The sequence below is a fragment of the Dipteris shenzhenensis genome, chromosome 10 (assembly GCF_047967505.1).
Source record: "Dipteris shenzhenensis isolate YYH24624 ecotype China chromosome 10, Dip_SZ_1.0, whole genome shotgun sequence".
NCBI lineage: Eukaryota > Viridiplantae > Streptophyta > Polypodiopsida > Gleicheniales > Dipteridaceae > Dipteris > Dipteris shenzhenensis.
In genome coordinates this window covers 40381461-40453549 of record NC_141605.1, presented here as the reverse complement: position 1 = coordinate 40453549, position 72089 = coordinate 40381461, and the positions used below count along the sequence as shown (strand labels likewise).

At 43.3% G+C, this 72089-nt stretch overlaps 1 protein-coding gene across 2 annotated transcripts; it reads right to left on the bottom strand.

Moving 5' to 3' along the window:
• Window positions 1-30210: 30210 nt before the first annotated feature.
• LOC147897823 (zinc/iron-chelating domain protein) lies at window positions 30211-66085 on the bottom strand. 2 transcript variants are annotated; one of them, XM_087380718.1, is made up of 4 exons: window positions 65584-66083; window positions 50385-50463; window positions 31026-31113; window positions 30211-30903 (listed from the first exon to the last, which is right to left on the bottom strand). In XM_087380718.1, exons 1-4 carry the CDS (start codon window positions 66010-66012, stop codon window positions 30795-30797), a joined length of 705 nt encoding a protein of 234 aa, XP_087236844.1. In that variant the 5' UTR covers window positions 66013-66083; the 3' UTR covers window positions 30211-30794. The 2 variants fall into 2 exon arrangements, with proteins under 2 accessions (XP_087236844.1, XP_087236845.1); XM_087380719.1 differs by lacking the exon at window positions 50385-50463 and having other exon boundaries at window positions 65584-66085.
• Window positions 66086-72089: the final 6004 nt, after the last annotated feature.

The window sequence follows — 72089 nt, the reverse complement described above, 5'->3', positions numbered from 1 at the left end:
TGATAGAAAGCTCCATGGTGTGCCAATTATCTCTGATTCAAACTCATCATTAACTAAGCTCCAATTCTTGTCCCAACGTTCTCTTGTGACATCATCAACATCCTTGGAAGACCCATCAGGCATTTTGATAGATAGAATAAAAGATCCTTTTGTCGGAATGTATCCCTCTGTTTCAAATGCTCTTTTCAAAATGGTCAAATCATTCCTAATTTGACGCACAACTGGGTTTATGAGACAACGACACAAGGGAATTCGAGGAGGTGGAATTTCTTTAGTTACTCTAAGAAGCTCTAAAATATCTGCACCTGAAGGTCTCTCAACACACTCTGGAATGATATCCTCCACATCATCTTTAACTCCTACTTTGTTGGATGGATCATCTATAGTTTTATCCTTGTTGTCCTCAGGATCCTCAATATCATTTTCAATGTCAACTTGCTCAAGCTCCTTCAGTTCATTCTTGACCTCTGACTCTTGCTTCTTCCTTTTGCCACCTTTCCTTGTGATAGGACTAGACACATCACGTTTCTTTCTCTACACGTTTGAAGAACTCAATTACAAGATTTGCAAAAATGCAAAGGTGAAATGCAACTAGAAAAAGAAAAAGAAACCAAACTTACTGGAGGCATTTGTTGCACAACTTTCAATAAGCTCACCTGCACAAGAAGAAAAACAAATAAATGACATAGTGAAACCATCTTTGAAATGATTAAATGAAAAATGACAGAGTGTAACCATCTTTCAAATGATTAAATAAAAATGCCATTCATAGTTTTGCCAATGGAAACATCTTTTAAATGATTGAAAAAAATGGAGTTCCTCAATACATTATTCTGATAACAAAATGCAAGTTAAGAATAAACATTTCGTGTTATGGGTGAGGCTCCCTTCAACTATAACTAGCACTGTGTGAAGAAGGCAAGATCATACTTTCGCTGGCGAAACCATATCCAGAGGTATGAACCGATAGCTATTACATGTGTGATCCACAAGATTTTGAAGAAGTTTGCACTACATAATAACTGTGGATTAGCTGTGGATGATGCAGTTGTGTGCAAGTACTCACCCTTCAACGATTGTAAAGTGGGCAAAAAGACAGCCAAGGAATCGTCGTCAGGCAAATAGCTTCCTTATGTCGTCGGGCAAATAGCTTCCTGAAATTCAGAAATTTAGAACAGGACTGTTGTCAAAGTTGAAGGGAATTGGATTTCGCATTCGCCCAAACAAAGAGCAAATGTTTCGCGATTCGATAAATTCCCGAAATCGTCAAACATAAGATTCTACATTACATTTCCTGCAACCAACACCCACAGTTTTACTCAAATTGAATTAGCATGCTCAATCTCTACATTTCCTACTTTGCCTTGGCAATGAGACCATGCAGAAACTAGTTTCGCCAGCGAAACTAGTCTTCACAAACATGTTTTGAAGACCATGTAGAAATTGGGGTTCTAAGAAGCGTACAGGCAAGGGAGAAGGCTTGATAAAGTGGATGGTCTGTGTCAGAGATGTTTATCTGATGCTGCGCTAAACTTAACGATGATAGCCAAAAGAAGTGACGTTCACGTAACGCCATAAACCAAACTGAGGGGAAATCCTTTCACAATGTCCGCAAATCTAAAAGCAACACTGACGTACTCCGGCTGATACTTTGCGAGAGACGAGTCGTACCTTTAAAAAAAACACAGTGAACACATTGTTTTTTTTAAAGCGTGGCAGTGAACACAGCGTGGCAGCTATAGCACCCGCATTGTCAAACTCTTGTATTGTATCACAGTTGCAAAACAAATCCCTAGATCGCTCGTTGGTCCGTCAGCAATCCGAGTGCGGCCCGGGAATGCCGAGAGAGTGATTCGAAGAGTAGCTATAGGGAAAGGAGGGCACAGGCAGAGAGAACATGGGGGGAGAGAGCGGGGCAGTGACAAGGTGGTGCTTGGGGAGGAGGAAAACTTGGAGGGGCTATAGAAATGGGGAAAGTGGTGCGGGAAGGAGGATTCAAGGGGGGCGGGGTGGGGGTGAATTCGGTGGTGATGGGGAGGAGGATGAGGCAATAGCCGCTGCACTGCGGCTAAGACATGCAGATCGTGCGAGGTCGACCGGCACAAGCTTGGAGGTGAAAGAGCAAAGACGAAGGGAAAGAGAGGGATGCACGAAACCGAAAGGACTACAGAAGGAAAGGAGAGAGGAACCTGCAGCTTCTGGCTGTGAAGGACGAAATGAAAAAGACGACAATGGTGAAAGAAGGGGAGATCACGTGCTCGGACAAAAACCTGAATTCCACCTCCCTTCTACCGCTGCTCTTCAATCAGCCAGGGTTGAGCGTTGAAAGTTGAAGCTCGCCCTGAATTTTGTTGAAGTCGGAGCTGCTTCTTGTCAAAGGGCGTGAGAGCGTTGAAGCAGGCTTGCTCTGAAGCATGGAGGGCAATTCCAAGAAAAGGAGCACAGCTTGAAGCTCTCTGTGCCACTGCGGTTTAGGATTTCCTTGAACTTCAAACTTGTGAAGTAGAATATGATGCGTAATGCAGCTTCCTGTGAAGCGTCGAAAGACTACACAGTCGGTAGTGACCGAGGCGAGGGAGTGACGGAGGCATAGGTGGAGATAAAGGGGCCGGAGTCTTCACTAGTTTCGCCAGCACTGCTCGCGAATCCGATGCTCGCGAAGACAGAGAGAGAGAGATTGTCGTAGAAGGGGTACCTTCAAGTGCTCAAGATCTGCTCAGCTGCAACTCTGTGGAGCTCCATAGCCAATCCTCGCAATGAGCTCACGATCATACTCTCTCTTTCTCTCTCGCTCAGAACTCTACCTCCTCCCACTCCTTCCTCGAATGCATCCCTCCCTTGCCCTCCTCAATTTTAAGCTTTCCCTCGCCTCCTCAATTCCACGCTTTCCCTCGCCTTATCAGTTACTTCTAGAGAACATTTCCCACTCGCCTCGATCATCCACGCCTCTCTCTCTTCTCCAACCAATTTCCTATACCTCGGTCTCTCTTCGTTTCTTCCTCCTGAACTATACACAGCCGCGTCTTTGTGGGCGCGCCTCTTTGTAGGATTCTGTCGCAGCCTCCGCCCTGCTGGGCCCTGTCCCCGCAACCTTCCCTCAGTCTACCCGCTGCTGGCCTCTTCCTAGGGCAGTCGAAACTAGTCTTCACTAGTTTCGCCAGCGAAACTAGTGTTCACTAGTTTCGCCAACGAAACTAGTCTTCACTAGTTTTGCCTCTTTCTCTGCCTCTGCCTCCCCTTCTCCCTCTCCCTCTCCACCCTCCTTTCTTCCACTTCCGTTTCCCTTCGACCTTCCTCCTTCGCTTAGTTTCGTTTTTTCCGCCCTGTTTAGTTTCGCCAGCGAAACTATAGTTGTGAACTCCAAATGAAATGGCCTCCAATAGTGTTTCGCCAGCGAAACTATGATGTCTTTACTTTTTCCTACCACCTTCAATACATTAACCTTCTTGAGCTCTATTATTTCATTAGATCTAATGATGGCATCATGTCCATGATTTTTCTCTCGCAACTATTCCATCCTTTGGTATGATTGTTTTTAGAGTAAAAATTATACTAGGGATACACACCCATTTAAGGCCTCTTCGGCAAAGGTATCCTAAAGATGATGTTTTCCATTGTTTAAAGTAAAGTACTGACATTTTTATATTTTTCATTGCTCAAAACATTGGGCATGAGATTTTAAAATATTATATGATTGAGAGCCCTAATTTGGCCCTTATTCCTTTGGGCATTGGATACTACTCGGTGCATCTAGTACTTGTCAATCGTAAAGAGTCATTAGCCTTAGCCTACACAATCTATTAACATAATTGATTAGAACACACATAGCATACATCCCTTTAGTGCTATTCAAAATGGTTTAAAAAATGCCCATAGCGTACTACTTAAATTTTGTCACCGAAACTGTAAGAGATATAAGCAACAGCTCCCATAAACTTGAAACTTGCTAGTGTAGTGAAATTGACAAACCCTCCATCCAAGCTTCCATCAGCACCTCCCATCCATTCTTTGAGCTAGTTGCATCTGCTAATATAGTTTCGCCAGCGAAACTAATTTGTAGTGGTTCTTTTTCGTGTGCATTAGCCTTGGAAAAATCAACCTTGAGTAACATGACTCTTTTATGACTCCCCATCCTCTCCATCCTAGAGAAAGTTTCAATGAATGATAAATGGGGTGCCAACTTGAGTGCTTGGAACGTGGGCGGTCAGACTGAATGTTGTGAATTGATTATATGAGTAGATTCTTCTGAATTGGCGGTTACAAGGACTTGTGTGCTTGGGACGTGGCAGTGGCAATGAATGTGGTTATATTATGAGTTTGATCGTCTAGCTGATTTAGTATCAAAGAACAATGATGGCCTCTTTCTATGCTTTTACACTATAAGTGCAGAGTTGGTCAGTATAGAGTTCGAAAGGAGACAAGTGCGTGAACTACTGTTGCTCACATGCTTACTCACTTGTGCCTTGTTTGCTAGCAATAGATCTCAACACTGGTAATGACTAATTTTCCTTTCACTTGAAGGAAGGGAGATTGTGTTCCACAAGCTCCATGGATTTTGCAATTGTGTCCAATGACAATAGGTCGAAGACACTGCAAGTTGCAGCAACTAATGGTGTTGCACGCATTAGTAGGGAATACCTTCACTTAGCATTTGGACTTTCACCGAGCTCAATCTCTTTGCATCAACTACTTGATAGCAAGTGTGACGACTTGTCCTTTGAGGTTCCCTTTGTAGGTGAGGAGTCCTTGTTTCATCTTGACACTCAGTTTGGAACCACCTTCATTGTTAGAGGTGTAAAGCTTTTGACAGAAATCAGTAAGGAAGTGTCGGATAAAAAACAAGTAGATGAACAATCCGATAAGACCATGAGTTTGGTTCCTCTCTTGAAAAACCTTCCTGCAAGAAGTGCACTCAAAAAAGCTATGGACATTGTAACAACAATACAAGAAGTTGATGCACTTCCAGTAAAGTATGATGGCAATATTTTGTTTGAGCTTCCTGCTTCGGACCTCCCTAACCGTGCTGAGGGGACAGAAACCAAATACGACAGCCACGTTTGGACGGATGTATAACAAGTAATATGACAGGATTTGATGGTTTAGTTAGAATTCGAAGATGTGGTGGGCATCTACAATGCAAAAACATATTTTGTCCTCACTTGGAGAGAACCAAAGAGGCCGAGACTTTCACGAGTGTGTCCTCAAAGATCATATGTTGGCGAAAATAGTACTCTTAAGTGTTTGCATTATGGTGCTCGTCCTTTCTACGAGCAAGAGTGCCCATGTAGGCTATTCTTATGTTACCCATACCCCAAGGGTGATACACAATTTAAGAGGTGTGTTATACACTCAGGGTATCATTTGCATCCCGTTGGTGAAGGAAGTTCTAGAGGTGCTGTGAAGGAAGTTAAGGCTAGGTTGACTAAGCTCATACAAAGAGATGGGATGGGAAGACCTAAAGCCTTGCAAAAAACATTAGCAAAAAAAATAATATTGGATGCCACCATTCAAGATGATCCGAAAGCCATGAGTGATGCTGAATTGACATCATTACTAGAGAAGATTACTCCAACTTTGGACAAGAGAAGGTATGTGCATACTTGTCCTTTTAATGTGATTAAAAGTACTCAAGTTTTTATGAAAAATAAGTAATGGGATTTTGATGCTACATGTTCTTAACTATAGGCTCGCACGTTGGAAAAGGGAGGCCCAAATTGAAAGTGGATCCTTTGCAGATGGTTATGATGCTCTTTTACAACTAAAAAGAAAGTGTGTATATGATTATTTTCAGAGCATGGTGTTCCCTGGACAACTTGAATTTTCTTCATTTGAAAGATGTCATGTTTTCAAGATGTCTACCAAGGGACATGGTAGTGGTGTTGATCTAGTGAACAAGATGAGGCCAGGTGGAGAGTTAGGATCGTGCTGGATTTGCTTTGATTTTGTCAAACGTATGCATGATTGGAATACAATGGCATGCCATGTTTACAACCCTTTTGTTCAAGAGCTACAAACTATTGCTATTGGGGATTTCAAGGTTGAGGATACAGAAGCCCAGATCCTTTTTTGGGAAATGTTAAATAGAGTCATGGAGAAGGAGGGATTCCCAAAGCCTCAATTTAAAGGGTTTATGGCTGATGAGGCACAAGCAAATTGGCGTGCAATTACAATGGTATTCAATGGTGATGCCAATAAGGTGCTCAAAGAAAAAGAGAGATCTTGCTTATTCCATTGGGAGCAAAGCTTGGAAAACCATGCTAAGTTCCTTCCATCATTTGATCGTGAGGAGTTCAAGCTAAGGTGTAGACAGTGGAAGAATGCTCCATCTCAAGAAGCTGTAGACATCGAGTTGAAAAACCTCCGTTCGTGGTTCAAGCATCATATGCACATAAGAAGGACATCTCCATTTTAGAAACATGGATTGTGTGGTGGCATGCAAGAGTGGCTCATTGGGGAGAATACATTCTCAAGGTAGATCTATTGTTATTTCATTCACAACTTTATTGTTTTTTGATTATTGGAAACTAATCTATGTTGTGGCCTAGGGCATGGAGGGATCTGACCAGTTTTTAGTTCCTAGAGCCAACCTTGCAGAGTCAGCAGTCCATGGAAGTTGGTTGGCATCGAATGACGGAGTGAAATATGTCACACTAAAAAATGCTTGTGAGACAGATATGACGGGTGCTTTGCTGCAAACTGCAAGATACACAGAATATCTAAAGGGACTACACTTGGGTTGTGGACCTAGTTTGGAAAAGCTATCTCGAAGGCACTCTTATGGGGACATAGGGAGCAACTCATGCAAGTTCATTGATCTCAGTAATGAGGTGGCTAGCAAGGTGGATGCAACTATTGGAGGTCAAGATTGTATGGGTGATTTGAAGACTGTGAGAAGGAAGCGGTCAAAATCTTTCTCAGAAGCAGTGTATGCAAATGATTCACATCGTCCAGAATACCAGTATGTAAATCAGCCAAGAAAGAGAAAACAAAATACCACACCAATCTTGAAAACAAATCAATATGTTGAAGAAGAGGTAGTACACAAGACTATGTGGGCTATAAGAAGAACTAATGCAGGTAGTGAGGTGAGGTGTCAAGGATACTTAGAGGACAAAGGAATCAAATGCCACAAATTGATAGATCACAAGGGTAGGACGGGAAAGAGAGGTGTTCCTGCACCTAGCTTTTTTGGGAGAATCAACACCAAAGCAGGCATTCAAAGGCAATTGATTTGGTTTTGTGGGGACAACATGGACCACACATGGACACCATCAAATTGCATTGAAGGAAAACCACCTGAGGTGCCGATGGAGTGGCCTATTGAGAAGGGGACAAGCCTGGATGAGGAAGAAATGAGGTTATTAGTAGCTGGAGGATTTAGATTAAAAAAGCAATGCACTAGGGCCAAATCTGCTGATTTAACAAGTAGACCGAGCACAAGGGATGGCATGGTTGTGGAATGGGTAACTGAGGTGACATGTGAAATGAGAACAAGGATAGCTAAGTCTATTTCCTTGGAATGTGTTGTTCACAATGTTAATATAGTTGTCCCTAGAGAGCATGTGGAGTACCTAGTTTCCACTCCAGGATCACGTAGAAAAGGGAGCAAGTACAATGTTGTGGTTTCAGTGTTTCCATCATGCACATGTCTGGACTTTATGGGCCATTCTCAAGGGCAAAACAGATATATCCCATGCAAACATCTGTATTACATTTATATGCAATACTTGGGTCTAGATGAGAAGATACACATGTTCATTCACCAATCTGCACTAAGTAGGCAAGAACTCTACCAAGCTCTACCTGCTTGCTAAGAAGGGCGTTTATCTCTACTTGTGGTTATATCAAAGGAACTTGCATAGGTGCATACAAATATTGTATGATCATTGTAGCTTGTGTTGACTTTTTGGGTGCATTTTGATAGTCATTTGCTTGACACAATATAGCTATATGTATGTAAACAGTATTTTGTTGCCCACAGCTTCTTTAAGAGTTGTGTATGAACAATGTATTACTCACCACACTATAGTTTTCGGTGACCTTTTGGTGTGTTTGAATGGTCCTTTTATAGAAATCTATCCATGTCTCTCAATTCAATCTTCCTGAGATTCTAGACCATTTGACTATAAATTGTTTGGAAGAAATATTATTTTTACTTTATTTTTTTGCACATGATGTTTATTGAAAATATATATATATTGAAGGTATCAAATTAGACTTAACTAAAGGTCCACTGCTCAGATCACTCGTACGTTTTTGCTCGGAAAATGCTCGTCCCCGTCCATTGTGGGGTGATTTCTTTCAACAAGGAAGAGCAAGCTATGCTATTGATGCACCTCGCAAATTGGATAGGTAACTTTTTTGCCTTCCAAGTTTGTGTGAGTTTTAGGGGAGAACAATAGGTATTCTATGGCCAAGACTTAACCTTGCTAGTCGTGCTTTGCACAGAGTCACCCGTGTGCATGTGTCTCAAACTCTCAGGCATGAACTTTTCCATATGCAAAAGTTGAGCATGGCCAACCGAAACATGTTGTTAGAGAAGCTCACAAACAAGGAGAAGAAATGGGCAGAGCATATAACAGCTTGAGATACATAGAAGTCAAGATGGTACAGTGCTTCAATGAGCCTTGTTTGCCAATTTATATTCCAAATATCCTTCCCTTTTGGTTTATCAATATGGCCACCCCTGACCCTCTCTCTCTCTCTCTCTCTCTCTCTCTCTCTCTCTCTCTCTCTCTCTCTCTCTCTCTCCCTCCCTCCCTCCCTCCCTCCCTCCCTCCCTCTCTCTCTCTCTCTCTCTCTCTCTCTCTCTCCCTCTCCCTCTCTCTCTCTCTCTCCCTCCCTCCCTCCCTCTCTCTCTCTCTCTCTCTCTCTCTCTCTCTCTCTCTCTCTCTCTCTCTCTCTCTCTCTCATTGAGGATGGTGTAAATTGCACCATCTACATAGGGCATAGGGGTAAACTCTATCCCTAACCCTAAGGGGTTCGCATGTATATCTTCATTTTCATGTTCAATACAACCAAGTGTGCATGTAGCTATATTGTGTGCACTCTTCTCTCTCTCTCTCTCTCTCACTTCCTCTATCATGGTATGAGAGACGATGGTGGTCCCACTCTCTTCATGAGTGTCAAGCCCTCCTTCCGTGAGGCATCTTCCATTGAGAGAGATTTCTGTGTCAGAGAGAGTGAAAGCCCTTGCTTCATCAAGGCATAAGCCCTTGTTCCATCAAGTCATAAGCCCTCCTTCTAAGGCATCTTCATCTCTCACCTAGCCCATATTTTAGAGCTCCTTTCACTCTTCATTTTGCTTTAGAGAGCTCCCAGATCTGATATCTGGAGCTCAAGTTATATCCATTTCATCTTTGATTTCTATGAGAGTTTTGAGGGCTTCTTTGAGAGATTTTATGAGTTCAATTCTTTGAGGTTCAGTCTTGAGTTCCTCCTAGGTTCTGCCTCGAATTTGTGTTTTCATTGAGGTGTGAGGGAACATTTTGTAAGAACTTTCTCTGTGAGAGCCTATCTAAAGGAGTTCAATTCTTATGAGTTTTATGAGTTCAATTCTTTGAGGTTCAGTCTTAAGTTCCTCCTAGGTTCTGCCTCGAATTTGTGTTTTCATTGAGGTGTGAGGGAACATTTTGTAAGAACTTTCTCTGTGAGAGCCTATCTAAAGGAGGTGCAGATCGAAGCTTTACAAGAGGAGCAGCAGCCTTATAGCAAATCAACCTCCAAACTGGTCCAACCGTAGAGGTGCCTCCTCTACTTCAACCACAACTCCTTCGACCGGGCAACTTCTCTATGGTTGCAACACGACACGCGAGCCAACTAGCACTGACCTAGCTCTAGGCCATGGCTCAACAATTGGTTTTAGCACTCTTCAACAACCTTGAATGGCTACAATAGAAGATTAGCATCATCCAATTCCCATCCTACACAAGCAACCCAAAACGATTGGCCTCATCCTCTCAGTAGTGCAATGCAACATTGCACTACTCACAATGGGCAATGCTCTTTACTTCAACAACTTCAACAAGGGAGCCTCCTCCAATGCCATCTACAAAGACAACAGCTCCAAGCTATGCACCTACGCTTAGCCTTCAACGGCTACATAGCCATGCAAATGACTAGAACAAGACTAGCAATCAACCGTCGACCTAGCCTTAGCACCTACAACAACAAATCCATGAGCACAGCTTTGGAGATGTAGCACCCACCGCCGCTGGCTTCATGGATGAATTTTTCCTATTAGTTTCATTAATATACGAAAATTTTATATTAATATCAAAAGTTTGTATGCCCTAATAAAAATAAACGCTTCAAAAATTCGCCTTGATTTGAAACTTTTATGAGAAAAAATTTAAAGTTTCACCATAGGATTTACAACTTTTTCTTTAAAATTAAAAAGAAAATATATAAAATTAGGGGGTTTCCATTTTTCGAGCAAAAACCCCCAAGCGACAAGCGAACAAAAGGTAGGAGGAGTCAAAATATATATGCTCAAGTCATTTTTGGGGAGCAAAAAAATCCAAATTATTTCAAGGAATGTGTAAGTAAATATGAAATACTAATAAATAAATATAGATATAAATATATCTTTATATAATATACATATATAATGTCCAAGTGGTGACTTATTTTATCACTTTCAAAAATCCTTTCTTTTCCTTTCACCATTGGTTGGATCATGAAATTTTGAGCAAATATCCTCTTTATAGTTCCTCAGGATGACCTAAGAAAATAGTATAATACTTTTTTAATAGACCCTCTAAGTGTATTTTTCCAGAGGAATATGGTTTGAAGAGCTTGCCCCCCAACCCTATTCCGCCGGCGGAATACCTTTGGAGAGCCTACGCAGAAGGGGTCATAACTTTTGCTCCTTATCTCAGATTAAGGAGCTATAAAAAGGAAAAATGTTCAAAATTTCATGATCTATGTAATGGTAGGCTTAAAATTATACTTTTGATAGTTATGAAAGATAAAAAGTAAAAATTTTAAGATGTATATGAGAGTTACAACTTCTCCCTAATTCATATTATGGTAGGAAGGAGTTCAATAGAGACCACATTTCCTTAAAAGTACTTAGGTTTGGAGAATTGGGAATATTTTGAAAATTCGTTCCTTGCCTTCCCATATTTGATAATGTATTAGAGATTAGTTTATGATCGATTATAATGGCCTCAAGTATGAGGATTCCAATATATTTTTTACTCATCCAAGGAATATGGTATACATTGTTATATGAGAGCTTCAAATATGGGATTGCTAAAGATTAGGAAAACATTTTAAATTGATTTAATTACCATAATCCTCAAAAGAGAGTATGGTAGGGAGGTATTGATAGGAGTTTCTAAAGTGTTCATTATTTGTTCATATATGGATGATGTTCTCTAAAATGAGGGTTATAACGAAAAATAAGTAAGTATATGGTTCCATAAATGAGAAATTAAGAAAGAATTGTATATTCCTTTGAGAAATATACAAGCATGGTTGGTGTAAAAAATTATCGCTCAGACTTTTCTACTCGTAGGTTTTTGCTCGGAAAGTGTGCACATCCAAATTAATTATAATGTGTTATACAAATATTGTGAAACTAAAAAACCTAGCTCAATAAATTTTCACCAAGATTTTATATTAATATATAAGTATAACTTTGATAAAAACATCCCTGGTTGCAGACAGCCACTCCACGACTCCCACAAAGCTCCAAGCATAACTCCAAAGTAAGTGCTTCTTCAATCGCTCCTTGCATAGCTCCAAATGGCCTCAATGACCAGTAGACGACCATCCTAGCAAGCTACAATAGAGCGGCTGACTTCACACCATGGTCTGTAGATCCAACGATGCTCCAACCAATGCCCTTCCACAACTATCAGACTCATAACCAGCTTGCATGTAGAGCTCGACTTCAACCATGGAAACCTCACAATTGACAGCTTGAAGGAGATAACCAGCTAGATGACCATGAGCATCAACCGGATACACGACCAAGCTACAAGCCGCTACCCATCTTGCCTCTAAAATGCCACATTGTGAGCCACAACATCGCCTTCATAGTCATCTTCATCACCTCGTCGTCACCATGGCCAAGCTTCTGAAAACCTTAGCCTGGTCATAAAAATCCACATGGTAGATAAGGGTTGATCCATGGTTCAATCCAACTAACCTTGGTTAGTCTAGGTGTGGCGAGTAGTCACAACAGTACACGTGGCAAATAGGCTTCCACTTGGGTTAGCTGAAAGCTCACCTTGAGTTTAGTCAATGGTCAGGTTCAATAAACTATGAGTTAGCTGGTTGGTTAATATTACACCACATGGTAGCCTTATCCACAGATGCCATGTCATCATGACATGTGGTAATGCACAATCACCTTGTGCCTTCTAAGAACAGATGCCTCTTCACAGGCACACAGTGCACACAGTATATATGAACACATAGTGCCACATCACCACAGGCCACCATCATCACTTTTGCGATCTCTTTTTATCAAAATCTGGCTATCCTTTCAAGGGCCGTATCTTTTGATCTCGAGGAAATTTAGCACCACTCCAAAAAGAAAATCGCTCATTCTTTATGCACTGAGCACCTCAAATTGTTCATTTAACATTTCCATAGGTCAGCATCATCAAATACTCATCATCAAAACCACCTCCTGATCCACTGCAGAGTACCAGCACTTAAAATGAATCAAGATAAAATTCATTTGCTGCATTTTGTGATTCGACATGTAATCTAGCTATAGACTACCACCACCACCATAGAGGAGATCCAACTCCACCAAGCCAAGTTAGCCACTACCACATTACCTGAGTAGTTCCCACCAGTGTCAGTCCCTTCGGTTCTATCATTAGTGTACACATTCACACATCTAACACCAACTCAGTTTCTTGGCATTTGGTAGTTCATCACATAGTGTGACTGTTGGAAAAGTTCTCCTCCTTGGATTCATAAGTGTTGCACATCTTGCACGCACATGCCACCCATGTAAAGTCAGACATTGTTGCCTATTCTTGCACACATACATCAGTCTTGTACAGCCTCTTGGCTATGCCCAACACTCAGTTGTTCTTCTCACATGACTTGGTTTTGATAGTTTAGCGTAAGCCCCCCAATGGTGGCAGTTCTCACACAGTGTTCTCATGTGGGTAGACACTCTCACCGATACACAGAGAAGCTGCACCAAACTACCTCCAGCATGGAGTTTTTCACATCATGCAGTTTTGATGATACACCACTCATGACTCCAAACAAGATCCGTGAGTGGAAAGAGAACCTACTTTCACCATTCATTGGCCTTGACAAATCAGATGCAAATGCTTCACATGTTAGCATGGATGAGCCTTCACATTCTGATCATGCATATTTGTCAGTAAGCCCTCAACATGAAGCACATTCGATAGTAAGCCCTCATCATGAGGCAAATTTGATGGTAAGTCCTTAGTACGAGGCAATCTCGTCTGCATCAACACAGTCTGATTTAATGGTAAGCCCTCAGCATAAGGCACATTCGGCAGTAAGCCCTCATCACAAGGCAAATTTGACAATAAGTTCTTAGTACGAGGTAGTCTCATCTACATCAACACAGTCTAATTCTCATGATGAACAACCATCATCTTTATGCATGAATCTGGCTCCATTTTATGCCACAGATGCTACAGACACATAGCAGGAGTTCAGTTATGATCATGCAATTATTCAACAGAGGTAAGTCCTCAGTATGAGGCACTCACGTCTCCAACTGCATGTGGAGATATATGCCACAGTGCATCCATATCTTCCATTCCAACATCCATCACTGATGCTTTCACCTCTGACATGTTGAGATATAGAGCTCCACTCGTGATATGCCAGGGTGACCATTGTGCATTTATGTCATCGACTTGTTAGTTGCAGATGATGCGGTTCGTACACTGCCCATGAATAATCGCTAGATGATAGCTATCTTTATGTACTCTGCCACCTTAGTTAGCTGAGTTTGGTTTGAGACCCACATATAGGGGTTCACCTATTCTTTTGTACTAAGAGAGTTATTTTGGCTTTCACAACTAAGAAGAGGAAAACTATTTTCAGCCTCCACCTTTGTGTATATTCTCCCATTGTGTATGTGAGAAAGCTGCAAGTGAGACTCCTTCCTTCTCTCCCACTCTCTTCACATGGTATCAGAGCTCGGTTTGTGGTAAGGAGCTCAAGAAAGCAAACCAAGTTCATGGTGTCTTGATAAGAGGATCACTGTTGCTTTCTTTTTTCGAGTTTGGGAGTAAACCTCTGCAAGTAGCACAGTCAAAAAGTGCAAGAGTGCACTGTCTCAGATTGGGATGCCCTTCGCGGTGTGGCGAGAGGGCAGTATATGCTGCGGGAGAGGCCAAAGCCCTTGGTGACATTATTTTTTTGATTCAAGGTCATTTTGGGGCCCGTTTTGGTGGCAGAAGTTTTCCGCAGGCACTCAAAAAAGTGCCCTGTTTTTGTTGTGCGACCACTGTTCTACAGGTCGGTGAAAAGTTGTCATAGAAATTACATCGTATGCCTATGTGCAGAGATATTGGGAGTGACAGAATCATTCTTATTGCCTGTTGATGCATAATCATCACTAGGAAGTGACTGTGTGGTCAAATACCACTCTCGTCAATTTTGCAGATTTGCCCTTATGAGGCAGAAGTTGTGTTTTTTTGCAGTGACATAATATTTTGTAGTGTTTTGTAATGGCATCTGATGCCCTTTCACAGATTGTCATTGAAAAGCTTGACAAGAACAACTTCCAAGCATGGAAGTTTAGAATGATGAATTTTCCTAAGGGAAAAGGCTATTGGGAGTTCATTACTGGAGCTGAACAAGAACCAATATTCCTAATGTTCCCAATCAATAGGAGTTGCAGGCATTTAAAGGCTGGCATGAGAGAGCCAAAAAAGTTATGTACTAGCTGTCTATCAGTATTTCAGATTCTGTGATTATGCATATTCATGATGCAAGCACGCCGAAGGAGGCATGGGATACTTTGACAAAAATGTATAGCACAAATACGCAAGCCAAGAAAATGCAGCTCAAGCAGGAGTTGCATAATGTGCAGAGAGAAAATATGAGCATCAATGACTACCACATGAAGGTCAAGAAGATTGCAGATGCACTTGCTTCTATTGGGTCACCAGTGGAAGATGATTTAGTTTCTGTGACCTTGAATGGTCTAGGAAAGGATTATGCACAATTTCCATTGCCATCCGTGAGAATTTTCCTGATTTTGAGGAGTTGATTGCTCTTCTAATTTCTAAAGAGCAGAGAAATGGTGGTGCATCTTCTTCAAGAGGAGCTTCAAAAGAAACTGTCTTCTACTCAAATGTTGGAAGAGGTAGAGGCAGAGGTAGAGCAGGCCGATCTGGAGGCCATGGCAGAAATCAAAATATGCAACAAATTTAAGAAAACCAGTCCTATGGAGGAGGACGTGGTAACTTTAGAGGCAGGGGGAGCCAAAGAGGTCGTGGTGGATGGCAGAGAGGCCAAAATGTAAACAACAATGTTGAATGCTACTACTATGGTAATATGGGTCATTTGGTTAAATACTACTATAAAAAGCAGAATGACATCATGACTGGAAAATTGTAGCAAGGCAATTATGCATCCTCTAGTAGATAGGGTGATGATAGAAATGAGAATTTGTTTATGGTGCAGCACATGACCAATTCTGTGGCAAGTGCAGAAGAAAGCAATGATGTGTGGTATGTTGACTCAAGTGCGTCAAACCACATGACAAGTCATGCAAAATGGATGCAAGATGCAAGGAAAATGGAAAGACCAAGATTTGTGGAGACTGGTGATGATACTGCACATCCTATTGTGCAGATTGGTAAAATTTCTTTGTCTATGTAGGATGGAAAAAAGAAATACCTGTCTGATGTATTTCATGTCCCGAATATCACCAAGAACCTGGTTTTTGTTGGTCAAATGGTTGAGCAGGACTTGCAGGTCAAATTTCATCCTCATGGATGCTTTGTTGAGGATATGAAAAATAAAGGTCTCTTGATAGCAAAAGGAAAGAAGAAGGGCAGGATGTTTACGTTGGATGCGGACATGCCTGAATTGAGTGCAACAATGTTTGCACATGGGACCAGTGTAGATGCACAGAATTCATAGCAGCAATCACAAAATATTAGTGGACCTATAGTGTCCTCTAGCAGTGGTTCACATACTATGCCATGGACAGGCAGCTTGAGATCAGGAGAACCTCCTCAAAGCAATGCAGATAGTGGTATGCAAGTATCATGAAAAGGAAAAGAGAAAGTAGATCGGCCCATGGTTTATGTGAATGTAGGTCACTCTTATGTGGATGGTGAATCCAGTGGCTCAGAATAGAGCCTTGATGATGTGTTGGGTATTCTTTCTGTTGTTACACATGGAGTAAGGAAGACAAGGGATGTTTTGAGAGCACTTAGTAGTGAGCCTATTTTGCGCAGGTCTACCAGAGCTAGGTATCTTGTGGATAGGCTGAAATATGATGGATTTATAGCCATTCACTATGCCTATATGGTCAAAGTGATACATAAACCAGAACCCACTTCTTTTGAGCAAGCCATGGGAGAAAGCCATGGATGAAGAAATGGATGCCTTGGAAGCAAATGCTACATGGGAATTGGTGCCTTTGCCTAAAGACAAGAACGCAATTGGCTGCAAGTGGGTTTATAAGGTGAAGCACAATGCAGATGGTTCTGTGAACAGATACAAGGCAAGATTAGTTTTCAAGGGTATGCACAGACATATGGCATTGATTATGAAGAAACATTCAGTTTGGTTGCAAGGATGGCAACCATAAGAGCAGTCATTGCTATGGCTACATCAAAGGGATGGTCTTTACATCAGATGGATGTAAAGAATGCTTCCTTGCATGGTGATTTGCAAGAAGAGGTCTATATGGAGCAGCCACCAGGTTATGTTCATGCTGTTCATCTTGAGTTTGTTTGCAGGTTGAAGAAAGCCTTATATGGCTTGAAGCAAGCACCTAGAGCATGGTCAGACAAGATAGGACAGTATCTTGTCACTATTGGCTTTTAGATTTCCAAGGCAGATTTCTCACTTTATGTGAGAAAAACAGAGAAAGGCATTATGCTGCTTGTCATTTATGTTGTGATTTGATCATCACAGGTGATAGTGATGAAGATATCCTTCATGTGAAGATGCTATTGAAGTAGAAGTTTGAGATGAAGGATTTGGGAGAGCTACGTTACTTCTTGGGCAGAGGCAATATGGATTGGACATGCTGTCCAAATATGGGATGACAGGCTGTAAGCCTATTTCAGTCCCTTTAGAGCAGAATGTGAAGTTGAGTGCAGATGCAGGTGAGCTTCTGGAAGAACCTACTATGTACAAATGCATAGTAGAAAGTTTGATTTATATGACTATTACCAGGTCAGATTTGAGCTATGCTGTTGGGTTGGTAAGTCAGTTTATGTAGGCTCCAAGGAAACCGCATTTGGATGCGGCTAGATGCATACTGAGGTATGTGAAGTCCACATTGCAGTATGGACTATTTTATGAGACTGCGGTTTAGATACAATTGGATGGATACACTGATGCTGATTGGTGGGCTGGTAGTATTTTTGATGGATGATCTGCCAGTGTATATGTGTTCTCTTTTGGGAGTGCTGCAATCACTTGGAGAAGCAATAAATAGCCTACAGTTGCCTTGTCGAGCACAAAGGCTGAGTACAAGGGTGCAGCAATGGTTGCATGTGAGGCAGCTTGGTTGCATAAGCTACTTTATGATATGCATCAGTCTACAAATGGGCCAGTTGTCATTTATTGTGACAACATGAGCAGTATACACTTGGAAAATAACCTAGTCTATCATGCTAGAACAAAGCACATTGAGGTGCATTATCACTATGTGTGGGAGAAGGTTCTAGTAGGTTTTATTGATCTAGTTTATATCAACACAGAGGATCAGGTAGCTGACATATTCACGAAGGCATTGGGTGCAGAGAAGCTGCGCAAGTTCAGAGACCTGCTTGGTGTGCAGGAATTGGGATTGAGCTCGAGGGGGAGTGTTGAGATATCGAGCTCCACTTGTGATATGCCAGGGTGACCATTGAGCATATATGTCACTGACTTGTTAGCTGCAGATGTGGTTGATACACCGCCGCCCATGAATAATAGCTAGATGACAGCTATCTTTATGTACTCTAGTTAGTGGCTCAGTTAGTATGCCACCTTATTTAGCTGAGTTTGGTTTGAGACCCACATATAGGGGTTCACCTATTCTTTTATACTAAGAGAGTTCTTTTGGCTTTGACAACTAAGAAGAGGAAAACTATTTTCAGCCTCCACCTTTGTGTATATTCCCCCATTGTGTATGTGAGAAAGCCACAAGTGAGACTCCTTCCTTCTCTCCCACTCTCTTCACATGACCTTGAGCACATCATCTCCTTGGGCTCAACAATTCAGATCGACAGATTAGTCTACGGGACATTCTAGCATCAACTCAATCATGCTGCATTACACCACCCCTGGATCTAGTTATCACTGCCTCCAATCAGCAAATCATTCCTCAGCACGAGTATATGTATCCATCAGTGCGGTCTTGCCCTAGTGCAATGGACATCATCAGTTTTAGCCATACCACAACCTAGGAAGACTAAGTGTTTCAGCATGCACTTATGGCTGTAGTATATAGTCCATACTTGATGTAGGTCAGTGGTTGGATCCATGACTTCAGATCAGTCCCAACATCAGCATTCGGCACTTCATATGCCTCAGGGAAACCTTATGCATTTTTAGTTATATTCCAGGCTTCAAGGCCCTTTATACTGTTAGCTCCTTCTCAAACGAGCCTATGATAAATGCTAAATCCCATGCCGATGGATGTCTAGCCATGCACACCTCAGATGAGACCTTCAGCTCATGACACTTGAGCATATAGGTTTGACAAGTTGCCATATCTTTTCATTTGTATGAGTCTCCTTATCGGTAGAGCAGCATATCATACCTACATCTTCGGCCCCAGATTCTCAGCCCCTGGATCACTATGTCCACACCAACTATGTGGTCTTCTTCTTTTTTGGGGGCAAAAAAAAGTTTGTAGTATATTATATCATCAAAAATATGATCAATACATGTTCTTTAGAGTGTTCTTTAGAGTAGAATAGCCAGCCCCCATGGGGAGCAGTTTCTTTAGCAAAACATTTCTGACAGAAGCTTGTCACATCAATAGACTTAAAAGAGAGGTACATATAAGTCATCTGTATCATCTGTGCCATCATCAGTAAAGTAGTTAGAGTAGTTGAAGTCATCTAAATCACCAGAACTATCAAAGTCATCAGAGGCATTGGCATGGGCTCTATGGAAAAGAGAGCATCCCTATGAGCTCCATGTGGGGAGACTCTTGACTTTCTCAATATTTTAAGAGTCTTGAGCATCTTTTGATGGGACACATGGAAAGAGTAGCCAAAAAGGACATGGATGGTGACATACGGGCTTATGTGATTGATGGGGAAAAGAATCTACAGGCAGTAATTGTAAATGGGTGAAGGAGGGTGACAAAATCTCTATAAAAGGAGCCCTCCTCTCCCTTATTCATCATCTCTTCCACCATTAGGCCTCATGTTGTTGTAGCTCTTGTGGGGGTTAAAGGTCACTGTGCCTTTACCCTGGTTATGTACAATACTCAAACACATATATAAATGAATGAAAATGAAGATTAGGTGGTTCTGCACCCACCAAAACTTGTGTGGCTCTCTGTTTCTCTCTCTCCCTCTTCCGTTCTTGCTTCCGTTGAGAGCACTCTCAACTAGTATTAGAGCCCGAGTGATCTAGATGAGCGTGCGTGAATGCTTAGAAGCTCAGTAGCTCTGTGGGAGGAAGGAGAAGCTCTGTGGCAAGCTTTGTGGATGACTTTACTTGCATCCGAGTCTGTAGAGACCTTGGAGGAACCTTTGGAAAAGTCACTTTGGCTTTGCGAAGTGGTTTTGAGAGCCTATTAAGTGTTTTCAAAGAAAAAGTCGTTTTTTGAGCTTTTCCCTATTCCGTTCGATGACAGAGACTTCGTATTGACTTGTAGAGGCAACTATTGCTTGCTTTTGGTGTCCACTTCACTTCAAGAGCTTGGAAACACCTTCATTCTTGAATCTAGGATCATTTCATTAGATTTCTGACTCACTATGTTAGTTTTTGCATTTTTCTGCCCGGGTGTTGGAACTCAAGCTTGGAGCAACCATTTGCAGATCTATCAATTTCGGTGGACTCAGGAGGTCCTAAAACTTCTATGTTGCTCATCATTCGCACTCCGGTGGAATTTACAAATAGCTCTATTTCCAAAACGTTTTTCAGTCCGTGTGTTGAACCCAGTGATTGAGACCACCGTTTCCAAAACCCTCTGTCCCATTGCGTTTCGGACGCCCAAAAACCCCTGCTTGTTAGTTCTTGCACGATTCAGTGGAGTATTTTCAGAGTTATAGATCTCTGTGTATTCGATTTCATCTCTCTGTTATGCATTTTTCATTCTAAGGATTTGAAACCTTAGATTTATGCCACATGGCAGTGGATAAGTGTTGACTCCCATTTCTCACTCATCGGTTGGGTTTTGGAGTTCTGGCAGAAGAGAGATATTTGCAGATTTTCTTGCTGAATCCGATTATATAATGGCGCCCATGTTTTGAGGCATCTCAGGTTGTATTTTCAGTAGCGGTCTTTTCCGTGGAACCATAATTTCTTGAGCATACCTTATGCAGATCACTCTGGTTGTAGTTTGAGCCATGTGCACTCATTCGTGGTGTGCATTGGGTTAAAGTGGATGATTTATAGGCCATTTGGATGCATTGCGATCCTTATTGGATGCGCTGATAGGCCCAAATTGCCTTGTGGGATGCTATTTTTATGGACGCTTTGCACATGGATGCTATATTATGCTAAGGGACAGCTTTGACACATTGCAGGTGATGCACTGATAGTGTTATGCTCTCTTCGATGAGATATTATTGATGCTTATGCCCATGGACGGTGTTTATGCTTGAGTCATTTGGCACTTATTGGCATTTTGGATCGCCATTGCAGTTGGCATTTTCTTTTGGGCCAGATTTGCTCATATGGATGCATAGTACATGCACATGAGTCAGCTGCATCTTTTGATGCTTTGAACTTTGAGTTTTGGTGATATTTCAGTTTATTGTGGCATACACATTTGGGTGCACCTAGTATTTAGTGTGATTCTCTCTTGCAGGCACTAGCATTTGGGATTTTGCTTCATTTGCATCATGGCATCCTCTTCCATGTCTGAAAATGAGTTTTTCAGCATTAAAAAGTTTGATGGGACAAACTTTTCTTTGTGGAAAGAACAGATAAGGGATGTGCTTATTCAAAAGAAGCAGATTAAACCCTTGGCAGGTATTGAAGCTAAGCCTACGGATATGTCTGAGGATGATTGGAATGAGTTGGATGCATTAGCAAAGTCTACTATTAGACTTCATCTTGCAGAGTCGGTTTATTTCACATTAGTAAATGAGCAGACTATGGAAGATTTATGGAAGAAACTGTGTGCCACTTATGAGAAGGAAACTGCCTCTAATAAAGTTTACCTCATGAAGAGGTTGTTTGAGCTGCAGATGAAGGAAGGGGTCTCCATTGCTTCTCACTTGAATGAATTCAATATTATTTTCAACCAGCTTCAGGCTCAAAAGATGAATTTTGATGCGGAGACTAAGGTAATATCTCTTATGTTCATTGCCATCCTCATGGGATACCTTTCGTACAGCTGTCAGTAACTCTGCACCTGTAATCAATTACTTCATTACATATCCACTACACTTGCACCACCATCATTAACCTAGTTCACTATGTTCTTACTGTAGATTATGTGTTGAATAATTCTTTTAAAATCATATTAAAATAATATTAACTCAGTAAACATTGCATTTCATAGTCCAAATCTGTAGTTTCAAAATTGCTATGGAGGGCAACAGCCAATTTGTAGCTCGCCTGAGGTGGGGCACTGACTCAAGTTAGTATGGAGAACTGAGCCAAGTCGCTCGGGTGAGCCAAAGGGAAGAGTCAAATAGTAGTTGGAGTGGGTGCGGCCAACTATCCAACATCTGAGCGCTTTCCAACTGTCCAAGTGGCCATTCTTCTTTTCTACTTACAATCTATATTACCCTTCATGGCATGCAAAATTCATAAATGGGCCACTTCTTTTTCATTTGTGCTAGCACAGATGAAAAAGTTCCTTCAAAAGTGCCCCTTTCAATATTTTTACATGCCATGTAGTGTTATGGATAAAATTGTCTAAGGAAAAAGGCATTAATATGTATGTGTGTTTGTATATGTGGCAATAGTATAATAAACTATGGTGTGCATAGGGCCCAAGGTTGAGGTGGCAAGGCATGACCATGTGCCACCCTTCCATGTAAGAGGACCCATAAGGTGTGTTGTACATAATCCATGATAGTAACATTATAAAATGCAAGGTGGCATGGCTCCTCCATGTGCCACCCCTCCACCTAGGCTGCATTTAGTGAGATATGGCTCAAAGTCCATGGGAGAAGCAATATAAAATAGGTGGAAATGGCTATTATATTGAGTTATTCCCTCCATATGAGATAGGCCCATGTGGGGGAGGTATAGAAGGACCAAGAGAGCTAGTTAAATAATGGGGAAAGTAGGATGAGGTGGCAAGATTCCTTGTGCCAACCCTCCACTTGTCCTCCTAGAGGTTTGAACATATTATAAAATTGGAAAGAGACCAAGGGAGTATCATAGACTTGAGATATGGGGCTTGATTTATGTGGAAAATTGAGGCAAAGGGTTGTCGCACACAATTGAGAGTGCGTAACCACCTAGCCCACATGGGAGACTTTTCCACACACACCATGCATGTGGGAGGATACATTAATGTGGAGAGACCCCCTCTTTTGGCTATAAAAGGAAGGGGCTATTCCTTGATGAGACACGCTCATTCTTGTAAAGCCACCTAGCTAGTATTTTGATATTTCCCTCTCATCCCTTCTTTCAAATAAAGTATGGTTCTCTTCCCTTGATGTCTACATCTCAACATTCCTCTTCCTATCATGTACATGCTTCTCTTCCCCCTCTCCCTTTCCCCTTGTGTCATAGTCTCCCTTTTCCTTCCCTCCACTTCGTATTCCTTTTTCACCCCTATGACATCCCTTCGCCCTCATGATCTCCTTTTCTCTATGGCCTTTGAGCATCGCCATACTTAGCCTCTAGCCTCTGGTCTCGATTACATTTCCGGCTAAAAGTAGGCGTTACACATACAACATAACCTACCACCTAACGAGTGGGATTTCACATCCTAAAATTAAAAAAGAGGGAACTTTTGAAGGCCCTTTTTCATGTACTCTAGCACATATGAAAAAAATTCTTCAAAGTGTCCCCTTTTTTTTTTCCTGTCATGTAGGTGTTCAATTCTGCTTTATTGATTTTAGGATGACATGTAAGTGTTATACATACAATACAACCCACCACCAAATAAAGGGGTTGAACATTCCAAATTCATAAAAGCATCACTTTTGAGGGCCCTTTTTTATATGTGCTAATGCTACTGAAAAAGGGACGCTCACATATCTATCCTTAGAAAATCCTTTGGCTACTTGTTGGTAGAGGGATGAGTAGCTTATATGTGCTAACCTCAAGTTAATGCACTAATCTCAAGTTTATGTGCTAATTTTAACATGCAAAAAACATCAAATGGGGCACTTTTGAAGGCCCTTTTTTAATCTACGCTAGTGCAGATGAAAAAAAACCTTCAAAAGTACCACTTTCTGATATTTACATTCCATGAAATTGTTACAGATACAATATATAACCTTCCAAATATATCCAGAACAAAGAATCCAAATGTCTATAATAAAGAAGGCTTCATAAGAACCTTCTTTTATTGATGTATGGTAATATGGATCTTTCCATGATGCATGTGAGTTGTTTTTCACCACATCCCAAATGGACAAGTTCACATTGAATTTTTATTTATCTTTAAAAGCATGCCCAATCTATAAATGGGTAGTGTGCACTTGAAGAAGGCACATTTTAAGTCATCATTATTAGCCACCAACATTTCAGTTTGTTGAGAATGAAGGATTCATAAAGTGGGGAGTTGAGTATGAAACATAGAATTTCATGCTAGTGCAATGGCACTTCGACTTTCAACAAGGATAGCCGCAAGCTTCTTTGAATATCCCAAACAATCTCCTAATCCATACACACCCTCAATATTGCTCCATATGGGAGGTAGCCATAGTGGGTTGCTTCTTGCTCAACCAAGATATGCATGAGCGACCAAGAAAGAAACAAATTCCACTTGTGGATTGCATACCATAACCTAATTCGAATCACTAGTGCATGAAACTGAGAGTCATCTCCCTGGCATAGAACAACCCAAAATGTTAGGTGCCCTGCAAGTCTCTGCATGGTCATAGGGCTGTGCATATATTTACCAACGTGTGACACCCAACTTAATGTCGAGAGCGGTGTTGGGTAGGTAAATAAGGCAACCAATTGGATGTATATAGTGGCATCAAAAGATTCATTGCCTCATACAATGACAACTTAAGGCCCAATTTTAATTAAACTTGAAATTGGATTACAATTCTGCATTCTAAACCTATGGAACAGCCCTTGTATATATACTTAGATTGTTTCATAACAATGCCCTCTCTAACTGCGTAAACTAAATTTCCAACTAATATTACTGACCAATTATATGTTTATGGAAAAACAAAATAGAATGACATTGGCTGAGACGAACAATCGATTGGCAAGATTTAACACTCAACCCCATGCTTGTTTGCGGCCTATGGTTGAGATGATGCCTCAGTTTTTTAAATCCACTTTGATTATCAAGCTACTCTTTGAAAATTTGTATTTATTAACTATAATGTTACTCTTTCTTGCATTTTGAATACTAGTACATGATTTTATGCTATTTGAAATTATTAAGTGTTGGAAAATGTATTTTCATATTGTGCAAGAAATTTGTATAGTACATGCCTCAATTATTTGATTCATAGTGTTTTACAAATGCAAATATTATTTGAAGATGACTTCATGTTTGTCTCCCTCCTCTGCGATTCCTTTATACACTTACTAATAAAGTGTTTTAAGTCTTTGCAATAATGCCATTGCCCTTCTTGAGCTCACCTGCATCAACTTTGCTTTATTTGACTACTGCCCTAATGCATCCTTTGATTAAAAAGCACTTTCATGGAGCACGTAACGTTAGGACTTGATCCTCCCTGCAAATGTCAGGGGTGGTGATTTATTATTGATTTCGTGATGTCCATATTTTGAAAGCTGAAGTCCCGACAAATACATGAATAAGGCAATACAATAACTGCTCCTTGTTAGTCTATATAATAGTCACATGGACTACAACCATATGAATCCTTCGATCTTGCATCCATCTTGGATTTCCTTGCTCGCTCACATCGATAACATGCACCAAAAGAGAGGAAGGTTATAAGAATTCAGTTTGAAAAGAATCAATTTTGAATGGACGAGCAATTGAAAATTTTGTATGATAATATATAATATATAATTCTTATAACCACACATAGTGTGGGCGAGGAGGCGACGCGCTTCCTTTCCCAAAGAGTTATAATCCGAGGGAATGGGCCCTTCCCTGGGTGCCGTGAATATAAACGCCGAGAATATTAGCGTCGAGAATAAGTCTCACGAATATATAAGATATTGGCATATTACCTAGATGTCAATAGCCATAATCATATTTCTACATATTGGCCATAAATCCCACACCTTTCTAACGCCTCCCATGTTAACCTATGCCCACAAATAGAAAATGAGCAAAGCACATGAGGGTGCTAAAATTCAAATTTGGCAAAGGACTTGCAGAACCTGGCTTTTAAACTGATATTGGCATATTACCTAGATGTCAATAGCCATAATCATATTTCTACATATTGGCCATAAATCCCACATCTTTCTAACGCCTCCCATGTTAACCTATGCCCACAAATAGAAAATGAGCAAAGCACATGATGGTGCTAAAATTCAAATTTGGCAAAGGACTTGCAGAACCTGGCTTTTAAACTGCTTCTTGAGTTATCTATTGACCTGCCAATCGATAGAGAATCAGTGCACTTTAAACTGACTACGGCATGCATGATGCTTTGTGCCTGGAAACCACTTTCATTGTTTCGTCGGTATGGGAAGCCTAAACTACATTTAGGATTCATGGAATTTAAATGATTTGGATTTTCCCCTCTGCTTTTGGACAAGTTCTCTTTTAGGGTGTAACTCTTACCTTAAAGCATTGTGCTTTTGGGTCATATTTGAAAGGTCTTTTTTGGACCTTAACCTTAATGTCAACTTTGGCCCAAGTGAAAGCTGAGTCAAGTAGGTGACATCCATTCTATTTGACAATCCTTCCAAGTAGATCTAAAAAGGTTGCTCCATATAGTTGATCGACTTAGTGTGCAATGGTTTATCAGATCTCGCAAGTAGTAATTTGCCAGAATGCAAGCATTACTCAACCAATCGCTCATGTTGTTCCGGTGGAGAGGAAGCCTACAGCATGCTTTGTACTCTACCTAAGAGGCTACAAGCAAGGGCATTCTGAGAGAGCTCCCATGCCGTTCTACTCTGGCCACATATAAGTCAAGCAAGATTTTTATCGATCTCGTGCTTTTTATCGATCTCTTGACCTGTGCACATTTATCATTCGAATGCAAGTGTTCCAAATATTGTAGATGAGCTTCGAAAGGGGAAATCTTTAATCCTCACTGCACACATCACCATCCCAAGTTCCCTTCCCACACCCTCCCTTGCGCAATTCTTCCATCTTTTCGCTAGCCTACAAAGCCAAATTCCCTTCACCCCCGGGACATGCAACTCCTTGTCGAACCCTGTGTAATAAACCCAGCAAGTTGTGGATTGTTTATGAGTGCCAGTATTGTCTAATCACTAGATCACAGGACAAATGGGTGCAGATTCTGCTCGTCCTAAATACTATGTTTTTGGCTGCGAGGTTGGCCCTAAGTGTGAGTCCATTCCCTACAATCAATTTGAATTCTTTTTCCAATCTCCAGAGCTTTGGCTTGCAGATCATGTTGTCTTGCCGATAGAGAACTCGCTCGGCATATTGGAAAGCATCCCTCAAAAGTTGTACCACCCACTGTTATATACTTGATAGACGAGAAACCCAAAGGTCAATCCAAAGATCATGTGACATTCTTCACGTAACGTCAGCCTACCCAAACATCAGACGTCCCATGATTCCAAAATCACGGCACATTGGCTATATAGTACCAAGCGACCCTAAGCCCTGCGCTGTGAGAATATGGATGTGACAAGTATCCCTAGAATGAGCGCTATTACAATCCATCATCGTCTTGTAGAACAGATTGTACTCCATTCACAGAATCAGTTTTAGCAGCGCCGTAGTCACCCAATGCTTGGATCTACAATACAAAAACAACCAAATATCACACACAGTACAAAAACGTGCCTAGCAACGGGTTCGTCAACTATTTCTCTGATCGGTTAAAGATGCAAATAAAGAATTTGATAGGAAGAATGATGGCGCGACCAGCAAGAGACTAATCCGCTGCTTTGTTAACCGATACGAGGCATAAAATTAGATGCCAAGGGTGCAAGAAACGTTTGGCGAGCGAATGCAAAGAACTACGTTGGTTGCATCATCCTTTCATCAGAGATCTGAGCAAGCCCGATGTGCTATATGAGAGCCACACCTGAGAGAGCTTCCTGCTCCAACTGATAATCTTCGAGGCAATTCAGAGCAATGATCAACGGAGGCGTTGTGCTCCGCTTCTCGATTTTGGGAAGCAAGCAATCATTCTGATTCATGTGGATCAATCCTTTTCTAGCTCTCGTAATTGAGGTCTAGATCTTTGTCATCACAGGTGGCTAACTTGAGGCTAGCATTGTGATAATAGAATGTTGAGGAACGGTCCGCACAATTGAGCGAGTCCTTGTCACCATTTTCCAGGGCGGTTTTGATCCATAAGGGATAGTTCGAGCAACAATCTTTTGCACTACAATAGGGTCGGATCTTGCACCTCAACGCTCTGCTAAATATGATTCGAAAGCCAACTTCAAGTTAGCATTCGATATACACAGAGGGCAACCCAAATCAACGCTCTACGACTAGTAAGCTAAGGAAGATCTGTAGCAAAACAAAGCCACCCAATTTGACATGTGGCTTCACGAGGGATCAATAAAACCAAACTCCCCACTAGGCTGCCTACCGTAAATATGTGTAATTGATAGCTTTTTTTCCGTAAAACTCTACTAGTATATGATTTGTCCTGTGCCAAGCTCTCGAATACATGTCCTTGTTGACCCATTATTCTACAAACAAAATTTCAAAAAACAACTGCCCCAAAAATCTAACACTAAGGCAAAATATTTGTGAAAATTGTCTTGAATCTCACGTAGACTCAAAAAGATGCAATAGTAGCTTATGCCCCAAAACGTCTGCAAAAGAACCTGCAGCACTTTGAAGTTTTTCAAGTTCTTTCAATAATTCAACTTATTTGTGCACAAAAAGTAGACTTGGAGGGTAAAGCCCCAAATCTTACAAATAAATATATTTGGAATTGCCGAAGTATCAAATTTTGCAAAAGAACCTGCAACACTTTGAAGTTTTTCAAGTTCTTTCAATAATTCAACTTATTTGTGCACAAAAAGCAGACTTGGAGGGTAAAGCCCCAAATCTTACAAATAAATATATTTGGAATTGCCGAAGTATCGAATTTCACTCAAATCTACAGATCTATTTAAAACCTACAAAAGTCTCAAATTGCAATGCCAACAAAGCACAATACTATAAGTGTCCCGAGGTACTAACTAAATTTGCTTGCAAACACCGAAGCAAACCATCACCACATACAACGAACGGGCTACGAGCGGAGTGGTTATATGAACAAGTTGCATGACGACTGTATGGAGTATGGCAAGGAAGCAAGTTGTGCCAAAGCCCATCATGCGCAATATCGAGGCAACGGTGGATTGTGAGGACGACGGAGGGATAGAAAGCCAGTCTCACACAATATAGAGGCGGTGATGCACGGGTCATGAGGACGAAATGCAAGACAATGATGCACCAATCGCGAGGATGAAACAAGTGGTGGCAAGTTGGCTGTGCAGTGCAACGAACATAGCAACGACCCATGACTCTCAGAAGACAAACAGAGGTCACAAGGTCACAGAGGTCACAAACTAAGGCAAATGACATGGCTAGCTAATTACATTGTGTTCTCTCCATACGTAGAGCTCATGAACTAAAGCAGACCGTGGCTACCTAATAATATATTTTGTCCCAAACCCGGATGAATGGCAGACAATGATAAGGGTGAGAGAACATCAAAACTTAAAAGATGCATGGAAAATACAAGCGTTATGTTTACAAAGAATGAAGAATATATTCTCTACCAAGGAAGCTAAACCTAATAGTAACCCTAGGGGAGGAAATCTCCTAACTAGAGGGAAAAGTGCCCCAAGGGTGTGTTCATACACTACTCATAATCTAACAATCATGTGAGCACAAGTACTACCTGCAATATCGGCACATGACGTATTTGAGCAGCAATGGCATGTGACCTGGCTGTCACATGGACAATATAGTGAGCTGTCACTTAGGGCCAGTAATTAGGCTGCCATGTGGGCAGCAAATACTGGCAGCCAAAAATGAAGCATGGAGGCTGGTAAATGGGCAGCCATGAGGGCTAGAGCCACATCGGCAGCCATACATGGCCAGCAGATGTGGCATAACAAGGCCGTTGCAAGGCCAAATCAAAGGCCTTATATAGGGCTGGACAAGTCGGCAAGCAGGATTGCAGGTTGTTGGGCCAGGGCAGGTCAGCAGCTGGTCAGCCAGCCAGATCCAACCCTGGGTCGGCCTACATGGAGTGGGGGGGACATCAGCCCCTCACCTATAAATAGAGGTACAAAGGCCCATTGTCACCATTCACTGAGGACCATAGAAGCTAAACAGACTGAAATTTCCCAATCCACCATTATCTAAAAAAATTAATTAGGTTTTTTTGTACAGCATTTGTTTGAAGTGCAGCTCTTATTGAGAATCAAGCATAAATAAACTGAAGTTTCCCTGAGAAAGGACAGGAACGTTAAGAACGCTCATTAGAAAATCATCAATATTTAATAATGAGATAAAACGAATCACTACACTCGACTACAACTTAGGATACCGCTGGCACCATAAAAACCCAAAAAATTCACTCAAGTTACCCCAAAAAATAATCGAAGTCCCTGCTTAATACACACCATCTTGTTTTTCAAGCAAATCATGCAATTGCTTAGGAAATAAGCAATGCTGCATATCAACAGCATTGCATCCAAATAAGACCAGATTTTGAGACAGTACATTATTGAATCATTTGAAACGATTGTATGAGAACTTGCTGATTAAGATCTAGCAGTAACTACCGCTTCAAAGGGTGATAGTTAAATTTCATTGTATCTGCCTGCATTCTCTTCGAGAGGATATATGGAGATTGGTCAGATTGTAAGACAATGTGCCCTACACATGCTGTTGTCCTTCCCTAAGGCTCGATCTGACTCTAAGCCTAACTTTTAAATAAAAAATCATCATTCTAACCATTTTCTGTGATGAATATGTTGGCGTCCTTCACAAGCAAGCTACAAACGTTGTGCAGTTTTGTACAGCCCCAAGGATATTCCTTTCAATATGCACAAAATTGGGTAACCTGGTTAACACCAGGACTAGGACTATGAAGCAAGGCTGCAATCTTGTAGCACAGCCAGTACAGAACCGACTATGATGGGCAACTGGCATCAATGTTATTTGGAAAACTAACTCAGCGTGTAGCATTGACCTCCTTCTTCAAGTTTGCGATCAGCCGCTCAAAATTTTTCAGCTCCTTTGACTTGCAGCCATACACATCTGTGATAGAATCTCGGCACATGCTAGAGACAAATAACATAAATGAGATAGAACCTTTAGTTCACGAAATCACCTCAAGAACAAGGGAGCAAGAAACAATTTTGTACTATTCCTTTGATTGTCAGAAAAATAGTCAGGATGCTACCTGCAAGCTTCTTTGTCCAGTTTGTGCTCTGGGATACCATATAAATCTTCAAAAACCTCGGGCTCAATGCGGCAAAATCGAGGCCGTTCTGCAACCACCAAATCCATGAGGGACTGTTAATTTAGAAGCTAGCTTTACATTCTTTTATACACACTGGAAGAAATAATATACCTTTGTAAGACTAGAATATGTCCAATCATACAAATTTAGATTTTTTGTTGTTCTAAATTCTAAAAATCTACACAGAAAATAAAAGAGAAAACGAAAGAGAAGAAAAAAAAGGTAACAAAAACTTTTGTGAAAAAAAAAAGGAAGACATACTTAGCAAGCAAAGCAACACTTATGTCCTCATCAGTGCCCAGGCATAAGCAGCTATACTGGGTTTCTAAAGACCCGCGGAGCCTCTTGGGCAAACGCAGTGCTTACTAAAATACGTCAAATAAACAAAAGAGAAAGAAAACAAGAAATAAAGAAGAAACGAAGAAGGTGACTAAGCAAAAATAAACAAGCAAGTCAAGAAACAAATCTGCCAAAAAACAGGAATAAAATCTCTCTCTCTCTCTCTCTTATAATATAAAAAGCTAAAAGGACCCTTTACACTTACGTATCGCTTCCTACAAAGAGGAAAAATTACATTCCTAACTTAGAAAGCACAAGCATACTCAATCAAACTCTCTTTTGAAATATTGATTTTTTTAGATTTTTCTACCTAGAATTGCTCAAGCTGCCCAACCCTTCTCACACTTTGGCCATTATTTGAACAGATACCATTCATACACTTCTGACCATTTGGACGAGCATGCAGGGTTTATCATGATTAAATATACATGTGAATCAAAATTTTCAATGACATAGATGTATTACATACCACCTCAAAGCTACAATTGCCATCAACCTCTATGTTGAAACTTGATGCCTAGAGCATGCTGACATGAAGGCTCTTCAATTGGGTGTGCAAAGTTCTAATCCTCTTCGATATGTCAAGCTATGTGTAATTCTTACCATGAAAATTCCTGCATCAGGTAGTTCATCAGGTATACCTGTTGGAGCTTACCCTGATGTCAACCTGCTCAAATAATCAGCAATGGCATGCTGATTTCCAGGTCGATGAACAACACTGTAGTCAAATTCTTACAACAAGAGCATCCATTTGGCCAATCTTCTTGTCAATTGCCGTTTGTTGACCAAGTAGATAAGTGCCTGATGATCCATGTGGAATTTTACCTTATTACCCAACAAATAATGTCTGAACTTATGCAATGCATAGATCATACCTAGGTCTTCATCCGCAGCCCATGACAATTTTGAATGCAATGAGATTACGAGCAATAGTAGGAGAGCCATGGAAAATACAAGAAAAATCATGTATATCGATATTGGGTTTAATCAAATAATGTAGTTCAAGGGAATCCAAATTATGAAAAATTTTAATCCAAAACCAGTATAACTATGACCCTTTTATTTTCAGAGTGTGCGTGCACGTGTGTACGTGTACGTGTGTGTGTGTGTGTGTGTGTGTTAGAGAGAGAGAGAGAGATTGACGAGTTTATGTCCAAGTGATGCACTAAAACTGACCGTAAGGCACTTCGTCTCCTCAAATACAATTATGTTTGTTCACCCAAGATCCATGGGGGATTGAACCTTTTAGATATTCACACGCATCTGTTAGCTCGCAAGGCCACGCTTTTGCTCACCTTCTTGGAGCAACACCAAACATGTACAGTTGTGCTTTCTTGCCTCATTGGCTATCTTCGTACAAATGCCTTTGGCCATTTGATTAGATATTATCTTTGGGCATTCGCATGATCGTATTCTTGTCCCCTTTCTACTTGTTTCATGCAGGATGGGCAGCAGCTCTTGGCTCATTTGCATTGGTCAAGACATCCTTCGGACCCTAGAAACACCCTTCGTTTGCAGAGCACCCATGGAGCCGTGTATTTACTCCCCCTTTAGTGCATTTTCAGCCTAGAAAGGCATATTTCTTGCATCATTTGGGTACTTCTACAGCGGAAGATGTGGTGGATGATCAGGGCCTTACACTTTCCTTTTCTCGGGCTAGGAGACAGTTTTGTTTGGGTTTGCATCACAGGCCTATTTGGCGCATTCTCACTACTCTTCCAATCCTTTGCAGGATTGAAGTTTGATCGAGGATTTCTAGGTTATTCTCCTTTCTCATTTGCATATTTTCTGCCAAGAGAGCCTACAATATATATTGCTTCATAGCCATGGATCGAAGAGCATGTGAATTATTTTTGGCATCTTCACAAGTCTCTTACTTGGTGGAAGGTTTCTCTCAGACGCATCTGGAACAGTGAACTTCCCCTCAGGTAGCGGGTTTTCTTGTGGCACTGTTTGGTTGGGACGTTACCAGTGGGCTCTTTGTTGGCTTCCAGGTATATAGCTCTCTCGGCATGCCCTACCTATATGCATCCGAGGGAGACTGTTCTCCATCTTCTATGGACCTGTCCTACTGCTATTTTTCCCAAACTTGGTGCTTATTTTCATGCCTGTTTTCCCAGGATTTCATTTGGCACGCAATCTTGGTTGTTTGGTAGATATGCCTCTACACGAGACTATTCTGCTGGTGTCATTTGTGGGCGTTATAACATGCCCATAGCATTCGACTATACGGGCATGCTGTTTATCATTTCTTTCATTCTTCTCTCCAAGATGCATACTCTCTTGGGGATCTTGCTCTGGCTGTCACCACAATGTAAATATCCTAAGTCAAAGTACAGTTGACCATTTATTTGATCATAATTAAAGAGTTTTATATGTGTTAATTATGCTCAAAGAGTTATTTTAATGGTCAAAGGATTGACTACGGTCAAAGATACTTGACTCTAGTCAAGTAAACCTGACTTCGGTCAAGGAGACTTGGTTTATTACCAAGAGGGTTAACTGCGGTTAACCAGAGAACTAGAGAGCTAACTACGGTCAGAGAGTGTTGACTTCGGTCAACAAGACTTGGCATGCGCCAAGAGGGTTAACCCCGGTTAACCAAGATGTGCCAACTTCGGTTGGAGAGACTTGGCTATAATTAAGGCGCCTCGACCCTTGGTCAAAGCTTCTTAATTATAATCAAGAGTGTTGACTCCGGTCAACCAGAGAATAAATATATATATATATATTTTTTTTTTATATTTGTTTAGATGTGCACATGTGTTCAGTGGGGACGCCCACCGTAACTAGAATTAGTCCACAGTGTGTTATTTGCATGCAAAGCGCTAACAATTAATGGGTGCCATGGTGGTGCGCTTTAATTAATTGTTGCAGGTACTAGGAAGAATTATTTTTCCTAAGTGTAACGGGAGCCTGAGAAGCATCTAGGAGGCGGTTCGTGTGACCAAGTGCTTTGAAGACTCCAGAATGACCCTTAGTGGCATGTAATAGGACTTAGTCTAGATTTTAGACAAGTGGCATGTTGCCAATTTGAAATGAGCTTGAAGCTCTTGTAATAAAGGGGATTTTTAGGTTTTGAAAAAAGAGGTTACCAGATAGCTCTACGCTGAACTTTTGTAACAGATTCTCTCTCATGAATAAAAACCTTCGGGGGGGTCTAGCCCGACGTTTTGTCCTGGGCCCTAGTGCATCTACAGAGAGAGGGAGTGAGGGAGAGCTTATGAAGGTATAGTTGCTGTCTTTTATGAGCGAGTCGCTTTTATTGGTATCAGAGCCAAGGCTCACAGTCTTTTCAGGCTGTGACGATCCCGCCAGAGAATAAAGAAACCACGAATCCAAGTCTGAGGAAAGGAAGAGCTTGGCAATATGGGTCGTTGGATGAAGTAAGGGCTGAAGGTTAGCGCAAGAAAGCAAATTCGTGGCGCAAAGTAATCAGAAGTGATTTCCTTAGTTCGGCTATCGACGGGAATTCATGTAATCTTACGGGAGATCATCGACGGGTATCAATTCCAATCAAGAGATTGTGGTTGCGGTAGTAGGACACCCGTGCGCTTAATTAGCCAGTACTGAGGAGAAGCGAAGCCAACTGCTATCTATTGCCTCGGGTGGAATAGCGCAAGTCCTGCCATAACACCTTGCATAGCGACGCCTTCACGCACGGGTTCGCTGGCTGACGGAAGACAAGCGCCTCTCCAGAGATGCAAAAGCCCGCGACGCGCGTTGGTCTCTAAGGCGCAATGGTCTCGACGGAATTTCTTGCCAAGGTTTGGGCAAGCTTGCAGAGCTGACGTGGTGCAGGACACGTGGCGCTGACGTGGCAGGCCTAACAGACAGATGACGTGGCAGTCAGCAAGTCCAGCTGATGTGGCAACCATATGTGCGGGATGATGTGGCAAAAAGACACGTGGCAGTGCACAGAACAGTGCTGATGTGTCATTCTGACACGTGTCAGCTGATGTGGCAGACCCACATGCAGGGATGACGTGGCATGCACGTGTGAGATGACCTGGCATTCTGACAGGTGACATGGATGCTGACATGGCTGACCAGGGGTTAATCTAACTCAACCTTGGTACTGGATTGGTTAGAGGTCCAGTTAGTTGACCCAACCAGTCTAGTCTGGTCACTGTAAGCAGACTGTGACCAGTCTAGTTAGTCCAGTTGCAGACTAACCAGACCAGAACCAGTCAGTTTGGTTAGAGTAACTAGCCAGTTACTCGATCTGGTTACTGTTCTTTTCAAAAAAAAAAAAAAAAGAACAGTTGCAGAGACTGTTTCTGCTAGCAATTTTCACTTATCTGTCAGACTTTTACTGTCAGAAAAGCAGCAGAAAAGCAGAGAAAACAGAGAAAACAGAGAAAGTAGACTTCTACTGTCAGAAAAGCAGCAGAAAAGCAGAGAAAAGCAGAGAAATCAGAGATTTGCAGAAAAAGAGTATGCATGCCTTTGAGCAGTGAAAAGAGGGAAAAACAGATGCCTTTTGAAGCCATCTGCAGCAGCCAGAAAAGGGCAATATAATTGTTGATGCTTCAGCAATCTTGTGGGTTTATGCTTTGAACTGATAGCCCAATTACTGGCACAAGTTGTGAATGCAAAACACCTTTTGTTGAGGTATTTTTCTGTTGGAAAAGCAATTCCAAAGCAAAGGTAGTTGTGCATCAGTTACCTATACGGTGTGAGAAATTTGCAGATCTCAGAATATGGATCAATCACATATCCAGTGGGATTCACAAGATAGGGATGTACATCCAAGACAGAGAAGTGTGCCGCAAACTCAACAAGAATTTGAACTGATGGTACGCACTCGTAAACTCTGGAAAATCTCAAAAGGGATCCAAGGGCTCAGCATTTGTTTCAAGCAGAAGCTATGCCTAATGCAGTATATGACGTGCCAATGCCAAAGGCACACTCTCGTGTACAACCTGAGAAAAAAAGATCTCATAGGGGACGGTCCCATAGCAGAAAGAGATCGAGGCATCATCACCGATCTCCTAGTCCATCACCATCTACCTCGAGTTCGACTTCTGTGTCTTCTTCCTCCTTATCAGATAAACCATCCAAGAAAAGAAGGAAACACAAGAAGTCTAGGAAGAGAAAGTCTTCCAAAGAGACCAAGGAATTTAAAGAGGGAGGAAAATCTGTCAAGTTTATGACCTACAATGGACAGTATGGTCATACAGACAAAGCATTGCAGTTCATCAGACAGTTTGATGCTGCCTTTGGTACAGAAAAATTTTCAGAATCCTCCAAGTTAAGAATGGTCAGTTTGCACTTGACAGCAACAGCTAGTGCATGGTGGAGTGCACAGACCACAGATGGGTCAGCCCCAAGGAAGTGGAAGGACTTCAAGAAAGCCTTCTACCAGCAGTTTATGCCTAAACAGTTCAGAGACCATGTTCTTCAAGATTGGGACAGCTTGCATATGGATGCACGAGATACAGTGGATGTGTACAACCAAAAGTTTTGGGATGCTTATTTGCAGGTTGCACCTTTCAAAAAGATCTCCAAAGGCACCCAAATGAGAAAGTACTGTAATGAAGGTGGGAAAAAGAAGGATTTTAAGGGGGAAATAGATGGGAGAATAGTAGGGGAAATGTGGGAACTGTGGGAGACTATGTAAGTCAACCCAAAAGGATTGTAAGGCACTTTTTTGATGTGACATCTAATCCTATCTACTCTCCCTCCTGCTACCTGCTGCCTACGCTCACACTCTCTCTCTCTCCCTCTCTCTATTCCCTCAGCCTTCTCTCTCTTCCTTTCTCCTTCCCCTTCTCCTCTCTTCTCCTCCCTTCCTTTTGCTATTCTCTCCCCATCTCCAAATCTGCCCCTTCCCCCTTCTCTACATTGGTATCAGAGCTCCGATCTCTGGCACCTTCGCTTCCCCTTCAACCCCTTATCTACATTGTTGGACGCCAGCATCACCAAGGGCTTCAGAATCATCAAGCTGTGGCAGGAGATAGCATTTGCCAAGCCACTCTACAACTGGGTCTCCCGAAAACAACATCAAAATACACGTTTTCGTGAGCTCAAAAAAAGGGCTTCTTGTTCCCAAGACAGTACGTGACTGCCAGACAAATCGATTGTGAGCAGCCCGTCTGTTCAAGAGCTGCGCTATAAGGGTGTACCCAACGGTCTCGATCTGCAGCCCATCCTTGCTTAGGCCCTCAGTTCGTCAGCCGCCATAACCTGCCATGCACGGATTTACCCAATGATCTCGATCTGCAGCCCATCCGTCGCTCAAGCCCTTAGCCCGTCAGCCTGCATCTCTGGCGTTGTTGCCCATCCGTCACTCAGGCCCTCAGCCCGTTAGCCGCCAAAGCCCGTCGCCATCCTGGCGTCGTGCCTACAACCCGTCACCATCTTGGCGCCCACGTCGCGCTCGTGCCTTCTCCGCCCGTGCCGTTGACGTCGCCTTTCGTCGGCGCTGCGTTGCTGGAGACCTTAGCAGTTGCTAAGGTTCAGCTAGTTGGGGTTTAGGTTGGGTTGGTTAGCTACTTGGGTTTGGTTGGTTAGGTTAGTTTAGGTCTGGTTAAATCTAGTTAGGTTAGTGATTGGATAAGGTTGGGTTTAGTCAGTTTGGTTTAGTTGAGACTACCCTAGGTGTCTTAGTTGTCCTAAGCTCAAAAACAAACCAAAAAAAAAAAAAAGCCCTCTTTTAGGGTACTCCTACAGCCCTATTCTGGGCCTTTCTAAGCCACCTTCGTGGCTCATTTTGAGCCCCGTTTCCAACCTCTTCACCGAGCTTTCTTCGAACCTCTTCAACGACTGCATTTGAGCTTCTTTACTGACACCTCTCAAGCCTCTACATCGAGCCTTCGACACTTGGCACATTTTCCTCGTGTCAGTCATGGCACCCAAACGTGCACCCCGGTCGGATGAGTCATCTCAGCACGGTGACGATGTTGCTCAGCAGGAGCAGATGCCGGTCCCAGAGGGTGCATCTCCTTCACAGCAATTTTCTGCTATGCCTACCGACACACAGTTTCTAGATGCATTGGCCTCGATGCTTCAGGGGGCTTTTCAGCAGATGGGTCAGCAGTTGGGGCAGCAACTCACCACTGCTATGGCTATGCACGATACAGCTATCACCCAGATGGGTAAGAACCTTGTGCAACAGATCACTACCGCCATCAGTATGCACGATAAGGGTAAGCAGCCCACACCCCAGCACGGGGATCAGTCGGATAGCCAGGGTGATTTTCCTGACCCACACAGGGGATTTATGGCTGATGGCCGTCGCACTTATGATGTTGGTTCTATGCATGCACCCCAGCATGGGGATTATGTTGATTTTGGTGATGCCTTGCCCGTGCCGCCGAGCACTTCTCTTATTGATTCCAGGCCTCCATTTGGCTCGCATATTTCATTGGCTGAGCCGTCCATTTTGGGCCGGCCCATTGGCACATTTTTGCCAACGGCGAGCATGCCTGGATTGGGTGTTGGGTTTCAGGGCAGTTGGGAGAGGGGCCAGTCCTCTTCTCAACCTTTTTCTATGCCACCCACCCACCGAGATGTTTATGGCAGGCAAACTCAGCAAGGATTGCATGCTTCGATGACACCTCATGTTAATACATTCAGTCAGACTCAGCCTGCGTATCAGGGAGGTAATGCTTTCAGTCAGACGCACTTTATGCATCAGGGGAGTGGTTCTCCTAACCAGCATGATGCTGGAAGTGGGCAGCATGCAAACATGGATGATATGCTTTCAGATGCCTTACGTTCATATAGGGCTTTGCCTGAGGATGTTCGTAATGAGATGCCCTTTTCACAGTATGTGAGCTTCAAGTGTGAGTATGCTGGTAGTCACTATAGGAATAACGCAGCCAAAGATGTGAAAGATAAAATCTCTGTGCATAAGTTTAAGGGTGACACTCGCACTCCCAATGAGTTGGAGGAGTGGCTCACGAAGCTTGAAGATTATTTCCGCTTCTACCCTAAGAATGATGAGGAGAGGATCATTTTTGCTGGCATGCATTTACAGGATTATGCACATACATGGTGGCGTTACATGCGAGAGTCACCTCAGAAGCCTACCACCTGGAAACAGTTCAGGGAGCTTATGGTCACGACCTTCGTCTCGGCCCTGATCCTTGAACAGTACCTTGCTGAATTCTATGCACTGTCACAAGCAGGTAGTACGGTCCAGGAGTACTTGCAGCGTTTTTGGAGACTTTCTTTGTTTGTACAGGATATTTCTGAGAAAGGGAAGTTGCTGCGTTTTATACAAGGCTTAGATCCCTCTCTAGCTGCTGATGTGAGAGCTCACAATCCTCTAACCATTGAGCGAGCAGCCCAGCTTGCTGAGGTGTTTGAGCCAAAATATGCTGGCAAGTACAAGCATGTGTCACATAGCTTCTATGGTACTGCTTATGATGCTGACAGGAAGACAAATTCTGCTGATTGGATTGATAAGAAACCAGCAGCTGCTTCCTTCCCATGATATCCAACGGTTTCTGGAAGTAAGATGCCATATGCAAAGCCATACAGGCCCATGGATGCAAAGACAGGTGTCAAACCCAGCGCTGGTTTTGGCAAATCAGAAGTTAAACAACATTCCAGAGCCATAATGGACAGTAGGAAGAAGGCAAATTTATGCTTTAGGTGTGGAGAGAAATGGACACCTGAGCACCGAGATGTGTGCAAAATGAAGAATGTCAGCTCAGCCAAACTCAGCATGATAATTGAATTATCTGATGATGATGAAGTGGCTGATGTAGCGACAGGAGTTCATGATGTAGATGAGTATCCTGACACAGATGCCACAAAGGGGACTGTTTTTCCTTTTGATCCGGGTGGGGCTATTGAGCAAACCACTAATGTGATGCATGAGATTGATATTCAGCCTACATGTAGCAGGAAAGGCCGTAAGCCAACACTCTCTGTGTTGGAGCATCAACCTACAATGCCTTTTCCTGTCAGAGGTGATGCTAATGGTAATGTTCCTGTGGATGATGACCAGATTTATTGGGATGCCCAGTCTACACTGTATACCATCTCACTACATGCCTTGATGGGGGCCAAAAGTGCTGACACAATCAGGTTGAAGGGAATGATTAATGGCAGATCTGTCCATGTATTGGTAGACAGTAGTAGCACTCACAGTTTCATTAATTGTAGAACATTGCAAAGATTGGGATTAGTTGCTACAGAGATAGACCATGGTCTGAAAGTGGAGATCGCGAATGGACAGCACATGATCAGCAGACATTGTTGCCAGGATGCCAGGATCAAGTTTTCTGATCATTATGAGTTTGAGGTGATCTTTTGGCATTGGATATGGGACCCATAGATGCTGTCCTGGGTTGTGATTGGCTGAAATCCCTGGGGAAAATCAGTATAGATTTGAATGCTTTATCTCTTGAGTTTTGCCACAAGGGTAGAACTGTTACATTGCAGGGCATTGTGAATCAGAAATTGCAGGTCATTTCAGCAAGGCAGCTAGCTAGGGAGCTCAAGAACGAAAGTGTCATTTATGCATTGAATGTCTCTGTACCTCAGGAGGGTGGTATTCCCCATGTGGATAATTGTGAAATGCAGAAATTGCTCTTAGAATTTGGGGATGTGTTTGCTGATATGCCATCTCAGTTGCCCCCAAAAAGAGATGTTGATCATGCCATAGTCCTGGAACATGGTAGTAAACCAATAAACAAGGCCCCGTACCGACTCTCTAAGGTTGAACGGGAAGAAGTGGCAACACAGGTGCGAGATTTGCTTGAGAAAAACTTCATTGCTCATAGCACCTCGCCATTTGCATCTCCAGTACTCCTGGTGAAAAAGAAGGATGGCTCTTTTCGTATGTGCATTGATTACAGAGAATTGAATAAGACCACCATTAAGAACAGGTTTCCTATTCCCAGGATTGATGACCTGCTGGATGAACTCAAGGATGCTCAGTATTTCACGAAGATTGATTTGAGGTCAGGTTACCATCAGATCAGGATGAAAGAGGGTGATGAGCATAAGACTGCCTTTCGTACAGAAAGAGGATTATATGAGTTCAAGGTGATGCCTTTTGGTTTGACTAATGCACCAGCCACCTTCCAGGCACTCATGAACAAGATCTTACACCACCTTCTTTTCAAATGTGTGCTGGTATTTTTCGATGACATTCTCATTTATAGTAAGGATGCACAGGAACACATTGACCATGTCCGACAAGTGCTAGAAATCTTGAGGATGCATCAGCTTTATGCCAAGGCCAGCAAGTGCACATTTATGGCAGAGGAGGTTGAATATCTTGGTCATGTTGTAAGCAGGCACGGAATCAGGGTAGACCCAGCTAAGGTGAAATGCATTAAGGAGTGGCCGCAGCCACAAAATACCACGCAGCTCAGAGGTTTCTTGGGTCTTGCTTCTTTTTACAAGAGATTCATTAGGCACTTCGCCAAAAGGGCTGCCCCTCTCACTGATTTGCTGAAAAAGGATGCCTTCCAATGGTCAGAAGCAGCACAACTCAGCTTTGATAACCTCAAGGATGCCCTTAGCAATGCACCTGTATTGGTGTGCCCTGATTTCTCACGGTCTTTCATTATTGAGACGGATGCCAGTGGCAAAGGTTTAGGGGCTGTCCTAAAACAAGAGCATGGTGTGATTGCTTTTGAGAGTAGGAAGTTTAATGCCAGAGAAATGAATTATCATGTTTATGATCAAAAGATGCTGGCAATCTTGCATGCTTTTGCAAAATGGCACCACTACCTGTACGGTAGCAAGATTAAGGTCAAAACGGATCACAGGACACTCAAGTACTTCTTAACGCAGCCTAATTTATCCATGAAGCAGAAGAGATGGCTGGCTGCAGTTCAGTCCTATGATTTTGACATTGAATATAGAAAGGGGAAAGAGAATGTGGTTGCTGATGCCTTGTCCAGAATGTGGTCATGCAAACTGTCTGCCATTTCCACGCTTCATCAGGAGTGGATACTTGGGATTCAGGAGGAATACATGCAAAATTCTGATGCAGCTCCTATTTTTGTGGAGTTACAGAGTCCGTCCAGCCAAGGACATGTTCGATTTCAGCTCCGCAACGGACTGTTATGGTGCAGGGACAGAATTTATCTTGTGCCAGACTCCAAGTACAGGTTGATGGTATTACAGGAAATGCACTCATCCCCTATGTCAGGGCATACGGGTATCACAAAAACATATGAAAAAGTCAAGGAGAGCTTTATTTGGGATGGTTTGTGGCGAGATGTGGTTAAGTTTGTCAGTGAATGTTTGCCCTGCCAACAAAATAAAGTGGACAGCCGGTTACCCGCAGGCCTTCTGCAACCGCTACCCATTCCTGAAGGCAAATGGACTCACATTGCCATGGACTTCATTACAGGCTTGCCTTCTACAGATAAGGGTTGGGATAGCATATTTGTGGTGGTTGACAGGATTACTAAGCAGGCCCATTTCATACCGACTAGGACTCGGTACTCCGCTTCACAGGTTGCCTGGCAATTCATTGAGTATGTGTTCAAGCACCATGGTTTTCCTCAGGAGATTGTCAGTGACAGGGATGCTAAATTTATGGGTCACTTTTGGCAGGAGTTATTCACTGCAGTTGGTACTTCCCTTGCGCCTAGTACTGCTTATCATCCACAGACGGATGGACAATCAGAGAGGGTGAACAAGTGGTTGGAGGAGTATCTAAGGAATTACTGTCATGACACGCAGAAGTCTTGGGACAAATGGTTAGCATTGGCTGAATTTTGCTACAACAGCACCAAACACCTCTCTATTGGCATGAGTCCATTCGAGGCTATGTATGGATGCAAAGTGGGAATGCCTTCCAGGGTTGCAGACTTGGCTGTGAAAAATCAGCAAGCAAGGAATGATTTGGAGAGTATGAATGCCCTTCTGCAGTTGGCTAAGAGGAATATGCAGGATGCCCAAGCCAAGCAGAAGAAGTATGCGGATGAACAAAGGAGGTACTTATCTTTTGAAGAAGGAGATTATGTGCATTTACGTCTCCATAAGAATCGATATTCCTCGCTGAAAGGTAATACCAACACAAAGCTTGCCCACAGGTATTATGGCCCCTACAAAATCATCCGCAAAGTTGGGCAGGTAGCATATCAGTTGGAACTACCCAGTACCTCCAAGATCCATAATGTTTTCCATGTATCCTTGCTGAAACCACATGTCGGACAGCATGTTCAGGTTCTTCCTGAGCTGCCTCCTATGGATGAAGAGGGCCACATAATCTATGTGCCGGAGCAAATCAAGGGCTTCAGTTGTACTCAGGAACAAAGCCTACACAGAATACCTCATCAAATGGAAAGGTTTAACGGAAGATGAGAATTCTTGGCAACCTGAGAGCATTGTGCAGGACTACCCCTATCTCCTACAGAGCTAATCAGTTTCTGTTGTATCCTTCTCATCCAAGGCAACCTCTTGGAAATTTTGAGGGCAAAATTCTTTGGGAAGGGATGGTTGTAATGAAGGTGGGAAAAAGAAGGATTTTAAGGGGGAAATAGATGGGAGAATAGTAGGGGAAATGTGGGAACTGTGGGGGACTATATAAGTCAACCCAAAAGGATTGTAAGGCACTTTTTTGATGTGACATCTAATCCTATCTACTCTCCCTCCTGCTACCTGCTGCCTACGCTCACACTCTCTCTCTCTCCCTCTCTCTATTCCCTCAGCCTTCTCTCTCTTCCTTTCTCCTTCCCCTTCTCCTCTCTTCTCCTCCCTTCCTTTTGCTATTCTCTCCCCATCTCCAAATCTGCCCCTTCCCCCTTCTCTACAAGTACAGAGCAGGTCTCACTCCAAGAATTCAGGCAATAGTGAATGCTTTGGGGGCAAAGAATATTCAAGACCTTATGCATTCAGCTTCAGTAGCCAGTCTTGTGCCGCTACAAGATCCATCTACAGTGCCATCCTTGCATGCAGGACATGCTGATAAAAAGAAAACTGATTTTTCAAAATCAGAAAAAAAAGAGTACCCCAAGGCTGAAAAGAAAGGGTTTCAGCCTCAGAAGCCGAGGGGTACTCAGTTTTCAAGAACTTATAAGGGCAAATCTCTATTCACCCCTGAACAGATAGCGGAATTCCGTAGAGATGGGAAATGCTTCAGCTGCGGCAAAGAGGGGCATGTGGCTGCCCAGTGCCCAAAAAAGCCTTCAACTTCGAAGGGAAAAGAGGCAGAGAAGCCACGAGGACCGCAAATGCCAATGGCAGGGGGAATTCCTGGGTCATGTTTCGAACCCAGAAGAACGAGAATTGCTGCTATCATGGGGCAAAGTTAGAGACCAGCAAGCGCTAATTTTATTTGATCCAGGGGCTACTGATAATTTCATATCACAGGATCTAGCCCTGAGGCTGGGAATAAAGACGGAGGAGTTAGGCAGGGCTTTGGATGCCGATCAGATGTTCTGTGGGAATCCTGTGCCAGTTACTCCCTTGATAGGGAAGCTCCATCTTCATGTTCAGAGTTATGTGGATCAGGAAGACTTCTTCATTTCTCCACTGAAACATTATGATGTAGTCTTGGGAATGCCTTGGTTTCATCGCAAGGCAGTGAAGTTGACTCTTCCTGAAAGAGTGCTGGAGTTTGTGCATAGAGGGAAAAATCAGCGTTTAATTGCCAGGAATAAAGGGGACACTATCCCCATTGTATCTGATGTTACATGTGGTAAAGCAATAAAGTCTGCAATTTCTGCGTACATGGTTTTTGTAAAAGAAAAAGAGAATGAAATGCATGCTGAAATGAATGATGCGGACAAAGATAAGTTTCAGTTTCTTATAAACTTTAAAGATTGCTTTTCTGATACTTTGCCAGGGGAGTTACCTCCAAAGAGACCAAAAGATCATCAGATAGAGTTAATGCCTGGTAGTGAGCCACCAAACAGACCACCTTATAGAGTCAGTGCGACTCAGAGAGAGGAGATTATGGCTCAGGTACAGGATTTGCTGTCCAAAGGGTTGATTCAGCCCAGCTCGTCTCCTTTTTGTTCCCCTGTACTGTTAGTACAGAAGAAAGATGGTTCATTCCGTATGTGCGTCGATTATCGCGCATTGAACAAAATGACCATCAAGAATAGATTCCCTATTCCGCCCATTGATGATGTCCTGGATCAGTTAAATGGAGCTTCAGTTTTCAGCAGGATAGACTTAAAGAGTGGCTATCACCAAGTGAGGATACAGCCTCAGGATGTACACAAGACAGCATTCGGCACTACATTCGGGTTGTATGAATACTTAGTGATGCCTTTTGGGTTGACAATTGCTCCAGCCACATTCAATAGAATGATGGATCGCATCTTCCGAAAGTACAGGCATTTTACGGGTACTTTCTTTGATGATATCTTAGTCTTTTCTAAGACAGAAGAAGAGCACAAAGAACATCTTGCTATAGTGTTTCAAGAGCTGAGAAATCATCAGCTCTACGCAAACAGCAAGAAAAGTGAATTCTTCTTGGAAGAAATCCACTATCTGGGGCATATAATATCCAAGAATGGGATACAAATGGATCCAGCGAAGATCCGTGCCATTCAGGAATGGCCAGAGCTGAAAACTGTGCATGAAGTTCGAAGTTTCCTAGGCCTGTGTTCTTACTACAGAAGGTTTATCAGACATTTTGTTGATATCGCAGTTCCATTACATGACCTTACTAAGAAAAATGCAGCCTTCACATGGGGAGTATCACAGAAGAAAGCATTCAATACACTCAAGGAGAAGTTGACTACAGAGCCTATTCTTGTAGTCCCGGATCTTTATCAATCTTTCGATGTTGATTGCGATGCTTGTGGAGAATGTGTTGGGGCTGCATTGCATCAGAATGGCCATGTAGTAGCCTATGAAAGCAGGAGACTTCGGGATGCAGAAAGATATCTAGGAATCTATGAGAAAGAGTTATTGGCTGTAATTCATGCCATCCATACATGGAAGCACTATCTTTTGGGTGCAGATTTTACTGTTAAGACAGATCACCAAAGTCTGAGGTACTTTTTGACTCAGACCAAGCTTTCCGAGAAGCATATGAAATGGGCAAACATGCTGTCAATGTATCATTTTCAGATTGTCCATACCCCAAGAATTCGGAACAGAGTGGCAGATGCCTTATCCCGGAGACCCCATGTCAATAACGTGACTATTGCTTATCACCAGGACCTGGAAGGCATGAGGGAGCAATATGCTCATGATTCAGATTTTGGTGAAATTTTACAGCAAATGCAAGAGGGGCAATCCACCAGTCACTATACCCTGAAAGATGGGTATTTAATGAAAGATGATTGCCTATGCATCACCCAGGAGATGAGGAAAAAGATTTTGGAGGAATATCATGCACCTCCCTATGCTGGACATAGAGGAATTACAGCAACAACTCTAGCACTAGAGAGGTATTTCTTTTGGCCAGGGATACGGAAAGATATACATCAGTTTGTTACTGAATGCCTTACGTGTCAGAAAGTGAAGTATGATAGACGGAAGGCACCTGGCCTACTTATGCCTCTTCCCGTGCGCCTCAGGCACCATGGGAAAGTATTACAATGGACTTTATTTTTGATTTGCCAAGATCAAAGTCAGGGAATGATGGGATTTGGACTATCATTGATAGATTCAGCAAGCAAGCTCATTTCATTCCGCTTCGCAAAACCATAAAGGCAGATCATATGGCTAAACTTTTCATGGCACAAATTTTTAAACATCATGGTATGCCTAAGTCCATTGTTAGTGATCAAGACCCCAGAATGACCAGTCTATTCTGGAGAGCTTTATTTGATAACATGGGGACGAATTTGAATTTTTCTTCTTCTTTCCATCCCCAGACAGATGGTCAAAGTGAAGTAGCAAATTCTACAGTTTTGGATATGCTGAAATGCTACGTGGGTGACCAAAGTTCAGACTGGGAAAAGTACCTACCGTTAGTAGAGTTTGCTTACAATAATACAGTACATAGCTCTACAGGGAAAGCCCCTTTTGAGGTCATATATGGGAAGGTGATTTTGCCACCTATATTGAGGACCAAAGATGAAATATTTGCAGCTGATCAGTTTGTGAGAGACCTCCAGACAGCTTACAGCCAAGTCCGGACAGCAATTGAAAGGTCTCAAGAGAAACATAAAAGAGCTGCAGATAAGCATAGGAGACAGTTAGATCTCAAGGAAGGGGACTGGGTACTTTTGAGGTTTGAAAAAGCTAGGCTCCGCAAGTTTAAAGGCAAACAGAAAGTGTATGCAAAGTTATCTCCCAGATACTATGGCCCTTTCAGGGTTACAGAAAGAATAAATGAGGTTGCATACAGATTAGCATTGCCAGAGCATTGGAGGATTCACAATGCATTCCATGTGAGTCTTCTAAAGAAATTCCAAGGACCAGAGCCTACAGAACCAGTATCAGAGGATCCACCAGAAGTGGATGAGCTGGAGGAAGTCCTTCAGCCAGAGCAAATTGTGTACCATACTGTACGTAAAGGCCCTCAGGGTAAGGAGTTTTACAGGTATCTTGAAAAATTCAAAAATTATACGGCATTAGATGCCAAGTGGATGGACGAAGACATGTTATCCGATCATCCACAGCTTTTGGATGTTTACAAGGAAGCTTTTCAGTTGAGGTCAACTGAATAGAAGCCGAGGGGATGTCACCACAATGTAAATATCCTAAGTCAAAGTACAGTTGACCATTTATTTGATCATAATTAAAGAGTTTTATATGTGTTAATTATGGTCAAAGAGTTATTTTAATGGTCAAAGGATTGACTACGGTCAAAGATACTTGACTCTAGTCAAGTAAACCTGACTTCGGTCAAGGAGACTTGGTTTATTACCAAGAGGGTTAACTGCGGTTAACCAGAGAACTACAGAGAGCTGACTACGGTCAGAGAGTGTTGACTTCGGTCAACAAGACTTGGCATGCGCCAAGAGGGTTAACCCCGGTTAACCAAGATGTGCCAACTTCGGTTGGAGAGACTTGGCTATAATTAAGGCGCCTCGACCCTTGGTCAAAGCTTCTTAATTATAATCAAGAGTGTTGACTCCGGTCAACCAGAGAATAAATATACATATATATATATATATATATATATTAGATGTGCACATGTGTTCAGTGGGGACGCCCACCGTGACTAGAATTAGTCCACAGTGTGTTATTTGCATGCAAAGCGCTAACAATTAATGGGTGCCATGGTGGTGCACTTTAATTAATTGTTGCAGGTACTAGGAAGAATTATTTTTCCTAAGCGTAACGGGAGCCTGACAAGCATCTAGGAGGCGGTTCGTGTGACCAAGTGCTTTGAAGACTCCAGAATGGCCCTTAGTGGCATGTAATAGGACTTAGTCTAGATTTTAGACAAGTGGCATGTTGCCAATTTGAAATGAGCTTGAAGCTCTTGTAATAAAGGGGATTTTTCACGTTTTGAAAAAAGAGGTTACTAGACAGCTCTACGCTGAACTTTTGTAACAGATTCTCTCTCATGAATAAAAACCTTCGGGGGGGTCCAGCCCGACGTTTTGTCCTGGGCCCTAGTGCATCTACAGAGAGAGGGAGTGAGGGAGAGCTTATGAAGGTATAGTTGCTGTCTTTTATGAGCGAGTCGGTTTTACTGGCCCAGCTGGAAGTGTTTTACTGGTGTTAGTTTTAAGTAGTAGTTGCTCCACTCTGAGGCAACAATGAATGTAAATTATTTTGAATGATAAACTGTTTTTTCACCCCAAAAAGAAGTGTGTGCGTGTGTAAAATAGAGGGGCTAAACAAAAAGCTTATACAAGGCACTTTTTCAGTCAAACTTACACTTCAATTTCTACAAGAATAACTGAAAACATAGCAGTGCACAAACCAATCATGTTAGCCCTTGATATAATAGCAATATGGGTCGAGGCTTATTCCTCCAGCACCATGCAATCGTCTGAGCACAATCCCTTGCTCCTAGTGATCTATTCCTACATCTCCTCAGCAATCTGCTTAGAGTTCTCCTCGAAAATCCTCTAGGCCATTTCCTTATAGGTCTCCTAGCAAACCCCCTCGTCCCTCCCGTCAGGATTCCCCTACTAAAGCCTCTTACAAATTCCCCCACACAAAAACCCATATGAGCCTATTGTGACTGCAAAAATCCATATTAAAATTACTCTTCCCTTCCAAACTGTATAATGAACATACATTTTCTTCATCTGCATTAAAAGTGTTCTACATAAAACCTGAAGGATTGCACAGCCTAAAGGTGTGCAACGGCATCAAGGGGCAAATCTGGTTCATCTTCTGGTGAAAATGTTCTAATATTTGGTCGAATAACTGGAGCAAAGTTCATGATCCAATGCATTTGAAATCAGAGTGATGCGATTTGAAGCACCCAAAAACCTCAAATTCACAATCAATCACATAGTGATATGAGCTCTAAATCCCTTTTTCCATGCTTTAGCTGGACAAAATCAAAAAGCTGGATTTGTAATTACATATCTCGGTGCTTAAAACACATATATTCATGGTTCATTTGAAAGCAGAGTGATACGATCTGTTGCACCCATTCACTATCAATCACATATTGATATGAGCTCTAAATCCCTTTTCCATGCTTTAGTTGCTCAATACTCGACCAAATCGAATAGCTGGATTTGTAATTACGTGTTTTGGTGCTCAGAACACATGCATTCATGGTTGGACTAGTGCCAATGCACCACTATTCATAAGAAATAATAACATGTTAAACTCAAAGATGAATACTTGGTAAAAGAACTAGAGCAAAGTTCATATTCCAATGCATTTGAAAGCAGAGTGATACGATTTGTTGCCCGCAGAAACCTCACAATTCAGAGTCAATCACATGGTGATATAAGCTTAAATCCCTTTTTCCATGATATAACTGCTTCAATACTGGACAAAACAAAAAAGCTGGATTTGTAATTGCATGTTTCAGTGCTCAAAACACATGCATTCATGCATGACTAGTCACATGCACCACTATTCATAATAGGAAGACATTTTATACTCAAAGAAGAAGCATCCACATTCCCCTTCATTGAAAGCAAACTAAATTACCATTGTGTATGGTACATTGCCGAGACCTCTTATCATAGTTCTTGCACCACCCATCCTTCCCGATCATACTTTTATACAGCTGCAATACCCAACTAGACTGAAGTTACATCCACAGATATGCCTTCTTTAACCACCAAAACATTCTAGTTGAGACTTTTAAGAGCATTGGAAGACAACCTCAGTGCAGACTTTTAAGAGCATTGGAAGACAACGTCTCTAATGCCAACCATACAAAAAGTGGGAAAACTTGTACAACGAATCTTATACGCACAAGGAGCCAAGGCTAGATTTAGAGCAAACAAACCAACCCAACCAGAGAATCCTGTCCAGAAGCAAGCCATTTTCCTTTGAATACGCCACCTACAAGTAACAGGAAAGGCCTGGACAGGACTTTAATGTAGAGAAGCAGTCCAAGATATGCACATTGTTTGGTATTAATCTGTAAAGCAATGATATTTGTAACTGCAATGCCCAAATCGACTAGTTAGTCTATACTAAGCCTACCAAAATTCATGGTGTGGAACTTTTCAGTGCAACTCCCAATGAAGATGAGACAGCAAAAGGTTCTTTATTGCTGTTATAGGGGAAAAAAAGCATCAAATAAAAGATGCCTAGACCTTACGAGAAAACTCTCCAAAGAAAACACAAAAGAAGAACAGGACAATTTTTTGGCCTCAAAAAACAAAATTACACTGATTTCTCAACTATATAAGCTTTGCATCTATTGCTTTCAAACATTACTTTTGTAAAACAAGTATTTAGTTACAAGGCTATGTAACATTGTAATGTGGAAGCGGCTCATTTTGATAAAGGAGGGTTTACGAAATCGGCCAGAGACAATTGTTCAAAATTTAAGAACCGAACTAGATCCCAAGATGTGAGGTTTTGAGCATATGATGTTCAATTCCCGCAAGAAACTAACAGAGCATATTCTCTGCAATGCAACAGCAGGGGAGGACTGATTTCAGAAATCTAAACTCATCCTTTCATGAGGGAATAGACTTTCTTTCTTTCTTTCTACTGTGCATAGTTCAATAACTTTAACTGTATCTGTATCTATCTCTATCTACATTCAATTGTGTGCAAAAAAGAGGAGTGAAATTTGAATTAAGCACTATGTGCTTCTGGGCTACTTTTCTACACAATGTTCTGCTCTGCGGGAGTGTTGGCTATAGCAAGCAACCACCATCAATATTTTAAGGAAGGTGACCAAAAGTCAGATAGGTATACCTCAGTGTGGAGTTACTTGTTGTTACATCTGTTTCAGTTCAATGGTAACATATGTGTTGATTCCGAAGCGGACAAATTGGATGGGGATGACTACCTTGTCTGGAAGGTGAAGCTGTAGGCAACCTGATGGCAAGGAAGTTATGGAAGGCAATGACAGGAGAAGATCCAAATCCCAAAGAAAAGATCTGATAAAACTAGCTGTTCTAGAGCTGGTACAAGAGTCGGAAGAGAAGGATGCCAAAGCACTGTCAATGATCAGATCAACAACAAACAGAGTGACTCCACACACTTTTAGTTGGCGGATACTTCGAAGGAAGCATAGGACTAAAGGATCTCCAGCTGTTCACGATGAGGATGGAGGAGAGTGACTGTGCAGGACTACCTCACAAAAGTGAAGGTATTTAGGGATCAACTCATAGCAGTTGGTCATAAGGTGAACCCAGTTCTGCCCATGCTCAAGATGTTGCTGAGGAGCTTCACGACCTTTGTGCATTGCGACTGCAGAAAGGTCAAGGCTGCTCACCTTTGAGGAGATGGGATCCATGTTGGTATAGGAGGAAGCTACGGCAAGTGTTGGAAAGGTAACCTCCCCATCTGTAAGTCCCCCAAATGAGGAGAGCATGGGGGGAGGGAGACCTAGGACAAGATCTGCTCAGAGAAAGAGGGAGAGGTGTTAAATTACACGGCGCAGCGGAACAGAATCTGAACAAAGAATAGAAAGTGCACAGCAAACTGGAGACGAACAAAATTTTCCTTCAATACTAATGTAGTACAGAGGAACACTTGGTCCACTACGCTTTGATGACAGAGGTGATCCGTGCTAAAGAACCCAAGTGTCTTGAAGAGGCACAGGGTGATCATAGGTGGATGGAGGCTATGCAGTCGGAGTATGGCTCCATAATGAAGAACAACACTTGGGACCTTGTGGATCGTCCACCAAAACGCAAGGTAATCGGCACCAAGTGGGTGTACAAGACTAAGTATCAGAGCTACTAGCTGGAAGATCTCTGCTGGAAGATCTGATCTAATCTGATCTGATACAATGGACTGGGAAGGTCGCCTCTTTATAGCTATGAGGACGGTAGTCGGATCAACATAGTCGGTGGAGCAGACCAGTCAACCTAGTCGGTGGAACCGACCAGTCGTCCATGGAATATTAGGAGATATTCCCTATACCTTCGCCTCGGAGGCTCTCACCGCCGCTAGCCCCCCTGGGACCCTCCAGCTGGGGACTAGCTGGCCCCCAGACCCCAGCGAGAGCAAGGGGCTCCCACACAATCAGACAATGTGCCTCATTGTGCTACCAACTTACCTACCCTACCTAGCTCATAGGCTAGACTCACATAGATCACCTTTCTACCAACAACGGTCTCATTGATAGACCTCATCTGATATGCAAGTCAGGATCCATCCAGTGTCCTAGGCTCACACATGGCTTCTCCTCATATGGGGGCCTTACAACTTGAGCACCTTGGACCACTGGTGGTTACCAAGAGGGTGGGGCATTGAGCATATCTAACAAGAGGGGCTGCCACACGGGCAGCACCTCACAGTAAGTTTATTAAAGTCTTCGGAAGACTGATGGGTCTATGAGACTGTGAAAAACCTGATAGAAAATGAGCTATGAGGATGGAGCTACTAAACGAGCATCCACACCATTGCAGAATGCAAAAATGCAAAATGATAGTACTAAGTACAACATAGTCATGTCAGTGGTCGACTACATATCAATCTCATCATCAGAACATCAAGGTGGATGAGGCAATGGAGGCATGAAATCAGCAATAGAGTGTTGTCGGGCTCACGAGTGCGGCCTTGTGACGTCTCCTAGTCATAGCTCTACGCCTAACAAGGGCCACAGTAACCCCTGTCAGCCGGGCTCCGACTCTAAACAGAAAGGAGATATCCCCAAGTGTAATTTGCGCGTCAACCCTCTGTCTGAGCTGTCAGGTCACTAGCTCTGGGTCAAGATGATGTCGAGGCCTCGTCTCGTGGGGGTCCATGTAATCTGGCAGGAAGAACTCCGTGATAGAGCTCTGAGAAGGATCTGCCAAGGAAGAAGTATGCTCCTGTCCCGTGATCGAAGTATCCTCTCACGGTGCTTGACTACCTCATGAATGAAGCCCGCCAAACATCTCTGGTCTAGGTAGGAGAGAACTCGGGACAAAACCCCAGAGCTGTCTCTGAAGAGGCAGCAGAAACGCCCTCGAATCTAATAGTAAATAGGGCGCCTAAAGATGAAGTGCTCCTCCGTCTCAACCTCATGTATGTCACATAATGTGCATATGCGCCTCTCCCTGGGTAGGCCCTCTGCTGAGCCGCTCTCGATACGAAGTCTATGTGAAGAGACCCAGAACTGCCCAATAGAGATCCTGAGTGAGTGGGGTAAGTGGATCTGCATGTATCTTGGTAGGTCAATAAAACCCTCCTCTGTGATGTGCAAGCAGTGATCTCTGTAGAAGCTGAGCTTCACTGGAATTTCGCTTGGTCTCAACTAGGTCTGGAATGTGTGTAGCTGTAAGAGATCCTCATGGATTACCTAGTTGACCTCGTGTGACAGAAGGGGAGACAACAGAGCGTCCATACTGTACTGGAAGGGAGGGAGTCTATCCATGTGGAGCCCTAGTTGCTCAAACCATCTCTCTATGCGTGCATACCAGCATCTCTGGTCCCCTCCTGCCGAAAGTGCCATAGAGGAGGACAATGCTAGCCAAGGTAGTCTGTTGCGCCCAGAAGTGTAATCCACGTACTCCCTGACTCGATACAGATACGTTGAAATGCAACATCTAGCTGTAATGGGGATAACCCAAACTCAGCCTGAATGATCTGGTGAGGAACGGACGGCTTACCGCGAGCGCGATAGCATGAGAACGTGTACCCGCTCCACACAAGCCCACTCTATATCCAACAAGTCTAGCCCCCAGCAAGGGCTGCCATCGATCCCCACTCGGCGGACCAAGGAGTCAAAAAGCAGCCCTTGGTCCATGGATCCTGAAAGTGCGAGCAAAAACACTGCCTCTAGTCTGGCCAATGAAGCGTATCCCCTGCCCAAGCGGGCCTGCATCGCAGGTTTCATAGTAAAGATGGGTCCGGAGAAGACCCCCAAGATACGTGTATGATGAAACTATCTCAAAATGCCTCTCTAGTTTGGCCAATGAAGTGTATCCCCTGCCCAGGCGGGCCTGCATCGTAGGTTTCATAGTGAAGATGGGTCCAGAGAAGACAATCCCAAGATACGTGTATGATGAAACTATCCCAAAAGGTGATCCATCAAAAGTGAACTGCTCTTGGTGCATGATGGCTCGAGATGTATTGAAAATCATAACCTTGGTTTTACCAAGGTTGACCTTCAAATCATGAGACACACAAAAAAACTGTAGTGCGTCAAGGTGTCTCTCGAGCCCCTCTGCTAAGGAAGACAAAAGTCCCACGTCATCTGCATACAGCAATATCCGGATCAGAGTGCCAGCAAGAGAGCATCCATCCCCCCCTGTGTCTCCATCACTGTCTCGAGCTCGTCGATGTAGAAGCCAGACAGGATAGGTGATAAAGAACACCCTTGTTTGACCCCAATAGTGCTCATGATCTCATCTGTCCAGCCAGACCCTGCCTGGACTCTGCATGACAGCCCAAATGATCTCCTAGTCATAACCCAAATCATGTAGGCGCCGAAGGAGGCAGGCTCTCGAGACAGCAATATCCGGATCAGAGTGCCAGCAAGAGAGCATCCATCCCCCCCTGTGTCTGCATCATTGTCTCGAGCTTGTCAATGTAGAGGCCAAACAGGATAGGGGATAAAGGACACCCTTGTTTGACCCCAATCGTGCTCATGATCTCATCTGTCCACCCAGACCCTGCCCGGACTCTGCCTAGACTCTCTCGTAAAGTGCCATGACAGCCCAAATGTTCTCCTAGTCATAACCCAAATCCTGTAGGCGCCGGAGGAGGCAGGCTCTCGGGACCGTATCAAATGCTTTGCAAAAATCCACAAAGCAACAATAAACCCTAAGCTTCCATGTCCTCGCCTCCTCGATGATACACCTGAGTGTGAAAATGTGATCCATGGTCCCATGATCCCACCAAAATCCGCCTCGACACTCTGCAAATCGACTAACCTTGGAATCCAATACTGATGCATAAATCTTGGACATGACATGTCCAATAATAATGGTCATGTGATTCTCCGGGCTCATGGGATCCCTTGCCTTGTGGATGGGTGAAATAGTGTCAATGGTCCAGATGCATGGAAACCCCAAACAAACAGGTTCATTAAAGAGCTTTGCTAAGATCAGGACCAGGAGGTTAATCCCATATGAAATGAACTCAGTGCATAGCCCCTCATGATCCTTCGCTCGGCCATTATGAAGTTTCATTACGGCGTCCTTCACTCCCCCCTTAGTAGAGAGAAAAATGTTCAGTAGTTCCTCCTTGTTCCGGCGAACGAAATCTAGTTTCTTTCTACGTACCAGTAAACGATACTCGCGCAGCGTCTCTAGTTCACTCGGAAGATTGTTTTTGGTTTCGAATCTGAGCTGATGGCGTAAAGCCTTGCACTCATCATCGTACCAACTATTACAAGGTACGGTCCTAGTTAGTGGGGGCAGGTGGAGCGAGTGGTGTGAGGTAAAGCGTATAGGGAAGCCTCGTGTAGCGAGTGGGTGATCAGGGCAGCACGGTCCTCTAATAGGGGTATGAAGTCAATATAAGTGAGAAGTATGTACAGACGGCCCGAGTAAATAGGTGAGTGATCGCGGTCAAAGTATATGTCATGATAGGTAGAGTAAGAAATCAGTGGGGTGGAAGGTGCTGTGCGACAGGGACTGGAAATACTAAGAGGCCTAGGAACAAGGCAGGGAAAACAGCAGCAAGGTCAAAGGAGGGCTGGTTGGGCTGCCAGGAGGCCTAGGATGGAGTAGACAAAGGGGCTGGGCCCCTGCATGAAGTGAAGGGCCAAAGGTCCGGCTTTATAACCCCACACGTCGGTGGGGAGGCAGGGTACAAGTCGGCCAGGTAGGTCGGCTACGGGGGGGGTGCCTGCTGGGTCGGCCAGTAGACCCTCATGAGTCAGCTGTTTTGGGCAGGGAGTCGGCCACCAAGGGCCTGCTGATCAGTGGATTTTGTGGGGCATCTGCCCCTATAAAAGGGCCCCCTTGGGCCCTCATCTCACATCTCTGGAGCAGCCATTTGAGGAGCAGTTTGGAGCAGCAGTTCAGCACCCTTCGGGCCCACTCCCAGGAGGACAAAGAAGGCTGAGGAGCTGCAGACATAGCTCACTGGAAGCTGCCCAGCTAGGCTGTACACCCAGGCAGCAAGGTGGAGAGATCAAATACAGAGACTAAGGTCTACATACAGTCATTAGGGAGCACGCGGACTCAAGGATCTATGAGTGTCTCGGAGATAGTAGGACAGCATCTTTTTGTGAGGACAAAGGACCACAGTTTGGTGGGACTTTGGCCCTCTGTTGTATTGTGTCCATTGGACAGAAATATTTTGTTGGTCCTATATCTCTTCTGAGCATTGACTATTTGCTGTTCTGCACATCTATGTGAAGCATATTAAGTAAAGAAGTTTGTGATTCCACCCACACCACACACTGTGTGAGGGCACTAGAAAGGGCAAGCCTGGCAACGGTGTTGGGGTAAAGGCACTATGGCCACCCAAGTACAGTACAGTTAGTACACTTAAGTACAGTTAGTACTTTTATTTGTTAAGTACACTAAGTACGGTGTACTTAGTGTTGTAACCTTATCCTTTCATATAAAAGGTTGACTGTGTGCTAGGGGAGGTACACACATATGTTTTATCCCCACACTCTTGTGTTTATCCTGCTTGTGTGTCGGTGTGCTCCTTCTCTCCCTCGCCACAAGTGGTATCAGAGCCTGCCTACCTTCTTCTCCCGTCCGTCCAGCAACAGTGCCAGCAGCAGCATCGATCTGCTGCTTTCAGTTGGAGCAGCAGCAGCAGACAGAGAAGGAGAAGCAGCAGCAGCATTTGCTACTGCATCACGCCAGGAGCAGCAGCAAGCTGCTCCAGCAGCGCCAGCAGCTGCTAGCGCTGCCAGCGCCACCAGCGTCGCCTGCAGGTGACTCCAGCAACAGCGGCGCCAGCGTCGCCAGCCACACTCAGGATTGTACTTGCTTTGGTTGCATGTGAGAATTTGGAATTATGCCAAATGGATGTGAAGACAGCCTTTCTTCACGCTGATCTTCATGAGGAGATCTACATGCAGCAGCCAGAAGGATTTGCAGTCAAGGGCAAGGAGTCACTTGTATGCAAGCTTAAAAAGAGCCTTTACGGGCTGAAACAGGCACCAAGGGAATGGTATAAGAAATTTGATACCTTCATGAAGTCCCAAGGTTTCAGGAGAAGTGATGACGATCACTGCTTATATACCAAAAGGGCTGCAAATGGTAGCTTAATCATTCTCATTTTATATGTGGATGACATGCTTATTGCTGGTAAAGCTCGTAAGGAGCTTGATGACCTTAAGAAAAGACTGCATGAGGCCTTTGATATGAAGGACCTTGGTGATGCAAATCACATACTGGGAATGCGGATACGGAGAGACAGGGGACAGCGTTTGTTGTATTTGTCTCAAACCGAATATATTGGCAAAGTATTTCACAGGTTTCATATGGAGGGGGGGAAGACCCTTAGTTCTCCATTGCCTCCATATGTGAAACTCAGTGCAATGGACAGCCCACACTCAGATGTTGATAGGGCTGAAATGGCCAAGATTCCGTATGCTTCAGCTTGTGGCAGTCTCATGTATGCCATGGTTGCTACCAGACCTGATATTGCGTTTGCAGTGGGAGTGGTTAGCAGGTATATGGCAAATCCAGGCAAGAAGCATTGGAATGCAGTGAAAGGTATCATGAGATACCTGAAGGGCACACAGGAGTTGTGCATATGCTTTGGCAAGCGAGATGCAAAGGTGCATGGTTATGTGGATTCAGATTTTGCTGGTCATCCAGATAACCGGAAGTCTACTACCGGTTATGTTTATACATTCACTAGAGGTGCAGTGTCATGGATGTCAAGGATGCAGCAGTGCATAGCCTTGTCTACCACGGAAGCTGAATATATTGCAGCCACAGAGGCATGCAAGGAGGCCTTATGGTTATCTCGGCTAATGGGAGACTTGGGCATTACAGGTGATATTCCATTGTTGCATTGTGACAGTCAGAGTGCTATTCAGTTGGCACACAATCCTATCTTTCATGCAAAGACAAAGCACATTGATGTGAAGTATCACTTCATCAGGGAGGTAATAGATGATAAGCTAATTCAGCTTGTCAAGATTCACACAGATGATAATCTAGCAGATTTGTTGACAAAGGGCTTGCCTGCAGAGCGGTTTGCACATTGCCGACAGTTGATGGGTATAGGTTGAGCCTCATTTATTTTTTAGTTGAGGGCATATTGCCTTTAAGTGGGAGGTTGTTGGGGTAAAGGCACTATGGCCACCCAAGTACAGTACAGTTAGTACACTTAAGTACAATTAGTACTTTTATTTGTTAAGTACACTAAGTACGGTGTACTTAGTGTTGTAACCTTATCCTTTCATATAAAAGGTTGACTGTGTGCTAGGGGAGGTACACACATATGTTTTATCCCCACACTCTTGTGTTTATCCTGCTTGTGTGTCGGTGTGCTCCTTCTCTCCCTCGCCACAAACGGCAAGCCCAACAATCAGAGAGATGACAAAATTGATGAGAAGGACTCTTGTACTAGTGGAAGAAAGTAAAGAAATGCTTCTATTGAGACCAGCCAGGAGATTATGCGAGGGACTGTAGAAAGAAGGCAGCTGAACAGAAGAGAAGGAAGGAGTTGAATCAAGAATCAAAGGAGTCAAAACAAACAGCAAATGTGGTAACAAAAGCAGAAGAAGTTTTCTTGGTCACAACTCGCAGTGTTGCAGTGATCAAGTATGCGAATTTACGTGGAACTGTTGGAAGAGCGACCTCCCCATCTGCAAGCCCTAATATAAGGAGAGCATGGGGAAGGGCTACCACATGGGCAGCTTATTGGCTGCCATGTGGGTAGCAAACTCAAAGGGAAAAGAGTGAAGAGGAGGCTGTCGTATGGGCAGCACACCTCAGGACCTACCTGGCAAGGCAGGGTCTCTTTGGAGGCCCATGACAGTAGGGATCTGCGAAGCAATTGATTGGAGGACTGCAGCAACTCTACGGAGCAGGAAAAGCTCGTGCTACGGGCCTAGGACAATTGTCTACAGGCAGGAGCAGGTTCCAGGAAAGAGGCGCACAGGTGGCGGACAGTTTGAGGTCAACCAGGAGGGGACAGATGGAAGGGAAGCCTGGGCCAGGAAAGGCAGGGAAAGGAGCTGCAATGGGCACTCCCCTTGCCCTTATATAGGGCTTGGACTGGCTGGTTGGCTGGCCAACCAGGTCAGCCAGCACACAGACCCATGGAGGGTCCCCACAGTCCCAAATCTAGGCTGGCAGGTCGGTTCACAGACCAGGGCCAGTCAGCCCACTTTGGAGGGCATCCAGCCCCTATAAAGGGGCCCTTCGGCATCCACTGCAGCAGCAAACACAGAGCAGATTTGGAGCAGTAGAGCAGCAAGATCTGGGCTACCATCCAGGGGATCCAATGGGGCTGAAGAGCTGCAGACATAGCTCAGTAAGGGGCTACACCCTTGGCTGCCTTCCAGGGCAGAGCAAGGAGCACGGATCGAAGCACGGACTCAAAGTCTACTGAAGCTCAAAGAGGAGCACACAGGCTAGGGATCTAGAAGTGCTATGGAGGTAGTAGGACAGCATCCTTTTGGTAAGGACAGAAACCACGATTTGGTGGGACTCTCGACTCTTTTGTATTGTGTCCTTATATATTGTTGGTTCTATATCTCTCTTGGAGCATTGTCTATGTACTGGCTTGCACATGTTTTATGAGAACACAAAGTAAAGAACTTTGTGATTCCATCCCCAGCCCACTCTTCCGTTCATTTCCACTGCACTTCTCATAGTTTCAAGGGCTTCGTTATGACTGACAAATTGCAATAGGAGAGAGGAACAAATCTCTAGCTTTTGAGAAACTGGGTCCTTTATTGCTACAAGAGGAGGCTCTATGTGAAAGATGATAACAAGGCATTGCCGGCCAAAAACAAGGTTGGCAAAGGGAAGGGCAAGCCTAGCGGTGGCAAGCCCAAGATGGATGACTCTGAGGACGATGAGGACACTTTCGAAAGAGGAAGCACAAGAAAAAGTGTTTCTATTGTGATCAGCCACGCCATTTGCAAAGGATTGTAGAAAGAAGAAGGCAAATCAGAAGAATAAGTTTAGAATCAAGGGAGTCACACATTGCCAATGTGGTACACAGTGGAGAATTATTCTTGGTGACATCTCTGAGTGTTGCTAAGATCAGATATGTAGACCTAGAAGTCACAAAGAAGATGTCTGATATTGAGATGTGGGCAGACAAGGAGACAAAAACTTTTGTGAAGGTAAAGGACAGCGGTAAGTGCTTGGAGTCATCCATTTACTGACATGAGGGAGGATTCCATGGAGTGGACTAGGGTTCAACGTCAAATAGATGCTATGGTTCAGAAGGGGGCATTATAGGATTACACATGGCAGTAAAATGTGCCTTTATGAGGTGCATGGTTTGCTTTCAGAGCAAGCATATAGGTAGCACGACATTTTGGTATGTACTTTATGTCATTGATTTGAGTCTTTATAGCATGCTGTAGAGAGAAACTGCTCTTCATGTGTCTCATGTAATGCAAGATTGGAAGGAATGTGCCTTCCTGGAAGGCAGAAGGGGAAATGTGGGTGCTTCTTCAAATCTAAGAAGCCGATTGCTAAAAGGAGATCATGGACGTACTTGCTTGAGAGCTTAGTGGGAGCTCATGGTCCAAGTTGTGTAGAGGTATTCTAGGGATATTATTTCTGGAGGTGGCTTATTGTGGACCTAGCCAGAGGAAGGATAGGTTGGAACAAACCCCGAGAGCATGATGCCTGGAAAATTCCAGGTTGTTAACTCTTTATAAGGGGGACAGCTAGAAGATGGTGGTATCTGGATTGCTCAAGTTCGAAGGCCGGAACGTGACAAAAGGTGGTGGTGCCATCTAGTGCTACCTTGGACGGACCAGTGTACCAGGTAGTTTGCTTATGCGGGACTGGACCTGGTGCAACAGAAGCCACTGGTTGAAAAGCTAGGAACCGACATACCGAACTGTTCCAAAGGGCTATGACACGGAAGCTACTAGAGCATCTTCATTGACGAATTGGCATTGAGCCGAGATGTGTCCGTGAGAGGGGGTGTTTGAGGTTGACTTAGGGTTAGGGTTACCACATGGGCAGCTTATTGGCTGCCATGTGGGTAGCAAACTCAAAGGGAAAAGAGTGAAGAGGGGGCTGCCACATGGGCAGCACACAGGCTGCCATGAGGGCAGCACGCCTCAAGACCAACCCGGCAAGGGGGGGTCTCTTGGAGGCCCATGACAACTCTATGGAGTAGGAAAAGCTTGTGGTGCGGGCCTAGGACAAGTATCTATAGGCTTGAGCAGGTTCGAGGAAAGAGGCAGACAGGTGGCGGACTGTTTGGGGCAGATCAGGGCAGGAGAAACAGCCCTAGATCAGGTCGCCCAGGAGGGGACAGATGCAAGGGAAACCTGGACCAGGAAAGGCAGGGGAAGGAGCTGCAGTGGGCAGCCCCCTTGCCCTTATAGGGCCCGGGCTGGCTGGTTGGCCGGCCAACCAGGTTGGCTAGCACACAGACCTCACAGCCCCAAATCTAGGCTGGTGGGTCGGTTCACAGACCAGGGCCAGCAGTCAGCCCACTTTGGGGGGCACCCAGCCCCCACAAAAGGGGCCCTTGGGCATCCATTGCAGCAGCAAACACAGTGCAGATTTGGAGCAGCAGAGCAACAAGATCTGGGCCACCATCCAGGGGGATTCGATGGGGTTGAAGAGCTGCAGATGATAGCTCAGCAAGGGGCTGCACCCTTGGCTGTCTTCCAGGGCAGAGCAAGGAGCGTGGATCAAAGCAGGGACTCAAAGTCTACTGAAGCTCAGAGAGGAGCACGCAGGATAGGGATCTGGAAGTGCTACAGAGGTAGTAGGACAGCATCCTTTTAGTAAGGACAGATGACCACGATTTGTGGGACTCCAGACTCTTTTGTATTGTGTCCTTTTTTGGACGGAAATACATTGTTGGTATTATATCTCTCTTTGAGCATTGTCTATTTACTGGCTTGCAGATGTTTGATGAGCCCACAAAGTAAAAAAGTTTGTGATTCCACCCCCAACCCCACTGTGTGAGCTCCTGGACTACTCTACAAGCCTTCTGCTATGTGTATACCCTCTGTTGTCAATTCTAACAAGAACTATTTATATGTCTAACATTGAGGGATGATCTAATGTGCCAGAGGGACAAGTCACAAGAGGCCTTTGTTGAGATGGAGAACAATGATACTTGCTCATGATGTTGTTCTGAGAATAAAGCTAACATCAATTGCATAAGGGATGTCTCTTTGAGGAGACTGCAAGGATCAGAGTCAGAGGCATAGAGGGACACTGAAGATGGCAGAACAACCTAGTTTGTTTTCAAAGCAAATAATCAATCCAACAGTATGTATGTTCTTTGTGTATACATTCAGACTTCAGTAGCATGCTTTGGACAACGTGTTTGCCTTGTGTTTCTCAGGTGATGAGAGAATGAAGGGTGAAAGACTTCTTGGCAAGCAAAGGGGAAACTCTTGTTGCAGAGGACATCAATACCTGCTGCATGACTTTTGTCAAAAGCAATAATGATTGCTTTGAGGAGCATGACTTGTTTGAGGGAGATAGGAGTCTCGGAGGCATCTTGAAGGCTCAATTGCAGACTGAACCTGTGGAAGCCTTTATGGTGGAGATAGGGAAATCTACAAACCTCGAGAGTATACTGTTGCTGGCGGATTACTCAATTGTAGCTCATATGGAGCTTATGGTCTCTTGGAAGTACTCTAAATAAAATTAAGGCGGTAGCCAATGTACCTATTAATTAGAAGGGTTAGGGGCACTTTTTATCCTTATCTCAGGCTTTTCCCCTAAGTGTAGTAAGAGATCCAAAAAAACGAATAAAGATTTGTGTTGTATTTTGATCAGGGATTTAAAAAGTATGTTTTTTAAAATAAAAATACGTACTACAAAACTGACAATTTCTGCTGCAGCAGGTCCAGGTAGTGTTGAACAGACAAAAACTAGTAGTCCGTCCTCTGAGAATGACTGTTTTAGGCAGAAAAGACCTTCCAAGCATGTCCTAGCTTCGACTGAACAGTGCAACTCAAAAGCTCCCTGTTGCACAATAATCTCCTCAGTTTTATCAAAACAGGCCGGGCCTTGATGAACACAGTTCTGGTTGAGCTGTTTTCACTGACCGAGTGGGCAGAACTGAGCTTTCTAGGACTGTTTGAGGAAAGTCTCAAGCAAAGAGATCAATTACTGATCTGGTCGATTCATGACAATGGCAATAGTACCTCCAAAAGAGACGACAGTCCCTATTCCAGTGGCGGGTTGATCAGGGAAGCTGCAACAGCTACCAAAGTGTCGCCAACATGGTTGCCCATGCTAAAACAGTGGCAATAATGCTCAGAAAACCCCAAAAACAGGTGCGGCCAGTTGAAATAGACGAACCAGCAACCAAGAACCACACTAGGGGAGTCGCCCATAGAAAGTGGCGGCCAGGTCTAAGAAGAGGAGATGGCTGGTCCAAAACAGGTTGACCAACAACTTTTCTCGTGAGGGATTCAAGTTTTTTCATGATTGAATTGTGTTCCCGAGCTTGGAATGTAGCGCGAGGAGAAGTGGGGGAGGATGGGACCAAATGTGAACAAAATGAGAGCTTGGAAGCGGACGAGGGAGGGAGCAAGTTGAACTCAAGATGCAACATGAAGAAGGGGATGCCAACATGACCAAACCCTAGGGTGGCACGGAGAACCTTTTGGGACCATGATTTGGTGGAACTCAATCTGTCTTATGTATTGTGTCGATAGCTTTGGGCCGAATTATTTTGTTTGGTGAGATTCTATATTTGGCTTGGATCACTCTGTGAAGAACATTAAGTAAGGAAGTTTGTGATTCCACCCACACCACATACTGTGTGAGTTCCTGAGCTATTCTATCAGTCTTCCGCTGTGCGTACCCTCTGTTTGTTGAGTTTTGATATTGTTTCAACCCCTGTTGAGGTTGGAAAACCTCTGTCGGTATTCGGTCACATTTGAGGAGCATTTGCTGTTTTACCTCTGAGAATTTTGTGACTGTTCAAATGGTTAACGTTTGCTATCCAAATCAGTAAGCATTTTGTTTACTTTGCTTCTGCATTTCTGCAATTATAGCCCATTTGGTAGCTTGGCCCCATGTAACAAGACTTTTCATTGCAATTTTTGACAATTTGGGACAACCTCAAGCCAAGCATTGGCTTTTGTGGGACAGATTTGATTCTTTTTGGAACTGTTCAAGCAGTCCATTTTCAGGCTTTGCCTAGCGAAGTATTGGCTTTTGGAAACGTGTTCTGTTGTGGTTGCAGTATAATTCACGGCAATGAGAAACAAAGCTTGGGCTACCTTGGAAAATATGTATGAGACAGGGAATGAGGTAGGAATCTCTTTCTTGAAGGAAGAACGTGATAATGTCAAAATGCTAAAGGGAGATTCAATGTCAGTTCATTTGACTAGGATCTTTAAAAACAACTATTGAACATTGATGAGGCTATAGCCAACAGTTAGGTTATATCTATGACTCTGAACTCTTTGCTAGAGACGTATTTCATACATGTCTTAGCCAAAGAGTAAAATTAGACAAGCACAGCCACAAACAAGACTCACAAAAGAACATCACAATAGCATGCTCATTGCGACGGACAGGAGACATCTAAGAATGGCTTTCTAAAACACGAAAACTTACGACTAAGCTTGACAAAACGGTGAAAACGCTTCGCGCTAATTGCCAACAGAAGGGATCATACATACTGCCGCTTCCGAAGGATCCTTCAAAATCTCCTCAACGGCCGGGTATTGAGGCCCTTTTTCCAAATAACAGCAAGCCCCGCAACCTTTCATGCAACCCCACGTCTCGCGCGTTCTCCAAGCTTGCACAGGCGGGCTGGTCTGCACCTCAGGGGGTGACTTGGGTTTTCTCCTCTCGATTTGAGCCTGTACAAGCGCGGGAACCTTGGGCTTAGCGTCATCCGTGTCTGTCAATTTCTTCTTGTCCTGTTTGAAGAGTTGATTGGCGACGTTGGCTTCTTCTTTGTCTGCGTGGACGGCCATGGCACGCAGAATCTGTCGAATTCCCGAGGAGAATTGCCTACAGTGGCCGAGTGATCCATGGCCAGTAGCAGGAGGTAGCCTGCTTAGCCCCATAAATCCAGATGAATCCAGGAACATTCCCAAACTCATCCTCTAAAAACTCAACACAGTGGAGTTTCAATCTCACGATAGTCACTCGTAAGGCTGAAAACCATAAACTCCATGAAGCATAGTGGAGTTTCAATCTCATGATAGTCGCTCATCTTTTCTTCTACCTCTACCTATTAACCACTGACACCAAAAACAAAAGGAGAGGACACGTGGCAGCTTGGAGAAGAAGAGCCTGCCACGTGTCACAAAGAAGGAGGCTTAGAGGGAGGAGGATATAGAAAGACAAGACGAGATGGAAGGTCACCTTCTAGAGGAAGGACTAGATGGAAGGTCTCAGGGCCATGGGTTAAGACTTAGCCAAAATTTAAGAATCAAACATTCACCTTCAAATGGGGAGTGGTTGAGGATGGTCATCCATCTTTGCCCGTGCAAAGCACGGGTTTAGTACTCGTAAGTTTGAAAACCATAAACCCCATCAAGCATAGCAGCATAGCCATGGAAGTCATCACCCCCCTACACTTAGCTACTATGACATCCCCACTCATGTCATCACCGCCCAACACTTAGCACGGATTAGCTACTATGACATCCCCACCGCCCAACACTTCTCACATACACACCCACCCATATCCATTTATACAAGGTCTTCATACTGAGTTTCCGTTGGCACTCCAAAGGTGAAGGACTAACTCAACCATGATGATGGCTAGCACTAAAGGCTGCTTACCCCCGCCATAACCAAAATGGCCTGCAGAAGCTTCCAACACCCTCCTTTTTCAAACTTTCGAGTGTTAAGAATGTTTGAGCCTGCAATGCCTCCTTAAGCTAATCGGTAACCAAGCCTAGCCTCTCCTCGCAGCCTACAAAGTCTTTTACAGACACCTAGGGACGAGGTCCACAGTGTTAATAAAAAATGTGCAAACAATATACAATGAACTTGCAACATTCTCATTTTCACCTGTAAAAAACATTTTCTAAATTGTACAATTTAGGAAATTTAGTTATATTTTAGATTTTAAATATTTGCAAATTCTCAAGAACAGCCTTCAAAATTTGTGAAACCCCAAGTTTTGTGATTTGTTCATAAAAATGTTTTCTGTAACACTGGACGTGGAGTTCACACCGTCTGCCCAAACTATGTCTAGAGCTCTGGCAAAGAATGTACTTCTTTTTGGCCCAAGCACCAACTAAGTGAACGTTGGCGAAATTAGTGTTGTTAACAAGAATTGTGCCTACGTGTGTGAATTTTATTGTTCTTGAAGGTGGCGGCTCGACGTTGGGCACTCTATGTGTTAGGGTTATTGACGGTTGCGGCCGCAGCTAGGCATAGTATTAGGTTTGTAGTGTGGTTTGTGTGGAGGGTTTGGGTTGCATAGTGAGGGGTTATATGAAGGTAGCAAGGGTAGCACTGTGTACGATCCTTTGAACAATAATTTCGTTGATCTTCAATAATCACAAAGAAGAATGGTTGAATTCTATGGTATCACCTTTGAAGAGTGCCAAGGATTGTCTTATATTTGTTATTAAGCTGGATGAATGTGAATGTCTTATATTTGTTATTAAGTTGGATGAATGTGAAATTTGTTATTAACCCACAAAGAGAAGGAAATATGGAAAGACAATCAAGATATGTTTGGAGAGTTAGATATGGCCTTTGGAAGCTTGTACATAATGTTGTCAAAGATGATGAGGCAAATGGTGTTGCTAGAAATGTTAAAGTAGAAGTATGGAAATCGTTAGTATACTTTGTGACAAAAAGACATGGACCAAGGGGCCATTTGGCATGGTATCACTTTGTCGATGGAGTTGTAGGCCTTTTTCCCATCTTAATGGGCTGTCTTTACTCGAGAATTTCACACATGATTTAGGTCCTAGTTTGACAATGCCAATATAGTGCCATAAGCTAAGAGTGCTTGTTTCTTTTGTGAGTGGCTGATGCATTTTAGTCTTTTTGTGATGAGGGTGATGTGTGTGTGGATCAAAGCAAGTATCTCTTGGGGCTTTTATTCATACAATTAATTCGTGGTGCTAAAAACGTGTGGGTGCGCTATGCATGACTAGTGAGGTGGGAGTTCCTCCTACATGCTTAATTTGCTAAGAAAATCATAGGGCAGCTAGGACTCAGTCATCACCTCTGAGCCCTAGGTAGAAATCGATTGCAACTACACTCAAATATCTAGGTCAAGGACCTTATAAAGTCAAAAAATTGAATCCTATTAGAGTTGTGCTGCTAGAAACCCTTGGATGGAGTTCAATTCACTATGAGAATAAACAAGAGCCAACTGAAGCGCTACTACATCAACGTGGACTTTGGCATTGTATAGCAAAACCAGGTCACCTTACTTGATATTTTTGGCTTTAAGGTTTCTGTCAAACCATTCCCTCCTTCTGCATTTTCTGTTGTCATGTCATGGTTGGCGACTAATCTGGACTTTGTATGCTTCTCTAATTGATAGAGCCTTTCTTTTAGGGATGCATGATCTCCCATGCGCTCCCGTACTGCTATGTGTAGGTTTGGTATTACTAGTGGGACCATAGCTTCAAGGCCGTCCAATTAAAAAGGTGTATTCCCTGTACTAATTGAGTGTGGTTTAGTATGCCCATAAGGCTACATTTAGTTTCTCTACCCAATCAGAACGTTTTGGTTCTACTACCTTGGTGAGAACAATGCATAATATTTTGTTGGTGGATTCGGCTTGTCCATTCGCTTGGGGGTAGTAGGGTGTGCTTTTTCTATGGATCACCATGAAGCCAAACAAGAGTTTTTGGATAACCTCATTGACAAAATGTGTGCCTCTATCTGACACGATTTTCATGGGACATCTGAATCAGGTAATCACATTCTCATACAAGAACCTTGCTGTGCTTCTGGCATCTACCTTTCTGACTGCTTTAGCCTTAACCCATTTGTAAAGTAGTCAGTGGGCCACAATAATGTATTGTGCGTGTGTTCTCTTTGCTACTGGATGGATGGGACCCACAAAATCAATCCCCCATTTTTCAAATGGTTTTTGTGCAACGACTGTTGTTAGGAGATTGAAGTCCTCATGTTGTGGTTTAGTAGTCCGTTGGCATACGTCATAGCTTTTGACATATTCATAGGCATCTGCCAAAAGTGTTGGCCACCAATACCCTACGAGGAGGAATTTTTTGCTATTGCTTCCCCTTGGAAGTGTCCTCTTACAATGCCTTCCACTTCACTAAGGATTGGCATGATCTCATGAGGCATTACACATCTCCTTAAAACCTGATCCTTGCCTATCTTGTATAGTTACCCTACAATGATTTGATAGGGTGCAGCTTTTAGAATGAACCTTCTATAGTATCCGACATGGCCCATGAAGACTTGGACACCCTTTGCATTTAGTGGGGGGGGGGAGTTCCATGATGATCTTTATGGGATCTTTATTTTGTCCATTTCAGTTGCAATCCCATGTCAAGAGACTATGTGTCCCAAGGCTACTCCATGTGTGACCAGGAATTGACATTTGAGAGGATTCAAAGAGATTCCATACTCCTTGCATTTCTGCAGTACATTTACTGGGCACTTCAAGTTATCCTTTTTGCCTGAGTGTATGCACAAGTCATTGAGGAAGACTTGTAGGAAATTGAAGGCGATGTACATGACCCTTTGAAAAGTGGACGGGGCCTTGCATAAGCCAAATGCATGACTGTATATGCAAAAATGCCCCATTCTGTGGCAAAGGCTGCTTGATCTTGAGATGAAATTTGTACTTGGTTGTACCCACTCAACCCATCCAAGAAGGTACACTTCATACCCAACTACCCTTTAAAAATTGTTTTAGTCAACGGTAGGGGCTATTGATCTCTTATTGTTGTTGCATTGATGTTCTTGAGATTCACACATATTCTGAGCTTCTTGTTTTTCTTAGGGACAATCACTATTGGTGACACACAATCAATATGGTCGATCTCATAAATGAAATTGGCATCCAATAACTTTTCTAGTTCTTCATAGACATGGGTGCCATACTTGTCCTGTAGGGTCCGCATACCTTAGGTTTGGATCCTTCCCTAATTAGTATGGTATGAATTGCAACTTCAAGGGAAATCCCTTTCATTTCCTTATAGCACTAAGACATGCAATCTCTATATTCCATTAGCAATGCTTTTAATTCTTTTTCTTCTTCTAGAATGATCTATTCGCCGATGTATACAAGCTTTTCTTCTTCTCTATCCAAGGCAAGATTCAATTTCCTTGTCTTGGTTGGTCCTTCATACAGTGGGGTATTCCCAATATTCTCTATTTCTGTGAGCTCTGATTCCCTGACTAGCCTAGGCATTGCTATTGTTATTGGTGTAGTTTTTGAAGTAGTTAGGAGCTTCCCTTAGACCTTCATGGCACTTTGAGGTGCTTGCTTGGCTGCTAGCCCCATTGGATGTGGTGGAAGATGTTTGGTCCAATTCAGTTGTGTTCCCTTGCTTTTCTTTTTTGTTATTATTTACCATTTCCCTCTTCATTCTCACATTGGGTTTGAACTTGAAAAGTTTTTTGCTTTGTGTTAGGAGGAGTCCAAGGTTGAGAGCGGAGAGCTAGTCTCCTTTGCGATTTCAAGGGGTAAGGGTTAACGAGGAGGGAGGAGGAAGGAGAAGGAGGAGGGAGGAGGGAGGAGGAGGGAGGAGGAGGAGGGAGAAGGAAGGAGGAGGGAGGAAGAGGAGGAGAAGGAAGGGGGGAGGAGGAGGGAAGAGGGAGGAGGAGGAGGAGAGAGGAGGAGGAGGAGGGAGTACAAGGGTAGGGAGTGCAAGGGTAAGGGCATGCTAGAACACGATAGTGTAAGAGAGCATGGAGCAATGGAGATCAATCACATGAACACAATAGTAATCTTGAACATTGAACACCAAAGAGTCAGAGCTTCATTCCATTGAGAGATATGTATACATGTTGGTCTCTACACAATCCATAGGCACCTCCGTGGTGGGACCTCTTTTGTAGGAGACGTTTTGGACAAGAGCCCCTCCAATTTTTTGGGGGACCTTTGGGTCTCTACACAACGTGGGGGGGCCTTTGAGTCTCTACACAAAGTGGGGGACCTTTTGGGTCTCTACACAAACTGGGGGGACCTCAAAAAGTGTAGGCTTTTAGTATTTCTCTCTCTAGATCCTTATTTTCCAAGTATGATTGGGTCTTTTCTAGAGAGAATTTTGGCTATCCTCATCCTTTAATATTCATCTTGATCTTGAGCAACCTTGCATTGAGGCAATGCCAATTTCTTCATTGGAAACGGACAATCGCACTTGTGAATCTTGGAAAGAGAAAAAGGTTGTCTTGTGGGATAAGCACAAAACAAAGACCATGTGGGAAGGTGTGATCTTGTACGTTTTCGCAGGTGACTCTATAAACTTTGATCGATTGGGTAACAATTGCATTGTTGTGGGAATTGAGAAGAAAGAACAAATTACAGGAAGTTACTTAGGATCTTCTATACAAGATGTCGGCTCTCTTAGCCTCGTTAAGTGGCCCATCAAGCAGATTACCTTACTTGATGGAAGCCCATTGCAAAGAAGGTACACTTTCACTAACAGGGTGCCTAAGCAAAGAGAGCCCCCAACATCAATGCACAAAATGTCACTAGAGTCGGTGCAGCAAGTTTCTTCCACTGATTGTTGTGGGAGTATGTTGACTCTATGCCAACATAGACTTAGGTAGAACAGAATGTGTGTGTAGAGTAGCGGCAAAGCTCCCCTTGTACTTGCATAAGGCTAGAAATAATCCCTCTTAGAAATCCAACTTGCATGTTCTACATGCAAGTTCTACATGCAACTCCTACATGCGAGTTGTACATGTGAGTTCTACATGCAAGTTCTACATACGACTTCTACATACAACTCCTACATGCAACTCCTACATGCGAGTTGTACATGCAAGTTCTACATACGACTTCTATATACAACTCCTACATGCGAGTTGTACATGCCAGTTCTACATGCCAGTTCTACTTGCGAGTTGTACATGCGAGTTGTACATGCAAGTTCTACATACGACTTGTACATGCGAGTTCTACATGCAAGTTCTACATACGACTTGTACATGCAAGTTCTACATACGACTTCTACATACAACTCCTACATGCAACTCTTACATGCGAGTTGTACAT

Excerpts from the sequence above, each read along its gene's own strand:
- LOC147897823 (XM_087380718.1), bottom strand. The coding sequence starts at position 66,012 with ATGAGTTTGGGAATGTTCCTGGATTCATCTGGATTTATGGGGCTAAGC. Across the intron at positions 31,114-50,384 it reads GCAATGTACCATACACAATG|AACGGCCTCGATTTTGCCGC; the intron begins GTAATTTAGTTT and ends TGGTGGTTGCAG. Across the intron at positions 30,904-31,025 it reads CTGGACAAAGAAGCTTGCAG|CATGTGCCGAGATTCTATCA; the intron begins GTAGCATCCTGA and ends ATTTGTCTCTAG.